Source organism: Coenobita brevimanus, chromosome 89 (assembly GCF_032717465.1).
Source record: "Coenobita brevimanus isolate Jiangsu-jjx chromosome 89, ASM3271746v2, whole genome shotgun sequence".
In the NCBI taxonomy this organism is placed as follows: domain Eukaryota; kingdom Metazoa; phylum Arthropoda; class Malacostraca; order Decapoda; family Coenobitidae; genus Coenobita; species Coenobita brevimanus.
The window spans coordinates 26,472,275-26,544,363 of NC_137042.1; the positions used below are offsets into that span (position 1 = coordinate 26,472,275).

At 41.2% G+C, this 72,089-nt stretch overlaps 3 protein-coding genes and 1 non-coding gene across 4 annotated transcripts; 3 read left to right on the forward strand and 1 right to left on the reverse strand.

Annotated features, from left to right (window-relative positions):
* The first annotated feature begins 791 nt into the window (after positions 1-791).
* Positions 792-12,585, forward strand: Lst8 (MTOR associated protein, LST8). The gene is made up of 6 exons (XM_080281488.1): positions 792-1,151; positions 5,309-5,523; positions 7,424-7,574; positions 9,651-9,853; positions 10,273-10,415; positions 12,234-12,585. Exons 1-6 carry the CDS (start codon positions 1,032-1,034, stop codon positions 12,353-12,355), a joined length of 954 nt encoding a protein of 317 aa, XP_080137614.1. The 5' UTR covers positions 792-1,031; the 3' UTR covers positions 12,356-12,585.
* A 9,607-nt stretch (positions 12,586-22,192) lies between these two features.
* Positions 22,193-38,067, forward strand: Det (baculoviral IAP repeat containing deterin). The gene is made up of 4 exons (XM_080281346.1): positions 22,193-22,349; positions 26,349-26,458; positions 33,027-33,144; positions 36,935-38,067. Exons 1-4 carry the CDS (start codon positions 22,248-22,250, stop codon positions 37,013-37,015), a joined length of 411 nt encoding a protein of 136 aa, XP_080137472.1. The 5' UTR covers positions 22,193-22,247; the 3' UTR covers positions 37,016-38,067.
* Positions 23,529-23,647, forward strand: LOC145411483 (5S ribosomal RNA). Its single transcript, XR_013899424.1, has one exon. It is a non-coding gene; the product is annotated as a 5S ribosomal RNA (ribosomal RNA).
* A 6,544-nt stretch (positions 38,068-44,611) lies between the features above and the next one.
* On the reverse strand, positions 44,612-57,516 carry LOC145411358 (NADH dehydrogenase [ubiquinone] 1 alpha subcomplex assembly factor 2). The gene is made up of 4 exons (XM_080281383.1): positions 57,373-57,516; positions 50,344-50,436; positions 45,389-45,525; positions 44,612-44,802 (listed from the first exon to the last, which is right to left on the reverse strand). Exons 1-4 carry the CDS (start codon positions 57,503-57,505, stop codon positions 44,728-44,730), a joined length of 438 nt encoding a protein of 145 aa, XP_080137509.1. The 5' UTR covers positions 57,506-57,516; the 3' UTR covers positions 44,612-44,727.
* Positions 57,517-72,089: the final 14,573 nt, after the last annotated feature.

Consider the following 72,089-nt stretch of genomic DNA (forward strand, 5'->3'; position numbering starts at 1 on the left):
GCGTTTGAAGCGCGGGGGGCCTGAGATCGAATCTCGGCTATTTGCTAAGTTTATTTTCAGTTATTACACTGCCATTACCTTTCTCTGCTTTAGTGTCATAAAGAGGAAGTTCTGCACTGCAGCAACCTATGGCGTTGTTTCATGCTCAGTGGTTAAATGTACCCCCATACAATTCGTTGAACTAGGCAAAAAAAAAAAAAAAATAATAATAATATAATAATAATAATCTATATAGAATATTTTTTTGTATTATAAGCTACGAGTGCAGGTGTTTCAATATGGCGGCCAGTCACACGCTTGCATCGGATAGCCTCTCCATACTATAGCTCAGTGGTTGTACCACACCGCAGGCAAAATTTTGCTGGATGGTAGTCAGAAATTCTTTTTACCTATTTTTACCCAGCGCCAGCCAAACAATTAATGTGAATATAATGCAAATGATATTAGTGGAAGGGTCTATATCAGACCAAAAGGCATGCTACAGCAGTCTAGATGTTTTGGAATAATCTTACATTTGTGGTGTGTTGATGTGTTCATTCCCTTCAGCCAGAGGACACCCATATCAATAGGGGTGCTATTTCAGATAGCTACAGCTTAAGGGGCGACGGTCTTTGGGGATGACTTTTCGAGCTACTAATGGGGAAAGAACTTTGTAAACTTCACAAGGAAGAAGAAGATAGGGTAGTTGTTTATGACCGACCGCCAGCTGGGCTGGCAAAACAAGAGTTAACGCTTCATTGAGGAAGACCGCTTCCAAGCTGAATTTGATATTCTTGGAGTTCCAAGAATAAAATAAGAAACGGTCTCGTATTACAAAGGACGTCAGTCATAAACAAAGACCAGGAAGTGTCCGGCCATCAGAAGGTCTAGCTAAGTAAAACAGGGAGCCAGGCACACCGAAAACAATACCGATACAAAAGAACCTTGCATGGGCCATGATGTATGGGAAAATGTAATTGGATTCGCGAAGTTTTTTTTTTTAATTAGCCTATTTCACAAGTTAAACTTGTGGAACAGACCTCAGATTCACAATGGCTGCGAATGAGTTGGCGAATCAAGTAATACTAGCCACTGCAAGTTATGACCATACGATTAAGTTGTGGCAGGCTCATAGTGGGATATGTCAGCGTACACTGAAGCATCCAGAGTCAGTATCCTTTTAATTCAGTGCAGGGCACAGTTGATATTCGTAAAATAACTTGGATATGTATGGAATTACAGGTGCTCTGAAAATGAAAGATTCTTATATGTACAGTGAATTGTGTGATTACTGCATAACTAACCAGTGCAAAAAGGGTAGCCAACCAGGTGAGTACACAGTAAACTTTCATTTATCTGGTGGAATTCAGCCAAGTCCTATCCTGGTTAAAGCAAAATGCTGGATATTGCATGGTACCTCCCATTGGCTCAATATTCAGCGTTGAGGCGGATAATGCATTACCATGTCTCGAACCTCTGTCCTAAAAACTTTCTTATGAGTAAAAGATGAAAATCAAGCATAAAATACAATAATGATATAGTACAGTAATACAGCACCGGTTGGCTACATTTTATGAGCCGGTTGATGCATCTCAATGACGGATATTGCATAGAATCACTGGCTACATCCTGTTTTGGTGCTGGATAGTCCTTTAATTAATCTGAGCCAGCAGCACTGGTTATTGTGACAATGGATAATAGTTTGCTGCATATGGAATCTTCCACCATAATAATTGCAGCAGTACCTGACTGATATTTAATTTCTGCTTATTGTTTTGATGTAGTGATAATACAGTATATATTTCCAGCTGAGCAACCCAGGCAGATTTGTATTTTTTTTTTTTTTTTTTTTTTAATGTGTTAACCCCTTAAACGCGGCCGTGAACAGTCGCCCTCCCCCCCCGAGTGGCGGGGTTGTATCGTGGTCTGAGTACCTGAAGGAAAATATTAGCCAAAAATCAGAGATTAACCCTAGAACATTATACTTGGTATGGCAGATAGTACTTACATTCAGCTTTCTCCAGAGACAGGTGTTGAGCCTTCATGGACTACCCAAGGACTTGTGGAGACTTGCAAAGTTGGGTAACCAAATCTTCACTTTCACACCTCCAGCAACCCGGTGTCCCCTCTACCACAGCGTCACTCTGTCACAGTAAACTTTATACTACAACGTAAAGGTAGTTTGGAATCCATATTTGTACAATAAGCACTGAAAATAAGGCTAAAATCAATGAAGCGTACGGCCGACATGCAGCGCGGCAGCTGTCTTCCTGTCACTTAACAGCTAAAAACATGTATACTTTTTTTTTTTTTTTCATGTGACTGACTCTGGGCATAGGCTTCACAGCCTGATTTCAAGGCCCAGTAGTCCTCCTACGTACTGCACACCTCTACATGTCACCACTTCGACGCTAACACCCATCGTCCATACTGAACACATGCTAGGGCTGTCTCATATAGGACTGGTGTATTGGTATTAGCGGGGGTATTTTTACGACATGTCGGCGGGTCTTCTGGTAGATCAGTAAAGTCTGATTTTATGAAATTCAAATCCTTAAACTGTTCCCTGCCCCAGCCAGGATTTGAACCCGGGTCCGTCAGGACTGCAGGCCACCTCTCTACTGATTGAGCCACCGCCTCCCCCAAATACTACATTATTTTCAATCATATTACTTCCCAAAAGATCACCGCGGCGCTCTTTTTATTCTGCCTTACACCCGTCACTTTATTCTCATTCCTGTCGGCCGCTTGCACTGACTCGGAAGAGCTAGAACTCGCCATAATGTCACTTTGAAAGCCTGCGGTAAACTGACGCTAAACAGGGGCAAACCGTGAGAAAAAAAGCTAGTGTTACAACTGGGGAAACAAGCGTTTCCTATTAGCATAAACTGCTTGTGAGAGGAGAGCACAGATTTACAGTTCTGAGCACTCAGAGCGCTGCCATGTATCACAGCCAGGCTGCCCGGGCCGTGGTGGGGGGGGGGATGGGGGAAAAACGCGATACTTGGCAACAACGGAGGTCAGTAGTACAAAGGTAAAGTATGCTAATTGTAGCTAAAGGGTGGTGGTACTGATAGACAAGACCAGCTGGAGCCTGCCTGCCCGCGGTTATTCAAAATTTACTAGAATCGCAAACACGACGCTCCGCCGTTATGTCCTTTTCGCCGAGTGTTGCAAACGCGACGATCCGCGTTTAAAGGGTTAACTCTAGGCATATGCCTGCCCTTGAGGCCCAGTAGTTCTCGTACACACCATGCACCTCTACCTGTCACCACTTTGGCACTAACACCCACTGTCCATATTGAATACATGCTAGGGCTGTCTCATACAGGACTGGTGTATTGGTATTAGAGGGGTTATTTTTACATGTCGGCGGGTCTTCTGGTAGATCGGTACAGTCTGCTTTGTATGAAATTCAAATCCTTAAACTGTTCCCTGCCCCAGCCGGGATTTAAACCTGGGTCCAGTAGGACTGCAAGCCACCTCTCTACCGATTGAGCCACTGCCTCTCTCTACTGTGTATATATATATATTCTCTTTGAAGGTTGGGTTGAAACAGGGATGTGTCATGTCTCCATGGTTGTTCAGTCTGTATATGGATGGGGTAATAAAAGAGGTACAAGGTAGGGTAGTGGATGTTGGATGGCCCTGGTGAGAGAGGGTAGTGTTTGGAAACTCCCTGTACTGTTGTTTGCAGATGATACTGTGTTGTTGAGTGCAGACTAAGGGGAGCTGCAAGGCTTGGTGGATGAGTTTGGGAGAGTGTGTAAGAAACGGAATCTAAAGGTGAATGTAGGGAAGAGTAAAGTGATGGTCTTTGAGAGAGGTGAAGTCAGTGAATGGACAGCGAGGTTGGATGGTGAGGAATTGGAAAATGTGAGTATGTTTAAGTACTTGGGTAGTGTGATGAGTAAGGATGGAGGTTTGAAGGGTGAAGTGCTTGAAAGGGTACAGCAGGGAAGACAGGTTGCTGGTTCCTTGAAAGCAGTGATAAGAAACAGGGAAGTGAAAAAGTTACTACATGACAGTGTTGTGATACCAACTCTAACGTATGGAAGTGAAGCTTGGACATTGTTGGAAGGACACAAGTCAAGAGTGAGAGCCATGGAAATGAGTTATTTAAGAGGAGCCTGTGGAGGCACATGGAGAGAGAGGCTGACAAATGAGGATATAAAGGAGCATTGTGGTGTGGATGTGATAGGAAGCGTTATGAGGAACACACTGAGGTGGTTTGGCCATGTGGAAAGGATGGAGGGTGAAAGACTGACAAAGAGAGTGTATATGAGTGAGGTGGAGGGGAGAAGAGGGAGGGGGAGGCCGAGGATGAGATGGAGGGATGGGGTGGAGAGGTATATGAGAGAGGAGGGTGTGAGTTGGGAGCAGGGCAGTGAAATGGCAGGGAACAGGGTGACGTGGAGGCGATTTGTTTGTGGCCTCCTCAAACAGGATTAAGGCGTCTGGCAATAGATAGATAGATAGGTAGATCATTGGGATATTTTGTACCTGTGTTAGAGCCAAATGTCAGGTTTATCACCAGAGGATAAGGTGTTCAATTTTAAGTTCTTCACTTTGAAAAATGTTGCAGGCAGTGGGAAGAACACTGGGCTACATGTGTCAAGTCAGAAGGGGCCTACTTTGAGGGGGATTAGTGTCCTAACTCAGCAGGTTAGCTATTTACTTCTTTAGAGCCTAAGGTCAGATACTTTCTGAACAGACCTTGTATGTATAATGTAGAGTCAGTACCGGTACCGGTATCCCTCCTAATTTAGTTATTGTGCAGAAGTTCGAGGATTTTTGTCTGATGTTAAAAAAACATACCGGGTAACTATTAATTTTTATCACAGGCATATTTCAGCATGGTTAAATGGAACAACGTATTTTAAAGTATGGCTGTGACAATTTTAAGATCAGTATAGTTGGGATCAGTGTTTCAAGATTTGAATATCAGGGAACTGCACTTTAAAACACAAGTAGGGAGAGAGAGGTGAGTGTGGTTACTGGCTGTGAAAGGCTTAAGATGTCATCACATGATCAGTTTCAAGTCAGTAGCTAGGCTATCTGTAGTCATGTGCCATATTTGCACAAGTTGAAGAACAGAAAATTAAATGTTTAGCCTAGTCCGTCATGTACATTATGCCACAGTCACTCACAGGGGTCAAGAGATTCCAGTCATAGTTTTTGCTTCAAGATTTACGAAAAAGTTAATACGTTCCAGAAATCTACTTGTTTTTATTATTTTATCTCTTAAGAACACTTTATTAACAGGCTGCTGAAATTTACATGTTTTTATTACTGGGTATTTTATCCCTTAACAACACTTTACCAATAGCAAGTCAATGCCATGGAGATCACCCCAGACCGACAACTGTTGGCTGCTGCTGGCTATCAGCACATACGTATGTATGACCTCAAATCATCTAGTGAAGACCCTGTCATCAACTATGATGGTGTCACCAAAAATGTCACTGCCCTTGGATTTCAGGAGGATGGGAAATGGATGTTCACAGGAGGTGAAGATTGCACAGCAAAGATTTGGGATCTAAGGTACAGAACCAATACTAGAATATACTGTAATTGGTTTTATGTTGAACGTAATTAACACTCCGAGAAAGGTGGCTTATAAACTGGCATGCAAATGCTGTCAGGCATAAATTATACTAATGCATAGATCCATTAGAATACTGTACATTCATTTCAGATTTCAAGTGAAATTTAGGAACAAATGCATAATGACAATGGTTGCAGTGAATGATGAGTTCTCTGTAAAACAACCTGACATATCATCACACAAGCCAAAGAGAATATTCCAGTCCATAGGGACTCCTCGGAATTGTATTCTGCAGAGTCCTCAGATTTTAGGATTAAATTATCATGTGAAAAGTCACATCAAATAATTTTTTTTTTTTTGTCATTTTTTTCTGTATAAAAAGCTATTTTTTATAAACTGCATTTCCATAAAATTTTCATTTCACTCCATTGAACTGTTGTCCAGTTGATTGTTGATCAATCCTGATCTCTCTGGCTGAGCAGACTCATCAAGTGCAAGCAAGCAACTGCCCCTGCAGGCCATTCTGTACAGTGAACCGATGTTCTCTTGCAGTTGACAGCGTCGTGCAATGGTGAGGCATGGGTAAAAATGTGAATGTTTTGTTCCTGGATGGATCTCACTTCTGCGTCTCGCCTCCCATTTAGGAGGGGTACCATAGCTGGCATTACATCACCCCATTATCTGGTTACTGGTATATGGTTACCACCCAGCGTTCTAAATGGTTTCCTAGATTGCATGAAACCATTAGACTTGTCACTTAGTGTGGAAAGAAGAGTAATAATAATAGATAGGAAAGAAAGGGAGAAGTAGGAAGAGTGGAAGGCAGACACAAAGGTAGAATGATAAAGGTCAGGAAGAAGTAGGCAGCACTGTATCACGTGAATGGATGATGGTCACTACCACATACCATCACCTTAGTCCAGTATATCGGGGGGAGGGGGGAAGAGTGTGGTGCAACCATTTCATTTGGAGACACCATAAAAGTAAAGTATTCATATCCTTATGTACTATATGTTGCTGGATATAATCAGGAAGGAAATAATTCAGCAAGAAATTCATTGTGTGCACATTGATGATGGCCAGGTGCTGTACAGTACTGTTTAAAACTAGTTCTGATCATTCACTCATTCATCTAATCCACTGTTGCCCCATGTGAAGCATAGGAGCCTGAGGCTAGGCAAGTTGGTCCTGACATTTAATATGAGACTGACCAGCTTCATCCGAGTGGCATTACATGAGCAGTAAACCCCAACCACCCCTTGGATATAAAGCTGCACCAGCTCAATCTGATTGGAGCGCCTTAATTACCCACTAAGCCACCAATTACGGTATTTGTTATTCAGGACAGTTTTTAGACAAATGAAATCTAGTCTGGTAGAATAAATTACAGCAGGTTAAGTTCCAATCAGCAGAGTGTAATACCTGTACATGTACTGTAAACTCAAGTCCAACATATTAATATTTTACTGTGTTCCATTTATTTTGAAGGATCAAACCTTGCTGGCTAGTGTGTTCTTCCATCTGATGACAACTCTCCATGTGTCAAAATCCTGAGCCATTTCCCTGCTCGGTCCACAACAAACCTCACTCCACTTTGCCCTTGTTCTGCCTCAGTATTCCTCACTCCACATTCATACCTGTGACCCACTTCAGCTAATCATCTTGGCTGTCCTGATTTTGATATTTTCCAGCTATACATTAATAAAAAGATTATACTATAATGTTGCCAGTAGTTTAATATTCTAGTTTCTAGTTTGATTAAGTTGTATAAATTTCTACAGCTACAGTTCATTGCTCTGCATTGATAGGAAACTGCAGCATGTGAGAGATGCAGTGTGCATTACCGTATATATTGTAGCATATGAATAGTTTAACAATGCAGTATTTGTTTTTCAGATCATGCAACTTGCATGTGTCAAGAATTTTCCAAGTTAGTACACCTGTCAATTGTGCTTGCCTTCATCCTAACCAAGCAGAGCTGTTTGTGGGAGACCAGTCGGGAGTTATACACATTTGGGATGTTAAAACAGAACACAATGAACAGCTGGTATAGTATACATTTTCTTTAATGCAATAATTGTTCCATACCTGTAAACAATACTAGTATTAGTTTCTCTCCACGAGAATAGGAAAGAAAGAACATACCTTTCATATGCTCTCTGTTTATTCTTGATTAGCAGTAAGTACATTTACTTGTGGATAAATGAACTTCTCCCCATTCGCTACCTTTATGCACTACATGATCCCACAATGTGTCACTGAAGGTGCAAGCAGCCCTGTACAATTGTTCTTACAACACAAAAGGGTAGAGGAGATAGAATACTCGATGGCTCAGAAGTGATTTTTTTTATTTTTTTTTATGTTACTGCACCTCATGTTGTTGTGAAAAACAGAACTGGGATGATATGATGTTAGTATTTTGATACTCACAAACTTAGGCATTATATATGTGATACTAGAGTTGGACATTCTTTCACTTTTGAAATTGACAGTGTATTTGATGTAGAATGGCAGTAGCACATTAGTGTTGTTGCATTGAAAGTTCCTACTTTTCTCATGTGTTAAGTAGGCATTGCTTTCACTACAGACTGTAGTTCCATAGGATATGATCACGGTAATATTGTCACAGACATGTGATTTCATGAATACAGATTATGTAGAAAAGTGGTGGATGAGAGTAGGAACTCTCAACCCAAATACTGTAGTTTGTGCTTCAGTTAGTGTCATTGACAAGAGCTTGGAAGCCATATACAGGTACATGTATGACCAGTTGTGCAATCCTTCTGCTTAAATGTAACTTCATACATTCAGATCTGGCAGGGAAGTCACTGAATTGACACCTTGCTGAAGCATTATGGAATGGGACTTGAGAACGTTTTGTGGTGCTAAGTGAGTGGAGAGTGTGGAGAAGGTTATGCTCAGTAATTATATATGGCTCAATGCCCCCTTACTGTTTTTTTTTTTTTTTTTTTTTTTTTTTCTCTAGGCATTTTAAGATTTTAATAAGGTGTGTTTCTGTTTTATTAGTACTTGTTTAACCCCCACCATGCCCATCACCTCATATGAGGCAATATGCAGGCCACCCCTGGCCGCGATGATCACCTCTTATGAGGTGATGGGTCTTGGTGCCATAATTTCAAACTCGAGGAAGCGTCAGTGGTTTTTGTGGGAACGTTGAGTCTCTCTCTACATCATCAGAGCTGTTGCCAAACCATGCCACGCCACAATTGCCAAATACTGCATATTTTGTAATTCAGCTCTCATTTGTAGCCCAGCAGTGGCGGATTGACGCCCATCTACCTCCCACGGAGCTGGCAACTTATTGCCACCCTGACATGCACCCAGGAGGCGTAAATTACAAAAAGAGGATGGTAATGAAGAGTTTGAACTCAGAAACACTAGATCTGATGACAGAAAATCAGCTTGATATTAAAATAAAAATTCCTTAAAAAAGGACTCAGGGGAGGTAATTGGGTTGATAAGAATTAGCACAGCAGGGGTTAAGCTGCTCAGCACTTCGACAGGTGGAGTTGGTGCCCTCACTACCACTGTACTTGCATGTGACGGCTAAGGGCAACTGTACCTGGTGCATCCATGACATCCTTACACAAGATAAATGGATTTTGGACTGCAAACTTTTGTATCTCTTTCCCTATATTTCAACATTCCACCATGTTCTTAAAAAAAAAAAAAAAAAAAAAAAAAAATCTGCCATATCTTTTTGCCATATGTCTCTTCATGTCACTTCATAAGCACTTCTCATGTAATTTGTTTTGTCATCCCCTCCATTTTTTTTAATCAGTAAGTATTTTTGTAGCAATGGAAAATTTAATGGTAGCCTACTGTGTACATGTGCAACTTTTGATGTATAGTATTGCATACTGAATAGCAGTTTTAAGGGGAAATGAGGAAGGAAGAAACTGAGGATGAAGTGGAGGGACTGGTGGATAGGTACAGCATATGAATGAGGCATGTGTGACTTGGAAATAGGGTTGCCTGATTATGGAGGACAGAATTTCATGGATGCGATAGGTTTGCGACCATACCACCGATCTAGGATGTAGATAGGTAGGTAGGAAGATAGTGACTGTTGCTTGTGTAATGCATGGGTACTGTGTTTCAGATACCTGAACCTGATGCCAGTATTCAGAGTATTGCCATAGACCCTGAAGGGACATACATGGCTGCTGTCAACAACAAGGGTAAAGCCTATGTATGGCGGCTGTCTGGTGGCACAGGCCAAGCCCCCACCACACTCACTCCTGCCAGGTCCATCCTCGCGCACAATAATTATGCACTTAAAGTCAAGTTCAGCCCTGATTCCACGTAAGGCCATTTTGTCATTGTTTATCCTTTTATAACTTCTTGATAGTAAGACAGATAGTTTCATCTATGCTTTTTTCATGTGGAAAGTATTATTTATTGAAATAAAACGAAGTAAACTGCCTTAGGCAATTGGAAATGTTTACATATGTCTTAGGCCTAATGTTGAGGCGAATTTTAGACCACAAACCATAAGTTGAGGCGAATTTTAGACCACTCACACCCTAGACATGACAAAGGCAACTATACCAATAGGTGTGCCATGTGATGAAGAATTGATTTAGGCAAAAATCCAGAAATCACTGAAAAACGACTTAGGCAGTTTATTTAGGAGGGTGATGATATAGTGCAGTATGTTCATGGTAGGGAGGAAGGCTACTGCATAAGTGATTAACATTAAAAGATACACTTGTTGCCCACAGAATGATGGTGACAACATCAGCTGACCATACAGCTCGTATATGGAAGACTGCTGACTTTTCACAAATGACGGAGTTAAGTGATAGCAGCCAACGATGGGTTTGGGATGTTGCCTTTTCAGCAGATTCACAACACGTCATAACAGGTAGGGCAATCACTGAGTAAGGTACCTTTGTAATTTTGACTTGACACCTTAAATTTTTTTTTTCTTTTTCCTCCTCCAAACATTGATGGGGTAGTCATCCCATTGAGTACCAAGTTCAGAAGTAGGGGGTGGGGGGGCAAGTTCTAGGCATTTGCATCTTCATACGTGTTGATTCATTGCCTATTCGTTTGATTCCTCAACCCTTACCTTGCATTCTCACCCATTTCCTTACCATGTCCTTCCATCTTCTTAATCTTTCGTGTCTCCTTCCACCTTTAACCACATTCACACATACTTTTTTTTTCTCTCTCACTATCCTGTTCATTAATAAGTGGGGAGTTAATGGCACATTAAGCAGTCATTTCTGACTTGGAACAACTTTCATATTAATCATGGGTATCTGAACATTTACAGTATGTATTTGATACTGAGGAATTTAGAAACAGTTGTTAAGTCACTTCCACGTTAATAATGTATTGTAGCAACTTTAAACTGCTTTAATCTTTTCACTCTGATGATGTTTCTTTTAGGCTATCCTAGCCATCTCAAGACAGTTTTATCCACCATTGGGGAGGCATTTTGAATTGGTCAGGTTAAATGTTACTTTTCTAAACCTTATCACTAGCAGAGGTTCTTCCAGACTTGAAATAGTTGTTTGGTATTAGCATGAGCATAATAGAAAGGCATCATCACTGTGAATGGGTTCAGTTAGGACTTCTTGGATCATCAGTACTCATTTTTGTGGAGTTGATAGTGGCATTCTATAATACACATATGGATGTCATATTTACATAACATTTCAGTGTACCAAAATTTGTAAAACTACCAAAATCAGAGTGGTTAAACCCTCTCATCTTCATCTGTTGATTATTTTGGGAGGGAAGTTTAAACATAGGCGTTTGGCACTACCTGGTAAATATTTTCATTCTTGACAGATTCCCCCACCTTTTAGTGGTTTTATTGGCATAAACCAATCATCTTTGGTTCCATTAATGTTAACTCTGTTGAGAGAGAGAGAGAGAATGAGAAATGACTGCACACTGAACAAAGAAAAAAGACTGTAGTTTATTTTTCAAAATTTACTTGTAGGAGAAACCTGAACTTAATTACAGTACAGTAATGTAAGTATTGAAAACTTATACTTTGTTGAGTTAGTGGTAGGTGGGGGTGCTCACCATCCACTCACTCAATATAATGCTGCTTTGGGTGTCTGTCCTTTCCTCTCTTCCTTCCTCCCTCTTCCGTCTTTCTCGCCTTCATTCTTTCCTATTCTTTCTGGCTATGGGTGACTTTACACCCCCTCTTCTGTCTTTCTTTCCTTCATTCTTTCCTCTTCCTTCAGCCTGTGGGTGACTCTACACAGAGTGACAAGCCAAATGGTTTCCTGTACACCAGGAAACCATTTACTGGTAACCATATAACCAAATTACGGCGCTTGGCGGTTTAGTGGGTAATTAAAGCACTCCAATAGGATTGAACCTGTGAAGGTTTATATCGAAGGGGTGGTTAGGGTTTATTGCTCACGTAATGCCAGTCAGGGATGAGTGAGGCTGGTCACTCTGATCATAAATGTCAGGACCAACTTGCCAAGCCCCAGGCTTCTACACTCCTCTTGGGGCAACATAGGATTGGATGATGATGATGATGACAATACTTATAGTCTCTCTCTATCTCTCTCTCTCTCTCTCAAGATAATTTTGTACAAAATGCCACCTAACTTTGTTTAATAGACATATGCAGTTGTGCTTGTTTACCAGTAGAGAGTTTGTAATGGTCACATAATAATTTGATGAATTAATATGTCTGCATCTCTTACAGGATCATCTGATAATACAGCAAGACTGTGGTCAGTAGAAACAGGAGAAATTAAACGGGAATATACAGGTCATCAGAAGACTATCTCAGCAATAGCATTTAGAGATGTTTTATATCAGTGTTAATAATTTAAGTTTATAAAGAGCTTATGTAGATGTACTTTTTATATATACACTATATCTTAATCTTGTACTGTATGATTTGAGGTTCCTAATAGTTGTTCTTGAACTGTACAGGGTTTTCATAAAATTAATACTGTTATGAGTTTTTCCTCTCATATCTGTTGTAACCCTGATTCACTTTTCAAGTAGGATAATTATCATGCAAGTACAGTAAAAGTCCTGTAATCTGGATCACAGGGGACCGAGGGTCTTTCAGACTGTTGGTTTTTTCGAACTATTGGGAGGGCCCTTGAAAACATTATAAATATATACACGATCATTAAATAAGCACTTAATTTTTTTTTTTTTTTTTAATGCAAGAAAGAAGGAACCAAAGGCCAGGAGCCCACAAACCGTTCCCTCCAAGAAAAACAAAAACAATTCAAGAGAGAGCCAAATTCAAGATCCGTTCATTTCGAGATGCCTGGACACACTTCGCTTGAAAGACTGGAGATCATAGGAAGTAGGAAATACAGACAGAGGGAGATAGTTCCAGAGTTGACCTGTTGCATAATTGAAGGACTGGGAGTAACGGTTAACTCTTGCATTCAAGAGTTGAACAGAAAAGGGATGAGAGTTTGCTGCTAGATGGATGCTACACGCCCGTCATAGAGGTGGAGGAATGCATGCAGACAGTTCAGAGGAGCAGTGACCATTGAAGTAGCGATAGAAAAGAGATAAAGATGCAACAGTGTGGCGAAGAGACCGAGGTTGAAAGGAATCAGTAAGAGGAGGAGAGTTAATGAGACAAAAAGCCTTTGACTCCACCCTATTGAGAAGAGCTGTATGTGTGGAGCCTCCCCACACATGAGAGTTGTACTAAACAGGGGCGAATAAAACCCGTGTATAAAGTCAACAACTGCACTGGGGTAAAGAAGGTACGGAGTCGGCTCAGCACAGCTAATCTCTTGGAAGCAGATTTTACTAGAGATGCAATATGATCTTTCCAAGATAAGTCCCGAGTGAATGAAATCCCAAGCATGTTCAAGTATGATGCAGGATTGAGCTGGATATTATTAAACATTTGTGGGCACTTCTGTTGAAGATTATGTTGGGTTGATAGGTGTAAAAACCGAGTTTTTGATGCATTAAAAACAAGATTATTTTTACCCCAGTCAGAGATATGTGCCAAGTCAGAGATTAGGTGTGCCATAGCCTCATCCCTTGTTTGTTGAATTAACTGCTGAGATGGACGTTGCGGGAACCGAATGGAAAGGTGAAGGGTGGAATCATCGGCATATGAGTAGATAGGGTTAGATGTACAGCTTAGGAGGTCATTGATGAATAAAAGGAAGACAGTTGGTGATAGGACAGAGCCCTGAGGAAGACAACTGTTGATAGATCTAGGAGAAGAACGATTCCTGTCTACAACAGCGGCTATAGAACGACCAGAAAGGAGGCTAGAGATGAAGGCACAGACAGAAGGATAGAAACTAAGAGGGCTGTTTGGAAATTAAAGATTTATGCCAGACTCAATCGAAAGCCTTTGAAATGTCAAGTTCAATGGCAGAGCTTTTGCCAAAGTCCCGAAAGGAGGAGGACCAGGAATCTAAGAGGTAGGTGAGAAGATGGCCAGTGGAGCGTCCCTGACGGAACCCATACTGACGATCAGAAAGAAGGTTGTGATAGGAAAGATGCTTTAAAATTTTTCTGTTATGAATTGACTCAAAAACTTTTGAGACACAGGATGTTAAAGCAATTGGACGATAGTTAGAGAGTTGGGAATGGTCGCCCTTCTTAGGGACTGGCTGAATGGGAGCAAGCTTCCAGCAAGAAGGAAAGGTACAAGTTGACAGACAAAGGCGAAAGAGGCAGGGTGTAAGCACTGAAACACAGTTCTTGAGGACAACAGGAGGGACTCCATCAGGCCCATATGCCTTGTTAGTATTGAGGCCAGTGATGGCAGAAAATACATCAGCTGAAGAGATTTTAATGTCAGCCATGAGGACGTCTGAGGGAGGAAGTGATGGAGGAACAGCACTGGAATCATCTAAGGTGGAATTGGAAGAGCAAGTCTGAGTGAAGAGATCTGCATTATCAGTAGAAGAAATAGCTACAGAGCCATCAGAATAGAAAAAAGGAGGGAAGGATGATAAGGTAAAGTTGTTAGAAAGGTTTTTGGCAAGGTGCCAGAAGGAACGGGAAGAATTCAAATTGGAGGGTTGAGAGCATTTAGTACGGATGAAATTATTTTTAGCTGAGCGAAGAACAGACGTAGCACAATTCCTGGCAGAAACATAAACAAGATGTGATTCAGGGGTGGGTTGACTCTGTTACCTTTTATAGACCCTCTCCTTGTTGCGGACATCATTAGAACAAGCGTGATTAAACCAAGGCTTTCTTGCATTGGTCAAAGGATATGAGAAGGGAATGTATGCTTCCGTGCTGAGAGAATAACCTCTGTAATGCGCAAGGCACACTCAGATGGCTCCTGGCCATGGAAGCAATAATCATTCCATGGAAAAGCAAAGAAGTACTGCCTGAAGGCCTCCCAATCTGCAGCTCCAAAGTGCCATAGACAACGTTTCTTTGGAGGGTCCACAGGCCGTACCGGAGCAATAGGACAGGTTAAGGTAATAAGGTTGTGATTGGAGGAGCCCAACAGAGAAGAAAGATTAACAGTGTAAGTAGAAAGATTAGTTGTAAGGAAGAGGTCAGGTATGTTGGAACTCTCTCCAAGGCAGTCAGGGATATGGGTAGGGTGCTGCTCAAGCTGCTGTAGGTCATTAAGGATAGAAAAGATGTAGGCTTGTTCACCAAGTGGATCAGTGAGAGGAGAGGAGAGCCAGAGGTGGTGGTGAGCACTGAAATCTCCTAGAATGGAGATTTCAGAGAAAGGAGAAATAGATAGAATGTGTTCCACCGTAGAAGTAAGATAGTCAATGAATTTTTCATAGTCGGTAGAATTCGGAGATAAGTAAACGATGCAGATATATTTAGTCAGAGAATGACAAGAAAGCCGAAGCCAGAGAGTAGAGAAATCAGAAGAGTTAAGTTCAGAAAAAGATAAATCGTTGCGTACATATACACAACATGGATTATTGTTTTACTCACCAAAAATACATAAAAGTGTAAGTGAATAGTTGCAGGCAGGTACATCCAAGTCCAATGGCAAGTCCAAACCAGAAAAATCCTTAGATGAAGCCCAGAGAAATTGGAAAAATTCCAGAAAAATTTAAAAAGACCAGAAAAATTAGAAAATTTTTGCCTTGACAAATTTGGAGTATTGGGATTTTCGGATTATTGGTGGCCGGATTAGAGGACTTTTATTGTATATGATTCACAAGTAATAAATGATTTCTTATAGATGTAATGCCTGGAGAGGTGTGGTTGGTCCCCAGCATTTTAGAGGGTAATACAGTATACTGGTGTGTAAAGATGATGATGATTGTTTGTTCAGGATTATGATGAACATACAAACATTAACTTATATTAATAGATTTTGTTTTTTGAAACTGAAGTCCAGTTTCCATGACCACTGATGTTAAGTGACGGTAGCTAATAATATTCTGTGTATGGAATAAGAACATGGGGATATTTTGGAAAAAGTCGAATGAGGTTTGAGATTTTTTTTTTTTTTTTTTTTTTTCCCCCGGGCAAATAGTTAACTGTAGTCATAGCTGTAGATTGTGCATCTTGTAATACTTCCATAAGGTAATTCACAGCTCACACATGTTTATATGACATTGGTCATGAAATGTTCACGTTGGTTATGTACAGTCCCAAAGAGGAAACGAGAAGACTCAATGAAGATTGTGCCATAGACAGTATATATTTTTCTTTTGAATACAGTATTATTGTATCATCTTTATTATATTTCTGTATATTACAAATAATCTCTAAATTAAAGAGCATTATGGGACTGGGAATCACTACTCTAATGATTCTCTCCTCTGAAGCCTACTGAAGACTCAGAGCTGGATCCCATACATGCCCATGTTCCAGTAATGTAAGGTTTGAATGAGTGTGGTATGTGTGTGAAATGTGAAGGAAGCGTGAACAAGAGTAGAGGTAGCCTACAGTAGTGCAGGTTTGTGTAGGGAAGGAGGATTGTGGTGTGATGGTATTTTGCAAAACGGAGATGAGAGGGAGTGATCTGGATAACTTGGAGGGTGTCTTATGTGTAAGGCCAGACTCAGTAAAGAGGAAATTTCAAACCATGGTTGTTGATTAATGGAGGAGAGGAATAAGTGATTATGAATGTTTCTATTTTGCACTTAGAGATCATTAACCATGCTAGCATTTGTAGGTCTTTTCACTTGATATCAGCAAGTACCACCACCAGGCATTATTAAAGCAACAGTTACAGAGCTGTATGTCCTTGCTGACAATGTGCATCTTGTTAGATTTAGGTTCCAGATTGTGGAAATGGCTCTGGTAATTGCCTGTGCATCTTATGACCAAGGTATGGAAGAGGAATAGGTTTTGAAGTCAGCTGGGTTGAATGAATTAACATGCCATGAAATTATGCTTGTGATGGGTGTTTTAAATGGAAGTTCCATGAATTATGTAATTGGTTGTTTGGTGTTCCAGAGGTAAAATATATTGACAGTGTTGGAAAAGTGAGTGTTGAGAAACTAATTATGTGAAAGTAATTAAAATTGCGGACAGAAAGATGTACAGTGAATGGCTGGAATTATTTTTAACTCCTCAACAGTGCCAGAAATTAAAGATATTGGATTTTAATCATAGATTGCTGAGGAAGTAAAAGAAGTTTACCTTGATTATATGCTTGCAGAGAGAGGAAGATAGGTTTATTAGTAACATGAGAACTGGAAATAGATAATGCAGAGGATTGCCCGGTTATTGTTGTTGTGTCACTTCCAACACTTTTGTGAACATACAGTAGTATAAGTAAAAAACTAGGTTGTTTTTGTGACTTCAGGTTCATCTTAAACTGAGCCCAGTGGACTGTAAGCCAAAATTTCCTTCAAACTGAAGTCCACCACTCTTTGGGAGGGATAGAGAAGGAATCGAGAGGTATTTGTTGATTATATTGGTACCATTGCTTAATCATGTTTCTGTCCAGAACAAATTGGTAAACAATTGCTATATTTGTTAAAGTAGTTCCTTTGTGTCTGGTTAGTACTTGGATGGGTGACCGCCTGGGAACACCAGATGCTGTTGGCATAACGTTCTCCCTACGTGTCAAGTGGGGTTGGTGGAGGATAAGTGCCCCTCCCTGTAAAAACAATTAACTCTAAGCCCTTGGCCACCCCGTTTGGGATATATGGCGTCTGGCAATGAATGAAAATGAATGAATGATGAGTTCCTGCCTAACATCACTTCCTGCTGCCATCATCACCAGGGCAACATAGCCCATTCCTTAACTAAACAACAGTGTACTTTTACCATAAACTCTTCTATCGTCATAAAACTCAGCAGAGCAGTCAGCAATCTGCACTCCACACCAAACATATGAGGTCTGTCCAAAGCAGAAAGAAAAAATTTCAAAAGGAAACTTACAACTTAATCTGACATGTCACCTTCCAAATACAGTACTCCCCTCCAGTGTTCATACAACATTCCCAACATATTTTCCAGTTCTAGAGTATGTTTTCAGGGATGGTGTGCAGTTCTCGTAGCAAATTTTCCTCTATCTCTTCTATCATCTGAAATTGGCAACCTTTCAGGGTGGATTTCAACTTTAGGAACAAAAAAAAAAAAGTCTGCAGGGACCATATCCGGAGAGTATGGCTACTGGGGGTTGATAGTCATTTCGTGTTTCACCAAAAAGTCACTGATAAGGAGCAATGCATGAGCAGGTGCATTGTCATGATGCAGCATCTAGGTTTTGTTTGTTCACGGCTCAGGCCTCTTCCTTCGAACTACCTCCCTCAAATACTTCAGGATGTCCAAGTAAAACTCTTTATTGACTGTCTGACCATGTGGAACAAAAAAAAAAAAGATCATCAGCACCACCTTCACATTTGAGCAAATCTGATGTGCTTTTTTTTGGTCACAGTGACAATATTCCAATCCACTGAAACAATAGCCATTTTATTTTGACATGGTAGCTGTACACACACACCTGTTATGACATTTTTCAGAAAGTTTTCATTGGCATTTGAACAAACAGTTCCTAAGTGACTGTGACATGATTCTCTTTTTGCTCATCTGTCAGCAGACGTGGCACAAATTTTGTGGCAACACAATGCTTCTACAATTTTTGAGTTAAAATCATGTGGTACAAACTTTTATGGATGCCTTCTTCTTTGGACACTTCACGGACGGTCGGGCAACAATTTTTGTAGATCACAGCATCCACTTTGTCAAGGTGATTCTTGTCTGTTGATGTGGAAGGCCATCCAGATTTGGGATCATCTTCAGTGGATGTTCTTCCCAATTTGAACAGCTGGAACCACTTGTGACATTGCATATGGTTCAAACAATCCTCCCCGTAATCCAGTTGCAACATCTGAAAAGTCTCCGTAAAAGATTTTCCAAATATGAAACAGAATTACATGCAAACATGTTTCCTTGCAGGATCCTTCATTGTTCAGCTTGGCGAAAAATAACCAAGTGCACTAAACACACATTCACTCAATCATGGGTACTGCGATGACTAATTGGCATGGTGTGATGTGGTTAGTGTTAGACTAAAGTTCAAAGTCGCCATTACATGGCACTCACATAATGAGCGTGCTATGCTGGCTCATTGGCATAGTATTAGAAAAGTTTGGTTTCGTTTTGGACAGACCTAATGTAACATCTTCTGTTTGACCTGTGTTCACTGTCATATGCATTGAGTGACCATTATAATGTGTAAATGTTTTACAGTCCTCATATGTTTCCACCACTTTTTCAATACAGTACACCGCGTTTCTTATTTTCCATAAGGGCTAAGGCGTTGCCCCCCGGATAGAGGACTTTGGTTTGGAGTATGTAGCACCTTATGCCCTAATGCCCTTCCTGATATCTGCCAATGACCCTTGGGTGGACTCAAACCTCCAACCCTTCGGTCAGGGGTCTAACCCACTGAGCCACGGCTGCTAGAACCTGCTAAGTGACAAAAACACTACCTCTTCTAGCAGGGCAGCCGTTTGGTGAGAGAGAGCCATTATGGAATGTTATTTTTCATTCATTTATTATGGAATATTTTTCATTCATTCATTTATGTGAAATGTTATTCCATGAAATATCCCTTGCCACGTAGAGCACTTGCACCCAAGATATGATGGAGACACCTCATACTCACTTGGTTCCCACATGGCTGCACTCACAATCAGTAAGCAAATTCTGCACAGCCCAAGGTGTCTAATGCCTCTATGGACAGCAGCTGTTAGCCATAAGCAGGTGCCATCAAATCACAATGTTAGCACCGTGGATACAAACTGGGCTCCCTTTTTGCCTGCAAGACAGAACATGACTATTCACCTCAAGGGAACCTCCTCTGCTCCTCACAGATCTGTTGACCATCTCTTGCCACTACTACTCTTCCCCCTACCTTGCCGCTTCCCTCAATGCCTACCCCACCTTGACTGTATCCCTCCTATTGTGCTGTCCATATCATTCAAGACCATTACTACTTTGCCTGTGCCATCCCACTCCAGGCTGTTTATCCAGTCTGTACTTATATCCCTACCAGTACCACCCATACTCTCTCTCAGTGATGCTGCATGCCAGACACTGATGACTCTGCCTTGCATTCTTATCCCTTTCCATGTGTCCTCTTGGACCCTGTTGGAAGGAGATAAGTCAAGTGTAACAGCATTGAAAATTAGCTGAGAGGAACATGTGGAGTTACATGGAGGGAGAGACAGGCAAATGAAGAGGTGAAGGAGTTTTGTAGTACTGAGGTGGATGTGATTGGAAGTGTTGAGGTAAATTCTGTGGTGAAGAGGATGTGAAATGAGGTTTATGTTAATGAAGTCGAGGGATGGAGTAGAGAGAGATGTGAAAAAGGGAGGGTGGCAGGGCAGCCTAATGGTTGAGGACAGGTCGACTTAGAGGCCAGTTGTATGTGGCTGCCTCTTCTGGGATTAAGGGTAGCAGGGTGGCCCAGTGGTAGAGTGCTTGACTCAAGACCTCGGGACCGAGATTTTGCGCCCTGCCTGGTGTCATGTGCACGGAGTGACTTATGCTGAAAGTTACCGTTCCACTCAGTGCTTATGCACTACCAGGAGGAAATGAGTTGATGCTGAAAGTACCCGCTTGTTATCAAGAATTGTGCCATTTATCACCAACATTTTATAAAATATGTCGGGAAGGTAGTTGGATGTCTTATTGACCTATGGGCAACTATAGGTCGATATATATTACTTGAATTACTTGAAGAAGTCTAGATGCCAAGGCCTCACAGTGGTGGTGGTCCACCGCTGCACCCCAGTCCTGTGCCCCTTTGTTTGAGGTCCAGCCAGTCCGGGACAAAGTTTGAGGCTGCCCTGCAGAGTTGGATGTAACCCGGGACAGGAGGTTCGTCTGGTATCTCCGCCAGGAATCTGTCCAGAGCTCTCTTGAAGACCTCTACCGAGCAGCCCTTTTTGTCTCTCAGTACTTTGGAGAGGCAGTTAAAGAGTTTTGGTCCATTTATGTTGAAACTGTATCCTAAGAGGGTTTTAATCTTGTGTGGTGCCTGGCTGGGTGGTGCTCTTCTTGCACACTGCCGTCCAGCACGGTCACTTGGATGTAGAACTATTCCTGATGGGTTTGGAACTAGTCCCTCCAAGATCTTCCAGACATAGATGGCCATATATCACTCCTTGTCTGCTGAGAGTACATTTTCAGGGATTTTAGCCTGCTCCAATAATCACGTGACTTCATTCCCCTGATGTGGCGTGTGAGGCGACGTTGGACAGATTCTAGGGCTTGAATGTCTGCAACCTTATGGGGTGACCAGAGCTGGCTGCAGTAATCCAGGATGGGTTGGACAAGAGCCTTCCATAGGGTTACAAGGCATTCCGCTTCTCTTGTACCGAAAGTTCTCAGTATCCACCCAGCTACTTTTCTTTCTTTACTGTTTCTTGAATGTGGCGCTGAAATTTTTCATCTTCACTAAGATAAACTCCCAGGCATTTGACCTCACTGCTGGTGCTTATGGCTTGTCCATCTTCAGTGTAGATATCTGTAGAGCTTTTTAGATTTTGTAAGGGACCACATCTGAGCAGCTCAAATTTATCACTGTTAAAGACCACGTTGTTTTTCCGTGCCCAGTAATAGACAGTATTCAGATAGATAGATATAGATATATATAGAGAGATTGATAGATATAAATAGATAATGTTACAGGCAGCTTGCGGAATCAGTCGTGTTTAAAGGTTAGTTTAGTTTAGGTTTATTTAGGTTGATTTAGGATAAGTTTAAGTTAATTTAGGCCAAATCGAGAAGGGAGCGGTCTCCGTGCATATAACACCGGTATAGCTGCCTTGAGATATCTCTTCCCGTCACGCCAGCAGGATATTATAGCTCGGGAGGATTATTCCTCCTACGGGAATAAGACGTCTGGTTATAGATACACATAGATTAATGAATTTGGGGGCCAAAAAAATAACCACAGACAGGCAGAGCAAGAGTCAGTTTTCATGCTGGCTCTGGGTCAAGGAGGCCCCCCGCCCCCCATTTTGTTTCCAAATTTGCTAGCGTTTTTTCCCATAACTTTCATATATGAACAACTTTTAACGTTTACCGAGAGAATACTTGTTATGGAAGTTACATTCGGGAGAGTTGAATAGGTTTTCATCAAAAATTTCATGGATTTTCTTTGCATTTATCATTTTAGTAACTAGTGACAGGTTAACCTTGTGACTGGTAACTGTGGTTCCAACCTCCAGCCTCCAGGTGGAGTTAGTGAGTCGTGTGTGTTTTGAAATCGAAGGGAAAACGTGATTTTGTTTATTTGATTATAGTACATTCCAGAATGAAGGACAAAGACTTGTTTGATATGAATTTAGAAGAGAAGAGGCTAAAAACCTTTAAGAAGTGGCCATTCAGTAGTGAATCGGGAATCAGCAAAGAAAAAGTAAGGTTGAGAGGTTTCAGAATCTATGGTATCCACAACTGTAAATTTTACGGTAATACCTAAATGACAGCTAATGCCTGTCAAATGCCTATCACTGTTTCTGCGGTACTGTAGGAATCAGCAAAGAAGAAGTAAGGGTGTAAGGAGTTAAAGTCCATGGGATCCAAAACTTGATAGCTTGAAGTAGTACGGTACCTAAATGACAGCAAATGCTCATAACCATTTCTTTTTGCGGTACCGTAGCAGGTTAACCCGGCATCAATGCTTAGCGTATTTTTCACCATTTTGTATACGGAAGTGTCAGAATTTCCAAGCTGATATTACCTAGAATAAAATCTAAGCCCATAGGCCTAGTCTTCAGTGGCTGTGTACACCACAGGCCATATGCATATATAATTATGTCAGTCCACTGATCAGTCTAGGAAACTCTTAACAGTCCATCAGTCCTGTTTATACTGTGAAGCACTAATTAAGTAATTTTGATAATTTTCTCATTTCAGCCCATACTCTGATAAATCTGTGGTTTTCTTCTGTTCTTACCTTACCATACCTAATTGTATCTTTACAGGAATGAGTCTAGCTCGTACTGTCCTGTGTATTAAACCATTTTCATGATACATATCCTTAAATTTATGAATATTTTTGGCACATGCTGTTTCATTCAGTAGTGCATTCCACTGATCAATTGCCCTATTTGGGAAACTGAATTTCCTTGTCTTTATCGCCTCTCTTTTTATGTAGGTTTTTGCTGCGCCCTCCTACTGATGCATCCTTGTAGGTTATATGTACATTTATGTCTGTTTTCTTTCACTGAGATGCATTCATATAGCATAATCATGTCTCTTTTTCCTTCTTTCCTGTAGTGTTGGTAAATTCAATTTTTCTAGTCTTTGTAGCTTAGATCCCCTAAACTTGGTACTCATCTTTTAGCTGCCCTTTGTACTTTGTCAATCTTATCTATGTGTTTTTTTAGACGAAGATTCCCGACTACTGATGCATGTGCCAGGGTTGGTGTGATGAATGATGTTATTATCTTTCTCAGCGTGTTTTCGTTTATATATGTGAATGCTGTTCTCATATTAGCAAGCAATGTATACGGTACATGTTACGTATACTGTACCTTCTCACTGGTGTGGTCAGCTGGAGATAGTCTGTTATTGATAATCACTCCTAGGTCATGCCAACGGCCATGCCACGTTGAGTACACCGCTTCCTGTCCGATCAGCGAAGTTAAGCAACGTTGGGTCTGGTTAGTACTTGGATGGGTGACCGCCTGGGAACACCAGATGCTGTTGGCATCCCTACGTGTCAAGTGGAGTTGGTGGAGGATTAGTGCCCCTCCCTGTAAAACAATTAACTCTAAGCCCTTGACCACCCCGTTTGGGATACATGGCATCTGGCAATGGATGGATGGACTCCTAGGTCCTTCTCCCATTCTGATACTGGTATGTGTAGGGTTGATCTTCTCAACTTATAATCCCAATATGGTCTTTTCTCACTTTTACCAAACTTAATCACATGACACTTGTCAACATTGAATTCCATTTGCCATTTATTGTTCAATTCATGAATCTTATTTAATTCTTCTTGCATCTCTTTGCAAGAATCTGTGTTAGTAATTTTCCTTTGTATTTTTGCATCATCCGCAAACATATTTAGATAGCTTCCATTTCCACTGTTACTATCTGTGTCATTAATGTGTACTACAAACATAATTGGTGCCAGCACTGAGCCCTGTGGAACTTCATTAGTCACTTCCCTCCGTGATGAGTAATTTCCCCTTAATACTGTTCTTATTTCCCTTTTTCTGAGAAAATCCTGCATCCAGCAGTACAGATTGTCTTGGATACTTCCTTGATGGAACAGTTTCCATAAAAGTCTTTGGTGCGGTACTCTGTCAAATCTATCTATCTATCTATTGCCAGACGCCACAATCCCGCAAGGAGTGGCCATTTGACTCTGAGTTATTTGTTATACAGGGAGGGGCACTAACCCTTCACCAACCCACTTGTTGACACGTAGGGAGCACGTATGGTTTGGTTATATGGTTACCACCCAGCGTTGTAAATGGTTTCTTGGCTTACAGGAAACCATTTGGCTTGTCACTCAATGTAAAGCCACCTGTAATGGAAAGAAAAGCAATAAGAAGTGACAGGAAAGAAGTGAGAAATAGGAAGAGAGGAGGGCAAGCACAGAAAAAGAATGATAAAAGCTAAGGAAGAAGTAGGCAGCACTACATCAAGTGAGTAGATGATGGTCGCCACCACCTACCACTACTCTGTCAAATGCTTTCTTGAAATCTAAATAGATACTCTCCACCCGTCCTTCTCTTTTCTGTAATATTTCTGTATCTGTCATAGTAGCTTAACAGATTAGTAACACATGATTTACCCTTTCTAAAATCGAACTGCCTTTCTGTTATCATACTGTGTTCTACTAGATGGTTTACCCAAACTTTTCATATCAGCTTTTCTAATATCTTACAACACTGGTCAGTGATACTGGTCGGTAGTTGAGTGGATTCTGTCCATTCCCATTCTTGAATAGGAGAATAATGTTTGCTTTCTTCCAAATACAGTACCGGTATCAGGTAGTTCACCTTGACCTAAGGATTCCTTGAATATTAAATATTAACTCTTCTGCACATTCCTGTAGCACCCAGCCTGAAATTTCGTCAGGACCATTTTGCTTCTCCTTTGTCTAATTTACTTGCGATACGGTAACTCTTCCTGTACTTCTTTTTCTGATATGCGTATGGTATATATGGTACACTAATACGTGTGGGCATGCATGTGCCATATCGTCTCTTTCAAAATTATTTTCTTTTGTAAAAACTGATTGGAAGTTTTTATTTAGTGCTTCACAGATATCTTTCTCTTGTGTATAGATGATTTCCTCATCCGTAATGGACTGTATTTTATCTTTAACGCGTTAACTGCTCATGGTTGATTTTAGAGGTGTCTGTGGTCCTCAGACATAGGGGTAAAACTGAAATTTCCCAGAGGCCAAATCTTGTCTTAGGAACTGAGAGAATACATGCGAAAGTATATAGTAACAAAATATTAGCTCAGTATTTACCTTGGTAAAGCCGTGGATATTGGAATGTATGGTTTTCATTTTCGGTTTCGGTTTCAGTTTTGAAGGCTCCAACATGCTTTCATGTGTCGGCCTTGGTCACCTTGGTGCTGTATTCAAAATGCACCGGCACGGCCAGGGCTATATTGAGCAGTCGCACTCGGAACAGCCCAGGCTGTATAGAGCAGTTAACGGGTTAACTTTGGTTTTGATTCAGATGTAGCTGTAAAATAGCTTAGGTTGATAACTGCATTTATTTATAATGTCTTCCTCAAACTGTCTCTGAGCTTCCCTCCTTAGCTTTATATAATCTTTTCTTGTCTGTTTACAGTTGTTATGTGCCCTCTTACTATTGTGTCTTCTGTACCTATTCCACAGCAAGTCCCATTTTTGTTTTGATTTTTTACATTCTGTATTAAACGAATTCTTTATTTTCATTTCTGTTTGTTTGTGCTGAGGGATGTAATTTGGACTCTTATTTCATAAAGATCACAGAATTTTCTACGGTATATATAATATTTGAATCTTGTCCCCTAAGCTCCTTTCCCCAGTCTTTTTCCAAGAAGTACTTTTTCAGGTCATGATAGTTGCCCTTTTTGTAACTCTCATTACTGGTAACGTGATATGCAATCCTGGAGTTACAATTTAATACTGTATTTATAATTATATATTTGTATACTGTATTTATTTTCTAATCTGCCTTCACTTCTGACTTCCTAATACTGTATGATGTACGGTACTACCGGTATTGTATATTGAAATACTGATATTTACTGTAGCACTTGTGTCCATTAGCTATGGCAGATATGACCGTTGTACTGTATTATGTGTTCTTTCGTATTTTCCTGTTGTGTGGTATGTATATGTGAAATCTCACGACTGATTTTCTATTTCTGTTACCGTTATGTGTTTAAATATTTGCAGATGGCCGCAGCTGGCTTCTACTTCATAGGCAACAAAAGAGAACCAGATCTTGTCAAGTGCTATATCTGCTTAAAAGAACTGGATGGGTGGGAGGAGGAGGACAGTGCTTGGTAAGAACAGTGGGATGATATTGAAGGGAAGGCTGTTTTAAAACCATTAACCTTTTCGGTACCAGATAATCGCTGCAGTCCCAGGTTGTGTATCCCAGATAATTCAAGTTTCTTGCTGAGGCTACATTATGCAAAATAATTGTGTATTTTATGTGTATTTCATTTATAATAACGTTAATTATGAAATCAGTGAATAATTGTTCATGGTAAACTAGTAAATAACAATCATCATATTGTTTATAAAGGCTCCAACATGCTTGCATGCAATGGACTACTACAGCTGCTACTGCTACCACTAGTAATAATAATAATAATATTACCTTTCCTCTCCATCCTTCTTTCCCTCTATTTTCTTCTTGTCTTTCTTTCCTTGTCCTTCTGCCTACGGGTAACTTTACACTCCCTCTTCTGTCTTTCTTTCCTTCATTCTTTCCACTTCCTTCAGCCTGTGGGTGACTCTACACTGAGTGACAAGCCAAATGGTTTCCTGTGTACCAGGAAACCATTTACTATGCTGGGTGGTAACCATATAACCAAATTTTGGCGCCTGGTGGTTTAGTGGGTAATTATTGCTCTCCAATCGGATTGAGCCGGTGAAGGTTTATATCTAAGGGATGGTTGGGGTTGATTGCTCATGTAATGCCACTCAGGGATGAGTGAGGCTGGTCACTCTCATCTTAAATGTCAGGACCAACTCCCTAGCCCTGGGCTCCTACACTCCTCATGGGGCAATGTAGGATTGGATGATGGATGGATGGATGAATAATAATCCATCATCATCATCATCATCCTGACCTCCTTTCCCACCCTAGGGGAGGGTGAGGAGTACCAATGTCCAGACAGACTAAATTTGCCCAATCCAATGGGCCAAGCTTCCGTTCACTCATCATTCAAGCCCCCTGGAATCCTGGCTCTATCTGATACGCCAAAAACATTCACCACGTTCTGTGGCTTCACATAAACATATCCGATAGTCAGTCCTAATGCTGTCATGTTAAAATAGGCTGCCAAATCCCTGATCATGCACTTCTCCTCACAATAATTATCCAGCCAGCTCGATCTCTTGTTAGTCCCCTATCCTCATCGACTTCCAAACCTCTCTTCCTCACACACTCATCCACCATATCTCTCCACCTTCTCCTTGGCCTGCCTCACCTCCTCCCTCCTTCAGTTTCACTCAGATATACCATTTTCACCACTCTGTTGTTATCCATTCTCTCCACATGACCATACCATCTTAGTACACTCTCTTCGATTCTGGTGTCCACAGACTTCCTCACTCCACATCTTTCACGAATCACATTAATTTGTATCGTATCCACTCTCTGTACTCCACATACTGTACATTCCTCAGCAATCCCATCTCCACTGCTCTTGCTCTTGACTTTCATTTTCATACCACACATCCATATGTTAAAGTTGGTACTAACACATCTTTATGTAAGCCTTGTGCAGCTGCAACACTCAAGCCTTTGTTTTTTATCAAGGCCTTCATTGCATCAGCTACTTTCCTTCCTTGTGTCACTCTACTTTCCACTTCTTTTGCATATTTTCCTTTCTTTTCAGTCCCTGTACCCAGGTATTTGAACTCTCTCACCATTTCCAGTCTCTCTCCATTCACTGTAACATCATGCCAGGAGTCACCTTCTCTCTCAGTAACCATCACTTTACTCCTTTCGGCATTTACTCTCAAGGCACGACGCTCACAAGTATCAGCAAAACTCTGCACTGTTCTACCAAGTTCCTGTCCGGTATTTGCAAGTAGTACTGCATCATTAGCTTACAACACTTTTGAGATATTTCATCCATCACCATTCATTACCAGTGCCATCCCCCTCTCCATTACTTATGTTTGTAGCTACGTCTCTCATCACCCCATCTATAGGCTGTATATAGTGAACAACCATGGGGACATCACACCACCTTTTCACACGCCCAGACTGATCGTGAACCATTCACCTAGATGCTCATTAACCCTTACACATGCTCCATCTCTGTCTACTTTGTCAAATGCTTTTTCCAGATCCATGAATGCCATAAACCTTATAATAATAATAATAATAATAATAATAACAATTCAGTAACAGCTACCTGCACATGTCTGGAAAAACAGGTCTGCTCTTTCATTTGTCCATGAACACAGTGCTGTCATCACATTATCATCAAGAATCTATTTATATGCATTCCCTTGCTGTACAAGGTTCCTCTGGGATCAGTACTCGTATTAGGTCCAGTTCATTTCACCACATACACCAGCAGTTTGTTATGTCTGCTTGTTGCACACAATGTTGCCCTTCTCTTGTATGCTAATGACACTCAGCTTTATGTGATGATAACAAATATTGCTGGTACTAAGATAAAAATGAAACACCTGATGGCTAATATATATATATGTCTGGATGGTTAAGAAAAACTTAAGCTAAATGATAATAAAACTAAGATCATCATCATCCAAGGAAATGGAAGAGGTTGTGATGCAGAGCACTTGTTGATCGTTTATTTTGGTGAATCACAGCTTCGTTCAGCAACAACTGTTTGAAACTTGGGAATTTACTTTGATTCAGAATTAGGCTACAAGGAGCATGTTAAGCAGATTGCAAGAAGCTGTAATCTGCGCATGAGAAATCTCTGTTTTGCAAAATAGTTAATGAACAGACACTGCCTGTTGGCATTAGTTCACTCAGGTACCTTGTCTCATGTTGATTATTGCATTGCATTATTGACCTCCCAATTTATTAGTTAAAGTAGGTTCAGTTGGTCCTAAATAGAGCTGCAAGGTTTGGTTTTGGTCTTCCACCAAGGTTGTCAATAAAAGCATTGAATTTAAACTTTGTCTTATGGCTTTCAAGGTTCTTTCGTTTGGTGAACCTAAGTATCTTGCTGACCTACTGAAACGTTTGCCAGCTTGTTCTGGTGCAATACTGTGGAGCAGCAGACCAGCAGTGGTACTCAGCGCCTTGAAGAGATAGGAGCTGTCTGACAGTCATCTTTTTCCGAGCTGTCATTTTCTTGTGTTGCACTGAAGTACTGTACAGTAAGCAGCTCTTTTCTATAAGACAGACTACTTCTGAGACTTCCTGTAATAGGTAACTTGAGATTTTAGCTATCTAGAGAGGGTAAGAACTTGAAAGAGGAGTGATGACAGAAGGCTACAAGTTTAGTTGAAGCCTCGGTCATAGATGCAGTTGTGTACACAAAATTATCAGCCATATATGTATATACAGTATATGTATATATAATGTACGAGGTGCTACCTAAAAGTTCCAGTAATTTAAATATTGTAGGAAAATAAGTTACCTTACCTCCTAGTTCTCACTGTCGCCTTGGGCATGTATACAGTGGTCCCAGCGTTTTTTCCCTGAGTCCATGCATCCCTGGAAGGCTTCAGGCGTGATGGTCTTGAGCACCTCCTGTGATTCTGTCTGGATCTCCTCAATTGAGTCATATCAATGCCCTTTCAGTCATAATTTCAACTTGGAAAACAAGAAAAACTCACAGGGGACAAGGTCAGGCGAATAGGGAGATGGGGAATGACTACCATGTTTGTGGAAGCCAGGATCCACCAGACAACAACTGATGTGTGGGTGGTGGCGTTGTCATGATGCAGGACCCAGTCCTTGTTCTTCCGCTGACAGATTGACCGGGTGGGATGAATTCCTTGTGAACAAGAAAAAAACGATCAACATCGACTTGATATTGCTGCGCCATTGGTCCGCCATTGCAAAACCTCCAAACCACCTACACACCATATTACAATAGTAAGCATAGCTCAACAACATGTCTGCTCACAGACATGGCTGGGGCCACACTGACGCACAAGGAGTGCTGCTGACTTCTCCTAGCGGCAAAAGGCAAAACTGCAAATGGTTGGCTCCCTCTGTTCAAATTACTGGAACTTTGGGATGGCACCTATATATATATATATATATATATATATAGATAGATAGATATTATTTCAATAGACAGTGGTGAAATGTTGAAGCATGGGTGAGAGACAGTAGTACAATGGATGCGGAAGATGTGCAGATTGGCCTGGGAGGAGGATAAAGTCCTGGAGGATTGGAAGTCAGTTATAAATATTCCCCTGTACAAAGGAAAAGGGGAAAAAGAAGTGTGTGGTAATCACAGGGGCATTTGTCTTCTCAGTGTAATAGGAAAAGTATATGGTAGGATACTTATCGACACAGTTAGGGAAATAACAGAGAAATTAGTTGGAGAATTGCAGGGAGGTTTTAGGAGGGGAAGAGGTTGTGTAGACCAGATATTCATTCTTAGGTCTTTAGTGGAAAAGTTTCTAGAGAAGGGAAAGAAGTTGTATGCAGTCTTCATGGAGTTGAAAAAAGCACATGACAGGGTGGATAGACAAGGATTGTGGAAAGTATTAAGAATAAATGGAGTAGATGGGAAGTTGTTGAATGCTGTGAAGAGTATATATGAGGGTGCTAAGGCTGCAGTGCATGTGGATAGTGAACTGAGTGAATTTTTCTAATTTTGGGTTGAAACAGGGATGTGTCATGTCTCCATGGCTGTTCTATCTGTATAATGAAGTTATAAAAGAGATACATGGTAGGGCAGTGGATGTTGGAGCAGTACTAATGAGAGGGCAGTGTGTGGAATTTCCCTGTACTGTTGTTTGCAGATGATACTGTGTTGTTAAGTGAAGATGAAGGGGAGCTGCAAGGCTTGGTGAATGAGTTTGGGAGTGTGTGTAAGAAACGGAACCTAAAGATGAATGTAGGGAAGGGTAAAGTTATGGTCTTCGAGAGAAATGAAGTCACTGAATGTACAATGAGGTTGGATGAAGAGGAAATGGAAAATATGAGTGTATGGAAGTAATTGGGTAATGTGATGAGTAAGTTCAGAGAGTGAAGTGCTGAAAGGGTACAACAAGGAAGAAAGGTTGCTGGTTCTTTGAAAAAAGTCATAAGAAACAGGGAAGTGAGCATGAAAGGGAAAAAGTTACTGTATGACAGTATTGTGATACCAACGTTGACATATGGAAGTGAAGCTTGGACCTTGTTGAAGGGACACAAAGGGTGAGAGCAGCAGAAATTGGTTATTTGAGAGGAGCATGTGGGGTCACATGGAGAGAGAGAGAGACTGACAAATGAGGAAGTGAAGGAGCATTGTGGTGTGGATGTGGATGTGATAGGAAGCATTAGGTTGGTTTGGCTGTGTGGAGAGGATGGAGAGCGAGAGACTGAAGAGGAGAGTGTACGTGAGTGAGGTTAAGGGGGGGGAGAGGGAGAGGGAGGCCAAGGATGAGATGGAGGGATGGAGTGGAGAGGTATTTGAGAGAGGGGTGTGTGAACTGGGAGCAGGCAGTGAAATGGCCAGGGACAGGGCAACATGGAGGTGATTTGTTTGTGGCCACCTCTTACGGGATTAAGGCATCTTGTCAATAGTTCACCATCTATCAGGGTTTTTCTTTCTCTTTTGGGCTGTATCTCACCTAATCCTTGTGTAGGAAAGGAGTTTAGGATGATCATATATTTTTTGCACTGGCATAGTCAAGGAGGGTGGATCCAGAACTTGTGCTGCTTGGACCCAGTAGTACCACTTTGGGGTCTTACCATCTGAATGCAACACAGTAAAAGGCCTGTTATCCGAATGACAGGGGACCAAGGGTCTTTCGTAACTGTTTTTTTTTTTTTGAGGGGGGGGGAGGGCTGTTTAGAGGGACCTCTGAAAATATTAGAAATACTGTATGTTCATGATCATTAAGTAAACACGTATAATGATATGCGTTATTATTTTACTCACCGGAAATACATAGAAGTGTAGCTGATTAGTTGCATACGGGTACATCCAAGAGCAAATCCAAGCCAGATAAATTCATAGATGAAGCCCAGAGAAAAAATCCACTTGATTCACTTAGTTATCACTCACTTCACTCAACATTAACTACTGTAGGTAATTTTATCTCAGTACACTTAAATTTATTACTGCACTTAAAAGTATATTATCACTACAGTATTCTTTAAAACTACCATGGTGTCTCAAAAAATTCAGTGTCTTGGGATATTCAGTTTACTGGTGGTCAGATTAAAGGACTTTTGCTGTAAATTTACTCATGGTAGATGTGCTGGTGAATGCAGGAAGAATATAAGCCTCACTGAGGGAGAGTGCATGCCATTGACCTAGGGGCTGAGTATTCAGACCCACCCATGATGTGTTGGTTGATATCAGGAAGGGCATCTGGTCATAATGTACTATATGCTCCAGCAGGTAAACTTGCACTTGTTACACATGGGGATATTCCACAGTCTCCTTGTAATGTAAATGGTTAGTGGCAGTTTGACACTTCCCAAAAACTGGCTGTCAAAAAGGAAGTGTGAAACAGTTGTTCTTAAAATTTTTGCAGTTTTCTGTCCATAACTTACTTTATTTTGTTTTGCCCTTTTTCTCATCATTCCCTATTTCCTCAGTATCTTTTCTTCATTTTTTTTAACCTATACTTATTTATTCAGCAACTTCATTTACATTAGAGTTTTTTTTCATAAATGTAAATAAATATATTTATTTCATTTTGCCCATTGGTCTTGACTGATACCATGTATAATCCCAGGGAGGAACACAAGATTCATGCACCATACTGCCAGTTTATCCAGCTCAACAAACCCAACAGTGAAATCACTTTGCAAGATGCACATGAACTTGAAATGCACCGGATGCTGAACCTCACAGTGAGTACAGTAGTAATTTTGGGAATGGAGAACTCTCCATTCTGTAGTGCAGTATCCCTGCCTATCATGCACCCATGTGTCTCTTCATGAGTTTGACACGGTGCATAATAAATGATTTTAGCATTAGGAGTGTTGAAGGTGGTGACAGAATACTGTACTTGTTACTTTATACAACCCAGTGATTTCTGGAGTTCTAATTCTTCCAGCATTAGCTGTCAGTTAAGTTACAGTATATTATTAGCAAATACTCCTTGTGTTAAGTGGTAGGTGGTGGCAACCATCATCTACTCACTTCATGTAGTGTTTTGTACCCCTTCCTTCACTTTATTATTTATTTATTATTTATTTGTGTGTGTGTGTGTGTGTGTGTGTGTGTGTGTGTGTGTGTGTGTGTGTTTGCCCTCTTCTTTTGCTGTTTTTACCATCTTTTTGGTCACTGTTCATTACTCTTCTTTCCACTTCAGGTGGCACTACTGTACACGGAGTGACAAACCTAATAGTTTCTTTTAATCCATCCAGTGCTGGATGGTAACCATATAACCAAATAATGGGATGTATGGAGCCTGCTTTCAAGCCCCTGTTAACTGAGTGGAGTGACACAAATGCAGCCTCCATTTGGGAACCAAATTTCAGCACTCTTCCCTGGATATCATTGTGACAACAAGGGCAGCTGATCACTCTATGGGATGGCCCTTCAGGGTTGGTTTCTTGCCTGCAGTGGATGGATCTGCCTGACCAGACAGACTGGGGTTGCTCAACAGCAACAACAACAACAGCTCGTGTTCCTGTTTTCCGGCATTCTTTGTACATCCATACCTCCTCTGTTTCTTTTCTCCACTGTGCAGCTTGAATTCTTTTCTTTCCTTAATACCCAATCTTGCATATAGCCCATTCCATTCTTGCTTATTTCATATATAGAAATTCTCAAAACAACCACTGTACTGGCCTTAAGATGCTCATTTCGGCTGCATGCATCTTCAACATTTCTTCACTCAGTGTTCAGGTGTTATGCCCTTATGTAAGTACCATACAGTGTCCCTCACTGCCGTACACTACTTCACTTTTAAACCAGCCAACCCTTCATCGAGAACACTGATCAGGTCTGATTAATTATATATATATATATATATATATATATATATATATATATTTATATATATATATATACACACACACACACACACCAGTTTAATGATGCACTTGATTAAGTAAAAACCCATCGTTAGGCAGGGTATTGTACCTCGGGGGGTAGATTTAACATGTATAGGGGTGCATTTTTGATCTGTGGGTGTCCCCCCCAACCAAGTCCTAAATCCATCCAAATAAATCCAAAAACAAGTTTCTAGCCAACCTAAACCCTCAAATAGCTTTAAAACAAGCTAAACTAAGCCTAAAAGCAGTTTATAACTCACCTAAACCCAAAAATAAACTCTGAAATTCATCAAAAATGTCTAGAAAAAATCAGACTCGGTAAACTGTACCCCAAAATGACAATGTTCACCCCACCCATGACTAAAACACATTAATCCAAGTCTAAAAACAGTTTATAAATCAACATAAACACAAAATTTAAGTCTAAAATATGATCAAAATTGGTAAAAAAAAAAAAAAAAAAAATGTTATACCGGGGTTTGGCCATTGTTCGGCGGGATACGGTGGTACAGTATTTCTACCCCCATCGCTATGCCAGGGTATCGCATATAGGGGTATCGTATCTCAGAGTCTGCCTGTACTGTATATTATATATACTGTATATATATAGTGGTAGGTAGGGATGCTCACCATCCACTCACTTGATGTAGTGCTGTTTTCAGGTGTCTGCCATTTCCTCTTTTCCTTTCATTTTTCCATCCTTCCTATTCTGTCATTATTTTCTTCATTCTTTCCTCCTCCTTCTGCTATGGGTGACCTTACACTCCCTCTTCTTTGTCTTTCTTTCCTTCATTCTTTCTTCTTCCTTCTGCCTATGGGTGACTCTACACTAAGTGACAAGCCAAATGATTTCCTGTACACCAGGAAACCATTTACTACTCTGGGTGGTGACCATATAACCAAATTATGGTGCCTGGTGGTTTAGTGGGTAATTATTGCGCTCCAGTCGGATTGAGCCGGTGAAGGTTTATATCCAAGGGATGGTTGGGGTTGCTTGCTCTTGTAATGCCACTCAGGGACGAGTGAGGCTGGTCACTCTCATCTTAATTTAAACGTCGGGACCAACTCCCTAGCCCTGGGCTCCTACGCTCCTCATGGGAGAGTGTAGGATTGGATGATGGATGGATGGATGGTAAATACTCTTATGAACATAATCAGTTTGAATTTTTGGCCCACCTCAGGCCATCATCAGGTACTACAACTGTCCTTTTAGTCAGCACAGACATGATAAAAAAGAAGAACCAGGACTTTATTGAAACTATAAAACTAAAGAAAAAGTAAAAACTACCCTCCTTCCCATATAAAAACTCAAAAAGAAATCCCCAGCCAAAACAATTGTCTGTTTGACCACAACTCAAACCCCCCAAACTGAAGCGAACAAACCGAAACAACCTATAGGTTTGAACAAAGAATCCATTAAGTATTATTAACTACATTAATTTCAGGTCTATACTTTTCTGTTAGTAGTTTTTCCTCCTAGTAAAGCATCAGCTGAATTGCTTAATTTAGCTACCACCTGAAAATCATTGGAAGGAAAAGGGTGGTCATGGGTTAATGAATGCTAATAGCTGAAAATGCCATCTGATGCAAATATTGTCCTGTTCTGTAGCTCTTTCCCATATGTTCAGATAATATCAGAACATATGGGAAAGGGTTCAGATAAGAATATTTATGTGCCCCTCATATGAAGGTAGGGAAGACTTTAATTTCAGAGTGTAGATGAGTTGTGGGAGTGATTTTGGTACAGCCAGCAGTGATGCATAGGGCATTCTCTGTATGATATTCAAGGTGTTGTAGTGAGTATTAGATAGGATGTGAGCCTATGCTGGAAAGGCAAAGGACATCACTGATCCTGCATATTGCTTGTGGAGTAAGGAGACTGTTTCTTTTTGTTGCCCAAAGTCTGACTCTGTAGTTGCTGTAAGTGCACTGAATCTCGGAGTGCACTGGCTCGTGTCTTGTCCATGGTCCTTGAAGATGAATCCAGTGTTATATGTCACTCCAAGGATCTAAGTGGAGGGTATGTATGGCAGACACATATTAAGTGTGATGTGGGGGAGTACCTGTGTTCATGTTTACTGCTGGTGATGAGTGTGGTGGTGGATTTGGTTGGGGCGATCATCAGTTGGTTGTCCCTAATCCAAGTCTGCAGGATGTTGGGGTAGTCCTGCTGCAGTGTATATGCTGTGTCTGCAGTGTGGTGTGTGGTTATTATGGTGGTGGTGGTATCTGCATAAGAGGCATGTTTGTGGGTGGTTGGGGTGTAGGTTGAAGAGTGTGAGAGCATGGAGCTGTGTAGGGAAATTTCATGTTTGTGATGGCTTGTTGTGGAATGTAATGTGTGCTTCTACCAGACACATAGTTGGCAAGCCTGCAGTTGGTGGTGTTCTCCATTTCTGCGTGTATATTTGGGTGATTAGGGCATTAAAAAAAAAAAAAGTTTTGTTGTTTGTTAGCTATAAGAAAGATTTGGAAGGCATGAATGATTGTGTGGGTCATTTTACTTGGCTATGATGATAGCTAGTTTTCCTCCTTTTGTGCTTTCTCTTTTCCTTTGTGAATCATACCAACCTATTTCTTAAGTGAAAGTAATGTTATGATGATACTTAATACTATTTGAATTATTTATTTTTTACAGAAAAAAATACTCCCCAAAATAGTGGAAGAGTTCAAGAAAGAGGCACAGAAGACACGAGAGGACTTAAAAAATCTTTTTTAATGGACTTCCAGGTGCCAGAAAAAGCCTAAAGAATAAAAATTGCCACTTATGATCAAAGATAATAAGAGCACAGGTAAAATACTGTACTGTGTTCGAACCTGTGCTACTAGGGTTATTATTAGTATATCTAAAGCACAATTACTATTCAGTACTAGTGCAGTAATTATTGTGCTGTAAATAAAGCAACTTATTAAATACCACTGTGAGAAGGGAAGCTGCTCTCCAGACACTGCCAGTATTGTCATACACTGTACTGCGATTAAAACACTGTAGTAACTTATACTTTTGTGTATCCCTATTTGTTTTCCTATCCACTCCATGGGATTAGTGAGAGTCGTTAAGAGTATTATAATTAATATGGTCTCTGATAATCCTTATCCTCATTCTCTTTTTGTTCTGCATCATGTGGAATGGTAAATACTGTATCCAGATTCTGGAAAATAAAATTGACAAGCAAAAGTAGGTATCAGCAGAGCATCAGTCTTAAATTCCACGCATCCATTCAGTCACCATTCAAGCCTGCAAAAATCTTTGCTCTTTTGCACAGTATCCATAATAACATTACCATACAAATCCCTGTGGAATATACTCCAACAAAAAATATCCCCTGTTAATCTAGTCTTATAACCTTGGAATACAGTTAAACCTCAGTACAGTATATTAGACTAGTTTGAACTTAATTTACACTAGTTTTGACTTAATTAAAGTTTAGTATACTGTAATTTAATTTTCACTGAATTGGAATTCTATGATTATGTTGGTCTACATTTCAATATTAGTGTATCTTGGAAAAGCCTGGCACAACTGCATGAGTGTAAGACACTATCCATATTAGCATATTGTAGTAAGGAAGAAATGTGCATGTTCATTAATGAACTTGATTATATTATAGTGATGATAACAGCCAGTCACATGTACTCTCTTTCTGGTCCATGAGGACCCAGAGCCTGAAGTTGTATTTGACCAAGTCTGAGACTATAAGAGAAGAAAGTGGACAGTTTTAGGTGCCTGATAAAGAGTGTCCAATATGGTGAAGTTTTACTGTATACAGTTTTTGTTAAACTACATGGTTACAATAAAGCAGAACTTTTAACTATAGTTCATGAAGTATATAGATTTCCCTTCTGTGCATGTGCATGCGTGCGCTCACGCGCAGTGGTAACGTTCCCGCTTGCCAACTGGTGGATGGGAGTTCGCGCCTCGCTCAGGTTGCGAAAAGTTTCACTGACGAAGTGGGTGGTTACTGTCCCCCTGGAGCAAGGGGACGGGTGTGTGCGTGTGTGAAGGTCACAGCCTTGCCCTTAGATCGGACTATATGAGCTCTCAGCTTCCTTCCGGGAGGGTAAAAGCTGACCATCACGACCATCAAGTGATCCTGACCGACCCGGTGAATTACACACACACACACACACACACACACACAGGACATGACAGACTTATGTGGGCAAACTTTCACTTATTTTGTGAACAGGAAGTATAACTCAAATATTATTTCCTTCTCCATGTAATGAATTTTGTGTAAAGTCAACATTAAGTAATAAAAAAAACTGTTGAGCATATAGGATGGAATTTAAACCAGCAACCATTGTTTACAAGTGATATGGCTGGGCATTTGACACTGACCCCCAAACATGAGAACACCAAGACAAAAATAAGATTAAGTAGCACAAGAAACCTGGCATCATCTAAAGAACTAGAAGGTTTTGACACCTAGTTGAAAAACAATGAGGGATGAAATTTTATGAGGATGTGTTGGTTAGAACTAAAAATTTGGAAAGGCAATTTCAACGTAGTGTAGCAAAAGAAATTTTGACAAGAACTGAAACTTTGGAGAAGAAATTAATGAAGTCTGTGATATAGCAGTAAACAGTTTTGACATCATGAGAAAAATAAATAACAGAAAATAGGTTAGAGGAAATAGAAATGAGGAGGGTAAAACATCAGCAAAGGAAGTAAGAAAAAATACAAACAAAAAGCTAAAAAGCAAATAAAGATGCTGAAAGAATATATGAAATATTAAAGGGAAGCCTACGAGAAAATATGACTAAATTGGAGGAAGAAGTTATTGTTGTTGTGCCACCCCAGTGTGTCGGATCAAGAAGATCTACCAACCGTAGGCAAGCGACCACCTCTTGCAGGGCCATCCTATGAAGTGAACCAATGTTCCCATGTGGTTGACAGAGTCTCACCACAGTGAAGCATGGGTATTAGCGTGGAGGTTTGGTTCCTTGGGTGGATGCTGCATTTGCATCTCCACCCAGTTAACAGGGGCACCACAGTAGTCTCTATGTCATCCCGTTCTTTGGCTATATGGTTACCACCTCTCATTATAAATGGTTTCCTTAGTTACTAGAAACCATTTGGGTTGTCACTCAGTGTAAAGCCACCTGATGTGGAAAAAATAGTAACAATTACAGAAAGGGTGGGAGAAATAGGAAGTGTAGAGAAATAGAAAATAATGATAGACATGAAGGAAGAAGTAGGGAGTACAAGTGAGTGGATGATGGGTGCTCCCACCTACCACCAGATATGCTATGTTAATTGATAATGAAAGTGGTAAGACCTAGATTAGAATATGCTGCAACTGTGTGGTCTTCTCACTTAAAAAAATGTATTTGAAAAAGTTCAGAGTGCCTAAGAAGATGATATCTAACGAGAAAATTGCTGTGTGAGGAGAGGTAACAAAGGCTGAAATTACCTATATTAAATGAGAGAAGAGAAAGAGGAGACATGATAATGTATAAGTGTATGTATAGTACTGAAAAGTTTGATAGAGATGATTACTGGTATATCATAGGGGATGGTGTACATCAAGAGGACATAGTTGTAAACTTCAGCTGCCACAGTGCTTGGATGACACAAGAAAATATAGTTTTCTGAACATAAGTATGAATGTGTGGTAAATGCTGTGAATATCCATATTCTTTCATGGAAAAGTTGAATAGCTGTAACACTAGAGACAGGATAATACAAGTGTAGTACACATATCCTGTAAAATACAATTAGGTGAATACATACACATTCATAACACCATACATAAAATGATGTTTTCAGGAATTCCCATATTGGGGTTGGCCATGGTACACCTGGTGATTTCTGTGGACTGGTAGCTAAACCCACTTCCAAAACTAGCTAATCACTTCCCAGCCGTTGTTGGAAGCTGTTGGGGAAAAGGGAAATCTGAGATATGTAATAAGATTTGTAACAATGTGAGGCACATCTTGAACTCTGACTCATGTACAGACTCTCAGAAGAAAGATCACCAAGTGATTGTACTTAAGACTGAATGTTTCCAGCCTAAGAGTGATGATTGTGTGGTTTGTTACCAAGCTTGTAGCCATATTTTTCACGTGGTAGCTCCTCCCATGGTTGATATCCATCTGCTTATTCTGTCTGTATCTATGTGTGCGCATGCATGTGTGTATGTGCAGTGAAAGTGGGGAGATGGTATGGGGTATAAGGGCTTAAAAGTAAATGCAGATAAAAACAGAAGTGATGGTATCTAGGGCTGGGGATGGTACTGTCAAAGAAGAGGGAAAGTGGCCATGTGCAATTTGTCACAAGGGTGTAGGAAGTAATTCCATCTTGTGCAGTGTTTGTGATATGCTGGTGCATAAGAGATGTAGTGTTATTAGAGGTAGACTGCGAGATAATGCTGATTTCATTTGTGCGATGTGTTGGGGAGAGCATGTGGATATTGCCTGGCACGAAAGGATTGAACTTGAGTGTGTGGAAGAGTTTTGTTGTTTGGGAGATATGTGCTGGAGGTGAGGCAGGAGCTAGCTCTGTGGCTAGAGTGAGGAGTGGTTGGAAGAAGTTCAGGGAGCTGTTACTTCTCCTGACACTGAGAGGGCTCTCCCCTCGTGCTAAGGGATCTTTGTATGCAGCAAATGTTAGGAGAGTAATGCTGAATGATAGTGAGTCCTGGGCAGTAAAGGAAGAGGATATTCACAGGCTCAAACATACAGAAATGTAAATGATTAGGTGGATGTGCAATGCGTCCTTGAGTGCAAGGCCTGGGGGGGCTAGGTTTATGATAGAAGAGTTGAGAGGTAGGATCGGACTGTAGTGTATTGGTGTTGTGATGAGGAGAGGTAGACTGAGATGGTTTAGGCATATGGAGAGGATGGGGATGATAATTGGGTGCAGAATGTGAGAAGTGTTAAGGTTGGGGGTAGGGTAACGAGATCAGACCGAAAAAGACCCGGGACGAGGGCATTGAGTGTGACCTCAGGGCTGAGACAAAAACAGGGAGGCTGTCAGAAATCGAGCGGCATGGAGAGCCACCATTAAGTGGCCAAGGCCAATGCATCCAAACAAGTTGAAGCTTTCAAAAACAAAAATGAGAAATTGTAGTGTATACATTTTTGCATAAACTGATAGTAGCCTTTAAACATGGAAAGTTATACCAACAGTGTACAGTTTCATAACCATACAGGTGGAATTGAACTTAGTGATATTATTTACTTGAAGGTAATGTTCCATCCATCATCCAATCCTGTGTTGCCCCATGAGGAGCAAAGGAGCCTGGGGTTAGGCAAGTTGGTCCTGACATTTAACCAGATGAGAGTGACCAGCCTCACTCATCCCTGAGTGGCATAACATGAGCAATAAACCCCAACCACCCCTTGAATATAAACCTACAGAGGCTTAATCTGACTGGAGTGCCTTAATTACCCACTAAACCACCAGGTGCCATAATTTGGTTATATGGTTACCACCCAGCATGGTAAATGGTTCCCTGGTGTACAGGAAACCATTTGGCTTGTCACTCAGTGCAGAGTCACCCATAGGCAGAAGGAAGAGGATAGGATGAAGGAATGAAAGACGAAAGAGGAAGGAAGGAAGAGAGGAAAGGGCAGACACCCAAAGAAGCATTACACTGAGTGAGTGGACAGTGTTCTATGATGAAATTTTACATGTTATAGTTTACATATTATGTTGGAGTGGCCCTAATGAGAGAGGGCAGTGTGTGGAAACACCCTGTACTGTTGTTTATAGATGATACTGTGCTGTCATGTGAATACGAAGGGGAGCTGCAAGGCTTGGTGAATGAATTTGGAGTGTAAGAAACGGAACCTAAAGGTGAATGTAGGGAAGGGTAAAGTTATGGTCTTTGAGAGAAATGAAGTCGCTGAATGTACAGTGAGGCTGGATAAGGAGGAAATGGAAAATGTGAGTTCACTTAAGTACTTGGGTAGTGTGATGAGTAAGGATGGAAGTTTAGGTGAAGTGCTTGAAAGGCTACAAGGAAGAAAGGTTGCTGGTTCTTTGAAAGTAGTGATAAGAAACAGGGAAGTGTGCATGGAAGTGAAAAAGTTACTGCATGACAGTATTGTGATACCAATGCTAACGTATGGAAGTGAAGGGGGACCTGGTTGGAGGGACACAAGTCAAGAGTGAGAGCAGTGGAAATTAGTTATTTGAGAGGAGCATGTGGGGTCACATGAAGAGACAGACTGACAAATGAGGAAGTGGAGGAGCGTTGTGGTCTGGTTGTGGATGTGATAGGAAGCGTTATGAGAAACACACTGAGGTGGCTTGGCCATGTGGAAAGATGGAGAGCGAGATACTGACAAGGAGAGAGTATATGAATGAGTTGGAGGGGGGGAAGGAGGAGGGAGAGGCTAAGGATGAGGTGTAGGGGGGGAGAGGAAGGGGGAGGCCAAGGATGGAGTGGAGAGGTATATGAGAGGGGAGTGTGAGCTGGGAGCAGGGCAGTGAAATGGCAGGGGACAGGGCAACATGGAGGTGATTTGTTTGTTGCCACCCCTTATGGGATAATGGCGTCTGGCAATAAATAGATAGATGGTTACAACTGTGATACATCTTTAATCTAGCAAACTGCATAACAAACATTTCCATACTGTAATATATTCAGTCATTCTGCATACAGTATACCATAGTCCCCTAAGTGTGGATTAATTCTTGTTTGTCACTGTTGTAGTGTATTGTTAGGTTATTTTGTATCTTAGACACTCAGAAGTGGTGGCTGACAAATGCCAAAATTCTAAGAATAGAGAGAGATTATTTCAATATTTCAATGCTCAAATCTTTTATTGCATAGCCGTGTTTTTTTGCCTTCATTTCTTAGTGTCTCATTTGCAGTTTAATGTCTATCTCTATTGCCAGACACCTTAATCCCTTATACGGGGTGGCCACAAACAAATTGCCTCCATGTCACCCTGTCCCCCGCCATTTCACTGCTCTGCTCCCAATTCACACACCCTTCTCTCATATACCTCTCCATTCCATCCCTCCATCTCATCCTTGGCCTTTCTCTCCCTCTCTCCCCCTCCACCTCACTCACATACACTCTCCTCATCAGTCTCTCACCCTCCATCCTCTCCACATGGCCAAACCACCTCAATGTGTTTTTCCTAATGTTTCCTATCACATCCACATCCACACCACAATGCTCCTTCACATCCTCATTTGTCAGTCTGTTTCTCCATGTGACTTCACAGGCTCCTCTCAATTAACTAATTTCCATTGCTCTCACTCTTGACTTGTGTCCCTCCAACAACGCCCAAGCTTCACTTCCATATGTTAGAGTTGGTGTCACAGTACTGTCATGCAGTAACTTTTTCACTTCCATGCTCACTTCCCTGTTTCTTATCACTGCCTTCAAGGAACCGGCAACCTTTCTTCCCGGTTGTACCCTTTCAAGCACTTCACCCTCCAAACCTCCATCCTTACTCATCACACTACCCAGGTATTTAAACATACTCACATTTTCCATTTCCTCATCATCCAGCTTCATTATACATTCACTGACTTCACCTCTCTTGAAGACCATAACTTTACTCTTCCCTACATTCACCTTTAGATTCCGTTTCTTACACACTCTCCCAAACTCATCAACCAAGCCTTGCAGCTCCCCGTCGTCTTCACTTAACAACACAGTATCATCTGCAAACAACAGTACAGGGAGTTTCCAAACACTACCCTCTGTCACTAGGGCCACTCCAACATCCACTGCCCTACCTTGTATCTCTTTTATAACCCCATCCATATTCAGATTGAACAACCAACCATGGAGACATGACACATCCCTGTTTCAACCCAACCTTCAAAGAGAAAAATTCACTCAGTTCACTGTCCACACGCACTGCAGCCATAGCACCCTCATACATACTCTTCACAGCATTCAACAACTTCCCATCTACTCCATATATTCTTAATACTTTCCATAGTCCTTGTCTATCCACCCTGTCATGTGCTTTCTCCATATCCATGAAGGCTGCACACAACTTCTTTCCCTTCTCTGGAAACTTTTCCACTAAAGATTTAAGAATGAATATCTGATCTACACAACCTCTTCCCAGCCTAAAGCCTCCCTGTTCTTCTCCAACTAATCCCTCTGTTATTTCCCTAACTCTGTCAATAAGTATCCTACTGTATACTTTGCCTATTACACTAAGAAGAGAAATGCCCCTATGATTACCATATCAGTTTTTCCAATAATTTTTGTAATATGCTGCAGTAATGACTTCTTTAGCAAATATCAACAGGTAAATCATACTTTAGTTACCTATACCTTCAGGTACAGTAAATAATTTTGAATAATGGGATGTTTCTCACACAAACTAGTGTTTCACTTTTATTTTTATAATATTGTAGTAGGTAACATAAATTTGCTGTTCATACTAAAACTATACAGGATTTTTGTGATATATACAAGTCCCTCTTACAGCAAGTGGAAGATGTGGTCATTTCTCTTTCACTCCATCACCAGGCGTTACTTCATACTCATCATACACTGGGAAGGAAGACATATCCTTGTGCTGTTGAAGGTAAGAAGTAGCTGAGTTAATGGGGGAAGGGGGGAGGGGGGGGGAAAATCCTTTACAGTATTACCCTTTTTGAGGATGTGTGAGGGCCCAAGGCTAGATAATCATATGTCTGATCAATTATACCAAAGAAGACCATCTTATGTCCCTGATTATTTAAAGTAAATAAATATATAAAAGCTCACCTTCTGGATTCAGACCCCGGCAGCTTAGTGTACTTCTCCAACCTGAGACCTTTATTAATCATGCAGCCACAAATCACATCAAGAAAGGCTAGATCTTATCTGACTGACAGAGGGGAATTTTAGTACTGTAGGGAAGGAAACAGTAGTAGCCACACATTGCAGTAAGATGGTAGTCTGTATGTATATACTAAATGTAGTTTTCATGCATAACTGCATAGTAATTCATCAGCATGGTCTAAACTGTACACTGAAAATGGATGGAGAGCCCAGCCACTTTCAGGGCGTGATAATGGTACATGTACAGTATCTGATTATGATACTTTGAGTTACCATATTTCCTCTCTGATTATACATTACAATCTTGTATGGATGGAATACTGTACAGAATACACTACCTTGACTGGTGATTCTACTTTTTGCCCTTCTTTTTCTGCAATTTTATCAGCATTCTTTTTTTTCATCATGGCTATTGTGAGGTTGTCTTGGATTTCTGATTCTGTAGGAGGATCAGATCGGCGACTCCTCAGCCAAGCTGCAAATGAAATGCACAGGTATAGCAACATCTTTAAACTTCAGCACTTGTATAGGCTGAATCTCACATCACAGAAATATTATACTGTAACATCTCTTAGTTTATAAAATTAGCAATTGCACAACAAAGTTGAGTATGGAAGAGGTATTTCTCGTTACTGTATTTATTCTATTAAATCATGCTACAACAGTACATTATCAATTCATGTTTTCATAGAGCCATAACACAAATCACTATCCAAACACTAATTCTCAGTATTAAAAGAAAAGGGGAGGGGGGAGGTAGGAACCAAACCAAGAGAAGGCATAAAGTAAGAGAACTAAAACATAGTGGGGAAAGGGTTACATAATTCAAAGATTATTCATATCTTCAAACCTAAGCTCCACCTTATAGCAGTGACCATCCAGACTTCTTATTAGTATATTTTAGATGTGTTTGGCAAATACCAATGGAATAAACTCATTCCATGGGTTGTAATGTTATCACATACTTATTCTGATCCTGTCACTCCTCAACTATCATACCGTACACACATCCTTCTTCACACATCATTCACCACATCCATCCATCTTATTGGCCTTCCATACCTTCTCCTACGTTGAAACTCACTCATATATACCCTCTTTACCACTCTATTCATGTCTGTTCTCCCTATATGAGTGATTCATCCTGACACTTTTGCCTCTGCCCTATAAGTTTCCTTACTCTTTATATTTCATAGATCTCTGTGCTTCTTATTTTATCTGATATGCATAATCCACATATATTCTGTAACAGTCTTATGTCCACTGATTCACCATTAATTCTTCTAGTTCATGCACGCCAACATCCTGCTACATCAATGAGGGCACTAGCACCTTCTTGAAGTCTACATCTACTTCCTATGTATATTTACCATACCTCTTTCCTTCTTTACACTGAGATAGTTGTACTCATTTCTCTCAGTTCAGTGGCTTATTATACCACAAGTCACTCTCTTTTGCAACAACCAACATTTTACTTTTATCTACATTTACTTTCAAACCATGACACTCACATTCACAAAGTTTTACACTAGACTTTAAAGAGCCTATGTGCTTCTAGCAAATAGCACAAATCATCTGCATACAGTAAATCAGGTTTTTTAATACCGTCCCCATTCATCAAATGCTTCTCACACCTTTCTTATTTTGTTATAACACCATCCATACGAACAGTGACCAACTGTGGGGACATCACACATTTACTGAACCACTTGGACAGACATCCATCTACCGTTATGCATGCTTCACTACAATCTTAAAGGTACTTATCTGCACAACATTCAGCAATTTTCCATCTATACCTTACATATGCAACATCAACCACAACCCATCACTCTTTGTCTTGTCATGTACCTTTTCCATATTCATAAGTGCCATAAATATCGAAAGATAATTTTTGCATGCTTTCTCCATTGGTTGCCTTGCAGCTAATATAATGGTCTACACATTCCTAACCACTCCTGAAACAATACAGTACATAAATCATAAACATGCAGAGAGCATATCTTCCTTACCTTCTCTGGTGCATACAAGTGAATAGGAATGCATAACTTACTTGGAGAACAAGGGGGTTTTAGGAAGGGAAGAGACTGTGTAGATCAGATATTCATTCTACGATGTTTGATGAAAAAGTATCTAGAGAAGGGAAAGAAGTTGTTTGCTACCTTCAAGGATCTGGAGAACGCAACAGAATAAACAGACAATACGTGTGAAAGGAAAGGAAAATACTGTATAGGCAACCCCCCCATTTCACGGGGTTAGGGGACACAGACCCCCGCGAATGTAGAATTTCAGCATAATTTTGATGCACCCCCCAACATGCCCCTATGGTAGCCTCTAACCCCCTGTAATCCCCTAGAAACCATCACAGGAACCTATGACCAGCTTAAAACAGCACAAATATAATTATACTGTACTGTACTGCTGTACAGAACAGCATACAATATACTTCAATATGAAATAACCTGTAATTGGGTATGATATAAGAAGGCTAATTTTGTTGTTGCTGACTGCCACCGACACTGTGGCAGTGTGTATACAAAAAAAAATAAAAAAAAAATATATATATATATATATATATATATATATCTGGGACCAGAAAACACCATAAAATATCACAAATATACAGTATACTGAATACCGTATCAAAACTTTAATAACAAATAAGCATTTAATGAGTATGGCTAAAATAAGTTAAGGAAAATTATTTTTACTGGGGGTAAAATCCACATAAAAGCATGGGCCGTGAATTTCAGGCCCGTGAATTTGGGGGGTTGCCTGTATATGGAATAGGTGGAAAGTTATTGAATGTAATGAAGAGTATGTATAAGGACTGGGTGTGCAGTGTGTGTGGAGAGTGACTGAGTGATTTTTTTATAGGTGAATGTCACCATGGTTGTTGAATCATAAAAAAGGTAGCTGCAGGGAGGGCCAGTGGATGTTAGAATGTCCTTAGTGAGAGAAAGTAGGGTCTGGAAACTGCCTGTACTGCTGTTGGCTGATGACATTGTACTGTTAAGGGAAGATGAGCAGAAGCTACAAGACATGGTGAATATGTCTGGGACTGTATGTAATGGGGAGGCAGTGGCTGAACTGGTAGAGAGGCAACCTGCAGTCCTATGAACCCAGGTTTGAATTCCAGCTACGACAGGGAACAGCTTAAGGATTTGAATTTCATAAAAGCAGACTTAAATGATCTACCAGAAGACCCGCCAACATGTCGTAAAAATGCCCCCACTAACACTAGTGCACCAGTCCTGTATGAGACAGCCCTAGCATGTATTCAATATGGACGGTGGGTGTTAGTGCCAAATTGGTGACATGTGAAGGTGTGTTGGAGGACTACTGGGCCTTGGGATAGGCCCTAGAGCCTCTGCCTAGAGTTGGACACATAAATACTGTATATATATACAGTACCCTCGCACAGTGAACATATTCAGAGTAAACAATTCACCTAGCGAATGAGCAGGGAGTAATCAGGTCCACAAAACCATAATGAACGAGTTGAACTCCAAGTGAATGAAGTTGGGGGAAGAGTAGGCCATAACCACCATTTCCCACACTGAACGAGCCGTCTCCCCTAGTAGAGCACCTCTGTGACGTCAGCCATGACATTGGATGCGCAGAACCTCCAGGCCAGTCACCTGTGCTGCTTGGGTACCCATTCTCCTCTCTACCCCTCTACCACCCAGAGTCGTTCTCTGCTTCTGTCAGCAGTTTACTGTGCAAGTGGTGATTTTCAAGGTCACCTGCCTTGTCCCATACCTGTACAATGGCTCCACCACAAAGAAAGAAGAAATGCATCTCTCATGCCGTGAAGGTAAAGGTAATAAAGAGGAAAATGGAAGGCCAGGAGAATTCAGCTATTGGCAAAGCTCAAGCCCTCTCTTAATCTTTTGTAAGCAGTGTATGGAGGAACCATGAAAAGATAATAGCTACTGTGAAATGTGATGGCACTTCACAGCCGGATGGCCTTTCAAGAGTTATTAATCCAGCTATGATTCTAATGGAACATTACTCGGCACAGTTTATTCTACGGAAGGAAAAGGAAAATGTGCCTTTGAACAATACATACATTCGCCAGCATGCCAAGCCATTTCACACTGCTGCAAGTCAATGTGTTGGATCAAGACAGCATATGGTTTTCAAGGCTTCAGTAGGCTGGATGGTAATATTTTTGAAGAGGAAGGAACTGAGAAATGTGGGGCTACATGGAGAATGTGCCTCTGCCGACAATTTAGCAACAAGGAAGAAAGGTTGCTGGTTCCTTGAAAGCAGTGATAAGAAACAGGGAAGTGAGCATGGAAGTGAAAAAGTTACTATATGACAGTATTGTGATACCAACTCTAACGTATGGAAGTGAAGCTTGGACGCTGTTGGAAGGACACAAGTCAAGAGTGAAAGCAGTGGAAATGAGTTATTTAAGAGGGGCCTGTGGAGTCACATGGAGAGACTGGCTGACAAATGAGGATATAAAGAAACGTTGTGGTGTGGATGTGGATGTGATAGGAAGCGTTAGGAGGAACATACCGAGGTGGTTTGGCCATGTGGAGAGCATGGAGAGTGAGAGACTGATGAGGAGAGAGTATATGAGTGAGGTGGTGGGGGGGAGAGGGAGGGGGAGGCTGAAGATGAGATGGAGGGATGGAGTGGAGAGGTATATGAGAGAGGGGGGTGTGAGTTGGAAGCAGGGCAGTAAAATGGTGGGAGACAGGGTGACGTGGAGGCAATTTGTTTGTGGCCAACCCGTGCGGGATCGGGGCGTCTGGCAATAGATACATAGATAGACAGAAGTTTGGATGTACTGGAAGGACACAAGTCAAAAGTGACAGCAGTAGAAATGAGTTATTTGAGAGAAGCATGTAAATTTACATGGAGACACATACAAATGGAGGAAGTGAGGAAGCATTGTGGTGTTGCTGTGGAACTGACTGAGAGCATTACGAGAAATACTCTGAGATGGTTTGGTAAGTAATGAGGATGGAGACTGAGAGACTGCCTAAAAGCATGTATATCAATGACGCGGAAGGGGTGGGAGAGGGAGACAGAGGATGAGATGGAGGGATGGAGAAATACTGTATATACAGAAAGGTATGAGTTGGAGGAAAAACAGCCAAATGGTAGAGGACAGGGCAACATGGTGGTAATTAGTTTATGGCAAACCCTGACAGGATTAAGGCATTTGGTTTATACTGTCAGATGGATAGATGGACTGATAAAAAAAAAAAAAAAAATGGTCTGTAATGTCATGTTACAGACTCATATACATAGCTAATGTCAGTGTCAATATACTCACCATCCCATTCTGTTGGTAAGCCTTTTTGGTTGTACACATTTTGTGATGATGGCTTAATCCACCTTTTGGGGTGTCTTTTGCCTCTACTGGGATCTGTGGGAATATACAATATCATTAAATCAAATTTGGGTACAGTTATTACTGATGTGTGATACTGTATGCAAACTTAAGATACAGAGTACTGGTTGTCTGGATGTATGTAAAAAAACAATTACTGTAAAGTATAATTGTTTATAATACCTGACCTTGCATTCAGCACACCAAACACTGATGTGGTTTTTACAACTTACTCCAGTTTGGCTTCCATCTCTCTCAGCATCCCAAAACATCTTACCAGTCTCTCCCACATGCAGTGACACAGTGTAATTTCAAATCATTTGTGCACACAGCCTGTTTGGTGGCAGGTGGTGACAACCATCATCCACTCAATGTAGTGCAACTTACTTCCCCTTTCTCATTTTATCACTGTGTCTGCCCTTCTTTCATCCTACTTTGTCCTTTCCTTTTGGTCACATTTTATTACTTTTCTTTCCACTTCCAGGGGTCTACACTGAGTGACAAGTCTAATCATTTCCTTTAACCCAGGACACCATTTACAGTGTTGGGTGGTAACTACAGTATTCAATCAAGTTGCGGGGTGAGGGTGACACAAAGCCTGCTATGGTGCTCCCATTAACTGAGTAGAAAGACACAAGTGTGGTGTCAATCCAGGAATCAGGCCTCCACACTATTCCCCGCGCCTTACTGTGGTGATGCGCTGTCAGCCACAAGGGAACGTTGTTCACTGCATGGGGCAACCTTACAGGGGTGGTTGCATGCCTGTGGTTGATAGGTCTGCTTTGCCTGAAAGACTGAGATTCATCAGCAACAACAACAACAACACAACCTGTCTGACTTGTCCTGTTTTCCAATGTTTTAGTGATACAGTAATCCCACTTGAATGTAGCTAAACTTTCCATCCCTTCATGACAACTGACCATAGTTCCTCTTATTTATTTACTGATTTTTTTTTTTTTACATGAATACAGTAATCCCTGTAATATCCGGATGCCCAATTACCGGACACCCCACTACCCGGACATTTTGGGCCCGGGCCTTCGGAACCCCCAAATGGCCAAAAAACGTAAAAAAAAAAATAAATAAATAAAAAATAAAATCCGACACTTTTTCAACCGTACTTTGAACTTGGCGCGCGGCACCAAACAGCAGTGTTTACACGTGCCCCTTGCTTCCCCCTCCCCAGTTACCACCTAACTACCATCCTGACTAGATGCTTATCGCAGTGGATGCCACACGTGCTCATTTTTGTGAATAAACAGTAAATAAACTGCAATACCTCGCCACTAGACCACATGGGAATTTACAGTGTTGTGCAGTGTTATGAGTTGAGAATTCAGAGTGCAAAGATTAAGTACAGAGTGCAAACTGGCGGTTGAAACTGGCATGGCGCAATTAAGAACAAAATGTGCAGTGTTAAACAACTGTAACTCGCAGTGCAAAGGTTTAAGTGCAGCACAACACTGGATTACTGTACGTGCTTCAAGAGCATTTTCATCACTGCCAGAGCCTCAGAGAAGGCAGGTTAACCTTCGTAACGAACAGCCACGGATGTGTTGTGAGTACCCTGTACACTGCTAAATGTTTTCCATATTCACTTCAAATTCCTCAATCTCTGGTTCCTTTTCGTTTATTTCATGCTTTCTGTCCCTTATTTGTGTGAATAGGGACTTAAATAGATGCTGTGCATGTCTGGTAGGGAGTTATGTAAGTGGTTTTCTAAGCTAGGCTGGGTTAGGGTCCGTAAGTACCAGTCCAGGAGGCAGGGGCCCACTATCTGGACAAACCTATTTTCCAGACATGCCTTTGGCTGTATTACATCAGATAATGGGAAGATTACTGTATATGAATTACCCACATTATCACCATACAGCCTACAGAAACAGCCACACCTAAAGAAGCATGTTGTACTCAGGAAAAAAGAAAAATCTGGGTAACTTTCTCCTATTCATTCTGTCTAGGGTAGTTGTAAAGAAATTTGGCAAATTTGCGATTCAGGGTCGTGGTTCGGTGCAGGGAAAGGATGCATTCATGCACTGTCACAAATGAGGTCCCATGTGGAGAGTTGTAGTAAGTGACATTATTTTAATATGTCAGAAATCACAATCAAAGATTGCACAACTCCAACATCTATATTTTCGTTGTTATTACAGCTAGAAGCCTCAAATATATCTGGGCAGTTTCACTGCCGGCTAATACAGACATCTTTCAGCTCCCTCCTATCCCCCAAAAGAGATATGGTGACTGCAGGAGTTGGGCAACTGAAGCCTGCAGTCCACTGAATTCATGTCCAGATGTGCGTGGGACCAGAATGAGGGGTGAGGGGTATATCAGAAATGAATACAGTAGGGAAAGAACAGAAGGTTACAAGTAGACTGAGAGTGGAAACAATGAATAGGGAGGTAAGCATGCTGTTGTCAGTATGATAGATGCAGAGCTTGAGCTTTGCTGATAGGACACAACCCAAGAGTGAGTGGTGTACAAATTAATTACAATATATGAGTAGAGTTCAGGAGCACTGAGGTGTTGATGTGGCTGTGTTTTGTAAGTGTTGGGAAGAGTATCTGAGATGGTTTGGCCTTGTGGAGAGTACAAAGAGTCAGAAACTGACTAGAAGGGTCTAACTTATGTGATTGAGTAGGAGGATGCAGAGTGGGGAAGACTGAGGACAAGGTGGATAGATGGGAAGGTGAGGTTATTGTTGTTCAATCCTGGTCCATCTGAATCAGCTGAACCGTCGACCATAAATATGCAGCCGGTCCTATAGGGTTATCCGATAGGTTCCCTGCAATGCTGATGTGTCTGCACCTTAGTGTGGAATGTGCCGTTCAGTGTTTCAGTACGTGTCACATTGTGTGGGTCTATTCTAAAGGCTGGGCATGTGTCATCTGTGCTTCCATCCAACCCAAATTTAAGCTGGTACCTTGGAAGGACTGGGTGATTTTCTGATCTAATTCTAGCTAGGTAAACTTGATCATCTCTGTCTAAGGGCCCCCTCTGTTGAGTGGATGTCAGGAAGGGGGCCTGTAGTATGGCATTTTGATCGATGTGTTTTATTGTCCTGAGCATGAAGTGAGTATGTAGGTGGTATATTTATTGCTGGTGTTGGAATGTTTGGAGGTATGGTATTGCTGTAGAGAGTTTGAAGTTTGTGTGGTGATTATTTTACAGTATATGCCTAAATGTGTTGTGTCTGTCATGTAATATCGAGTGTTGTGTATTGGCACAGGGTGCTGCATAGAATTGCGTGTCCCTCATATCAAGGTAGTCCCTGACATGGAGGACTTAAGTTTCAGAGTGTAAGTGAGCTGCAGCCAGTGGTGATAAATGTAAGGCATTGTTTGTATAATTTGCAAGGTGCAGTGGTGGGTATTAGATACGATAATCTAATGTATAGTTTGTAGAGTAAGGAAACTTTCTTTTTGTTGCCCAGAGTCTGGCCCTGTAGTTGCTCTGAATGCACTGAGTCTGGATGTGTGTGCTGCCTCTTGATGTTCATGGTTCTTGAAGGTGAGTCTGGTGTCATATGTCACTCCAAGGATCTTAGTGGAGGGTGAGTGTGGTACAGGTACACTGTAAAGTCTGATGTGAGGGGAATACAGTATGGTACCTGAGTCCATGTGTACTGCTGGTGATAAAGTGATGAGTGTGGTGGTGGATTTGGTTGGGGCAATCATCAGCCTGTTATCTTTGACCCAAGTTTGCAGTGTGTTGGGGTAGTCCTGTTGCAGTGTGCAGGCTGTGTCTCAGTTTGGTGTGTGGTTATTATAGTAATGTCATCTGTATATGAGGCAGTGTTAGTGGGTGGTAGGGTGTGGGAATATACATGTAAAAGTTGAAGAGGGTGGGTGAGAGAATAGGGCCTTGTGGAACTTCGTAGGGGAAATATTGTATTCGTGATGACTTGCCCTGGAATGTAACCTATGCTTATCTATCAGGCAAGTAGTTGGCATCAGGAGCTAGCATCAGAGGCATTACTAATATCTACCATTGTGAGAAGTGTGCATTGTAAGGTAGGGTATACAACTGACGACAGTGCAAGTTCTTGGTTCTTGGTATTGATTGAAGTGCTGTTCTCAATGGGAGGCCTGAAGGAGAGGATCTTAGACAGCAACTTAACTAAGAGACAGTGTAGGTACTCATATTTTTGAAGGAAGATACACATGCAGTGAAGAACTTGATGTCACAGCTGATGGCAGAGACCCACTCCACTGAGAAGTAATAGGAGGGAGAAGTCCAACAATACCTTAAGCTAATGTGTATGGAGTAGAAATGTGGGCAGTGCAGCATGAAATAAGCTTTGGTTTCCTATTTGTTTCTGCACCACTGATAATAAGAACCTGGAACCTGTCTTGGGTGGTATAGACGAGATGCTAGGCCAAAATATGTACAATTTGGTGAGTACTACATCCAGGACACAGGCAGAGGCACAGGTCCAAGGGTGATTAGATGAGTCCATGCAGTATGATCCCAGTGTTGTCGAGAACATGAACCCCCACGTCAGCATCCCAGGCTGCTCTGTAGGTTACTGACAAAGACAATGATGCATAGCTTCAGAGAGGTAGAGGTTCTATGGATGATGATGACGAGGCCCTCTGTGCAACTGCATCTGCGATCTCATTCCCCCAACTCCAACGTGGGAGGGGACCCACTGAAGGTGGACCTCCCAACTCCCGCTGAGGAGGTGCCAAAATAAAGTTTAGATGTTTTGAATCAGATGCCATTCCATCTGAGATCTTGTTGAAACAATGAGGTGTATAACTGCTGTGCAGTCCATGTGGAGTACGACCTTCTAAGACTGTTAATGGGGGTTAAGATATTCAAAGGCCTTAAGAAGAGAAAAGAGCCCTGCTACTAAACTGTCATGGTGGGCACCTAACTGTTACATTTAACAATGGGAGACATCCACTGTATATATGTACACTACTGCCACTAATGCTGAAGGGGTCAGGGAGGGGAAGCCATCCACATAGATTTCTGGGTGACAAGTAGGTGGTGGACGCTAGTTCCTGAAAGACTTAAGGGGCAAGATGTTCATCCCAAGACTTACTGAAGGTCTCCACTAAGTTGAAGTGAAGCCATGATCAAGAGGTTCCACCAACAGACAGGGAGCACAGACACTAAGGACTGGCAGGGAGAAGGCAGGATGACAGTGTCTGACATGCCTGAGGAGCTCTGTCTAATAAGGGCTGCATGGATTCGATGGGCCAAGTAGGGTTGGAAGAATCAACCCCCTGCAGTGGCATGAAAAGCTGGTAAATGGTGGTTAGGAGGAAACTGTTGGATGGTGGCAGTGTGAATTGGAGGTAATGTAGATGAATTGCAGACGAGATGATTTGTTTAGCATTCCCTCCAGAATGAAAACATTTCTGTCAGGTTATAGACAGGTAAAGGTTTAAGTTAAATTTTGGGGTGGCATACCTGTACAAGTCCTAAACATTAACCATATCCATTTTCATAAGCAGTAAATGTACAGTTAATTTTAAGTAGCAGAAAGACCTAACCAATTCATTCTTTATTCTCTCAGTTTGTATTCCCTATTTTCATGATTATTTGAACAGTGGTAAATGACTGCTTTGTGGTAAATATCTTTTCATCCATGTTTTGTTTTCCTAGTGCATGTTGTTCCTTTTGCGTAATGGTGGATACTTAATAAATGCTACTTAACACTACTGAAATTCATTTGGGTTTCCATTTCAGTGGTGAAGTTGGTTAGGTTAGGTTAGACTGGGTTAGGTTAGGATTAATTAAGGCTAGTTTTGACCGCATTAGATTAGGTTATGATATTTTGACTAGGTTTGGTTATATAGCTTTGTTAGGCAAGACAGTTAGGTTGGGTACCGTATGTTAAGGTTAGGTTATGAATACGTATGGTTAAGTTACTAATATGTATGGTTAGGCTAGTAATGATAAATTTCAGTAGATTTGAGTATGTTTTAGAAAGTGCCATTACATTTGAGGGTAAATGTACATTTTACTGTAAACAGAAGGACTTTAATAATTCAGTTCCTGTTACTCCAGTTTGTTTTCTGTATTCTTCTGTTTCCCTGGTGGTAAACAATTGTTTGATGCTTTTTCTCCCCTTGTTATCATGTTCCTTGTGCTTCACTGACATCTGTAATAGTATATTTACTAAAACTTACTCAAATCTTGGTTAAGTATGGTTAGGTTAAGTTGCTAGGTTTGATTAGGTTAAATTGCCAGGTTAGGTTTAGGTAGGCTAGATTAAAATGTAAGGTTACGAACAGGCCCTACAAGGCGACCAGGAGGTATGTTTGTGTAAACGTCTGCCATTACACATGTGAAGCAGTTGATACAGTGGTAGGAATGTGGCTAAAAAAAAAAAAAAAAAAAAAAGGAATTTATCATGGAACATTCATGTACCACCCCAGAAATAACCAGAATAATATAAAACACCATCAGGAAGAACTCCATTTGGTACGGTGCCAGTGCTTCTGCAGCTTGATGTAAAATGTACAGTATGTTTACCTGTTAGAGAAACAGACATGAATGAATCAGAATGAACAATGATGAAATGAACAAAGATGACAAAATCAGCAGTAAACAATTACCTACCACCAGAAATATTATTGGATTATAGAAAACCTATTTCAGCTTAAACTATCATCCACCCATGATGTACTGCAGCCTAATTCTTCCTTCACTTTTATCATTCTTTTTCAGTGTCTGCCCTCCTTTCCTATTTTTCCCACCATTCCTGTCACATTTTATTACTCTTCTTTCCTGTTCCGGTGGCTTTACACTGACATGCTTAATGGTTTCCTGTAAGCCAAGAAACCATTTACAGCGGTGGGTGGTAACCATATAACCAACCCATACGTGTTCCCTAAACAAGTGGGTTGGTGGAGGGTTTGTGCCCCTCTTCATAAAACAGCAACTCAAAACCACCCCTTACGGGATTCTAGCTGTAGATATATCAAACAGTATGTTTACCTACTCAAGGATACTTACCAGCAGCTATCTCAAAATATTTGTTCCCTTGATTATCGCTACCAACATACACTCCGGCATTCTGTCGGGGTTTTAACGAGTTGATGAAATGCTTAAATGCGGTTCCAAATAAACTCCTACTTTTTCCAGACATCTTTTGTTTACATTCCGTGAATGCGCTGCGCGTGTTGGGAATTGGGGGGTGTTACCGCAGAGTTTCGCATTTTCTACAACTTTTTAAAGCTATCACATCTGAAATGTGAACCAGGAAACTGCATGCTGAAGTTGCTTCCCACCTGCAGTTTACCATCCCCCTTTCAGGCATTGAAGATGAGGAGAGAACTGAGGGGTGTGTGCATTACCAGGCACCAGTGCAGCCCAGCTGCCCAGCTGTCACTCACCATGCGAAGGCATTCTTCTTCAGCACTCAAAATGCCATATAAAGGAATATTGGTATGCTGTTAGTTTCATTATGTTTATAAAGGCTCCAGCATGCTTGCATACGTCAGCCTATCATCTAAGTTAATGGCAACTCTCCATGCTGCTCGGTCTCTAGCAGCCTCTCTATTCAGTCCCTTATCCCAGAGGTCACACTCTATATGCCCTTGTCCCAAGTCTTTTTCAGTCTGCCTCTTGCAGCCCAACCCCCAACGTTCACACTTCTCACTTTCTGCACCCAGTTGTCATCCCCCATCCTCTCCGCATGCCCAAACCATCTCGGTCTACGGTATAACTTTAGAAGTAACCAACGTTACTGATTTTCATTATATTACGTTGGTTACTTCTAAAAATTTACCGAATATGCCAACTTGTATTTATTTGGTATGCACAGTACTTTTTTTCTTTCTTTTTTTTTCATAGCCAGAAAACAAAATTAGGCTCTGTTATGCTTGGGTAAGGCCATAGTTTTGGGGTATGTACAGTATTAGGTTTGGTGTTTATATGCTTTGCTGTTGAGAAAAAGATTAATTACTGTTGAATTGGTAGAAACAAAGTACAAATGTTGCGAAATTTTTGGTTAGGTTTGGTTAGGTTGTCATACGTGTACTTTTGTCTTTAGCTATTTTGTCCGTTGTTTTTACTGTTTATCTTGTATTACAGTGTAATTTTATTTCACGTTAATGTTGAATGATAGAGTAATTTTTAGGGCAAAGACTATTCAGGAAAAGTGTTAAAAATAAATTTCTGTGGATTATGTTTGGTTTCACGCCATCAGAACTTTCATTCAGTTGTAATAATTCAAAACCAAAGCATAAAGTGAAAGTACGATTGTAACAGGACACACAGCATTAAGTGGTAAAGGTAAACGTAACATTCATCTGAGCCACTCTGGCATGCAGTGTTATGGAGGGTTTACGAACCTCAGTGTTCATCATATAATTGAGATAGAAGCGGGAATAATCATGGTGGTTTTTGTGTTTAGTTGTATGAGCAAGTAAAAATCATGGTATTTTTGAGTTTAGTTGTACACTTTATATCATGATATTAAGCTGGTAAGACCTAACTTAACTTTGAAGGCAACATTTTGTGTTTCTTCTGTGGAATGACACCAATATATTTTGTTCCAGCTGTCACCAGATGCGACAGAAGCTGAGTGGTTAGTGTTGCTGCCATGAAATTGCCAGCCAGTTAGTGCCAGGGCTTGAATACTGGTGTGTGCAGTTGGTACCACTTAACGTTGTCATTCATCTATGCTTTGTTGGTTGGTAGGTAAAATGAATATGTATGGTAACCCCTAAGGAGGTAACTGTGGTAACATGGATGATACAGTACAGTGGCCTTGTAACCCTGGAGAATGGGTGGATGACCATGAGTAAATCACCTCTTTGTCTCCATGCTGTCTGCCTTCAAGTAGTCTTCTATCCATCTCTCACCATTCTCATTTAAAACCTCTCCATATCCTCATCTTCAGACCCCACGACACCTTACTCATATACACTTTCCTAGTCAGTTTTTCATTCTTCATTCTCTTTCTATGGCCTAACCATCTTAGTCTACTTCTGCTAACACTTTGCAGGATTATGATGATAAATCTGGGTGGAAATAGCAGTCTGCTGGGCCTGGGTGATCTGAGCAAGCTGCCTTTCACCACATATAAATAGATTCACCACTTATCTTCTTCTGCATGCTGTGGATGAGTTTGAGTTACATCCTTCAGGTCATATGGCATTAATAGTTGTTTTTTTAGATTTTGTAATGCTTCATCCTTAATGAGTCTTACGTACATTGCACCCCACTATCCTCTTGTGTGTTTTTTATTCATACTGTTTCAAGATTAAAGACACAGATACATACAGGAAAATGTTAATTCCTACAATTTAAAAAGAGAGAGAGAGAGAGAGGAAGAGGTGTTATGAAATCTCCAGTGTCACCTAAATTATGACCCATTGTGTAATTAAATGGTAATGCTAAATTCTAATCCAGTATTACTTGGAAGGGCCTGAGATTAGGATGCTGTACTGCAAAATATTAAAGGGAAATTTACAAATAAAAAAACAAATTATATACTGATACATTGATTGGTGATAGTAAAGCCCCCATCACAGGCAGGCGACCTCTGTGCGACCTTTGAGTGACCAAAAAATGGCCAGGTCACAGCGAGGTCGCCAAAACTCATAAAAACTTGTTTCTGTGTGACTGCTCTGGCGACCCTTGGGCGCTCTTTCGGCGACCCATAATGCATTTTTGGGGCAATTTCATGGCGATCCCTGGGCGACCTATGCGTCTACTGAGTGACCTAGCTGTGCTCTCTGTGTGATCCATGGCAACCAACAGCGACCTCTGTGTCCCCGCGGCGACCATTGAGTGACCTAGCAGCGCGTTCTGTGCAGTCAGTGGCGACCAACGGCGCTGGTCGCTCAGTGGTCGCCGCGGTGATTTTTCAATGCGCGTTATTGATCTCTCAAAGGCTGCTCAATGGTCACTCAGAGGTCGCCCGCATTGATGCATAAAATTCGAGGAAAACCGCCGCCGATGCTTGCTGCTTATTGGGTGACCTCTGAGCGACCATCAGGCAACCTTGGCACTGCTTGAGCGACCACCGAGCTCCCCTTGACTGACCATTCCCTTGGCCACCTCACAGCGACTGTTTTGAGCATGTTCAAAAATTGACAACAACCTAGGCAACCTCTGAATGACCATTGAGCACACCTTGAGCAACCTAGGTGACCTCTGAGAGACCCTCGGGCGACCAATGGCAACCTCGCAAATTTTTTGGTCATTCAAGCGTCGCCTTCCTGTGTGACGGGGGTATAAGGAGGGAACAGAGAAAAGTTTGATGTTGTTGTTGTGGCCCCAGGCTCATCTGAAATGTGAACCTAATGGACTGCAAGCTGAAACTATCTTTCTGCAGTTCACCCTCTTTCAGGGGAAAGGGAGGGAGTTAAGGGACATTCGTATAACCAGGGAGTGGGATGTACCAGGTTATATTGATGTCACCTCATGAAGGTGTCCATATCCAGCACCAAATAGCTCAGGGTAAAGGGACTAACCACAGATGCTGCAAAAGAGCAAGCAGTCTGGAAAGCAGCAGCCAGCAAGTGTTGTCTTCTCATTGGCATAGGACATAATTCCTTAGTAAATTTTTTTTTTTGCATATGAACCAATATTATGCATTTGGATGTTATTTATGTCTTTAATATCAACATAGATTCCATAAGTAACAGGGAAAAAAATATTAATGTGCTTCATTAAAAATAAACTGGTAAGGAAGTGTTACAGAATTACTAACTCTACGAAAACATGTCCCGAGGTGAGCAAGGCATGCATATACTGCACTGTCATAGTCAAGGTTGTTTAGAAATGTGAATGCAAAACTGATATTGCCTGTTCCCTTATTTGTTGGAAGTTTCTGTTATCTGCTCTCTGTTTTGCAATCAGGCTTTGTTAAAACATTGTTCTGTACTGCAGTCATTATCATCATCATCACTTTCATCACGACTTCCACTACCTTAAGAGGGTGGAAGGAAAGACTCCTTACTGATAATTTGCACCTCTTGGTTTTACTGTAGTAAGTTCCATTGTTTTGTAACCCATATTGGTTTTTGCAGGAAGAAAAAAAAATATGGGAAGATTCTGTTTGCTTCTTTCCCTGTTCCTCTACCAAAAAAAAAATTATAGTTACGACAGTTTATTGTACGCTGTTTGTAAAGTCAGGCCACTTGTACAGGCAGTTCTTTTAGTAAGTCAGGGATGCATTCCAGATGATGGTGATGATATGATGCAGATCCTTATAAACTTATACTGTATTAATTTTTGTTTCCCACACAGGAGCTGCAGATGGTGACAGATGAACCAGGAAAGGACAAGATGAAGGAAATTGAACAGAAGTTAAGACTTGGCTAATGATGAAGAATGATAAAAAACGTGTTGACCAGAGTTGTGGTCTTAGACATCAAAAGGACATCATTGACTTTTTTTTTTTTTTTTTTTTTTTTTTTTTTTTTTTGGTTACCCCCAGCAGTACAATTAGGGACCTGGATGTATATTTGATGGTTCACATGGTATGTTTTAGGGAAGACTGAGACTTAGCAAAAATTGGCTTACCTAAATGACCCTGGATGTAAATTTGAATGTTGTACACTAGGGGAACTTGAGACATGACAAAATTTGATTGTCTACCTTAGTGACCCCCATGGCAGTAAAATTGTGGACCTGGATATAAATTCTGTGGTAGCATGTCATAGTCCAAGGGAAGCTTGAGGTACAGCAATAACTGACTATCTGCCATAATAATCCTCTTTTAGTAGATAGGCAGATGTCATCACATTTTTTTTTTTTTAGTTCAGATTTTGCCAGCTCTGATTATTCACAGGTGAGTAAAGCATCACAAAGTACATTAGTTTAAGGCGTATTTGGAGATGATGTAACAGTATTTGTTGTTAAATCGTCTAAAATTATACTTCAATGTGGCATATTCTAATGTCTATTGATTATCTGTAGTTCAGGCAGTCACATAGTTATGTTATGGCTGTGGGGGCTCATTTTGATGGATTTCATTGGTTTGGATTTTTGAAATGCAAAGGTGTCTGTTCACTAACAGCTGCAAAAAACAGGGGATGACTGCAGGCTTAACCCTTCTTGCAGCCATCAGGCAGTTTTATTTGATCAAGATTCCCATAATGAGGCAGACCATAGTACCAGTACAGTTGATATTTTCTGTGGACTGAATATTAAACCAAGTGACAAACCAGCAATTTATATCCCAACATTATTAAAACTGGTAGGAAAAAATGAAATCTGCAATGTATATTATGATCTGTAGCAGTGTGAGTCTCAGTCGTGGGTCATGACTATATGAACTTGTAGCTGATTGTTTCCTGCTGAGAGCACCCAGTAGTTATGAGGTAGTGAGATCTGTATCTTACCCTTCCAGTTCAAAGTGCTCAATAAAATCATCTGAGCATAACATGCATATAATGAAATCATCATAATGAAGGGATTAACTTGCTCAGTACAGTAACACTCTTTGTTTTTAATTCTTTCTATCCCCACATTACTTCATTCAGTGTAGGAAGGATCTACTGTATGGTCTGTTTTACCTGATGGAACTGGGCCACTTCTACAACTTGAGTACTAAATCATAGGTGTCTGCAGTGTGATGAGCCTTAGTTATGAGTTAGGAATGAGCCTCTTTGGTTACCTGTCAAATCATCTTGGCTGTTAACTGAGCTAGAGATTACTGTCAGATTAGAAAAAAAAAACATACTTCAGTAGTGAAATGATTACTGAAGGCTTAATCTTATCCCCTCATTTGAATAATCTCCACTCACCTGACAAAAATCTGGGGATAACACAATATAGATGAAGGCCGTCTCAGACAACACAACATTGATGAACGCAGTCTCTAGCTTTACAATATTGAAAAGTCGCCAGTAAACTGAATACAGTATAATTATCGTAAGTTATCAAGGATAAAATTAAAAGGTAGTTAACCTCGTGGTATCTCCAGACATTTCATTCAGCTTAGATGTGATCTCTAGCAATCAAGTGGTTAATGAAGACTTTATGTAACCCACCCAGTTTGAAAAATGTCCCTTGAGCTGAATAGTTATCTGAAGGTATCCATCCATCATCCAATCCTGCACTGCCCCATGAGGAGCATAGGAGCCTGGGGCTAGGCAGTTGGTACCCACATTTAAGGTGAGAGTGACCAGCCTCACTCATCCCTGAGTGGCATTACATGAGCAATCAATCCCAACCACCCCTTGGATGTAAACTTTCACCGGCTCAATCCGATTGGAGTGCAATAATTACCCCCTAAACCACCAGGTGCCAAAATTGGGTTATATGGCTACCACCCCGTGTAGTAAATGGTTTCCTGGTGTACAAGAAACCATTTGGCTTGTCACTCGGTGTAGAGTCACCCACAGGCAGAAGGAAGAGGAAAGAATGAAGGAAAGAAAGACAGAAGAGGGAGTGTAAAGTCACCCATAGGCAGAAGGACAAGGAAAGAATGAAGGAAAGAAAGATAGAAGAAGATGGAAGGAACGAAGGATAAATATGAAAGGTGTCACCATAGTCTTCAATGAAGGCTTTATGTAACCCATCCAGTTTGAAAAATGTCCCTTGAGCTGAATAGTTATCTGATGTTATCAAACTATGAAATATAAAAGGTGTCCCCATAGTCATTAATGAAGGTTTTACGTAACCCATCCGGTTTGAAAAATGTCCCTTGAGCTGAATAGTTTATGAAGGTATCAAAATATAAAATATGAAAGTTTCACCATAGTCTTTAATGAAGGCTTTATGTAACCCATCCAGTTTGAAAAATGTCCCTTGAGCTGAATAGTTATCTGAAAGTATCACAAATAGAATATAAAAGGTGTCACTATAGTCTATGCGAGGTAGTAGCAGAGCAACCCTGGTGTGTCTGGTTGAGCAGACCCATCAACCACAGGACAGCAGTCAGCTCTGTAGAGCCGTCACCTGCTGTAACCTAGTGTTCTCGTGTGGTGGACAGCACCTCTCCATAGTGAGTTGCAGGGAATTGTGTGCTGGTTTGGTTCCTAGATGGATGCCACATTTGCATCTCTCCACTCAGTTAACATGGGAACCACATCACCATTATTTGGCTGTATGAGTATGGTTACAATCCAGCAATGTAAATGATTTACTGGGTTATAAGAAATTTGTCTTGTCAGCCAGTGTAGCCACCTAATGAAGAAATAGGCAGCACTCAGTTAGGTGAGTGGATGATGGTCACCACTACCTACTACCAATACTGTAGAGGTTAAAACATACTGTAGGTACCCAGAATTTTTAAAGATTCTCATTCTTTTCATACTCATTATTTCTCAGCTTGTATGTATTTTCCTAAATGAAGTTTGCAGTAATGTTACTAAAAAGATCTTGAATTTAATAAAGGTTTTAGTATGAAGAAGTACTTTTACTTGGCTTCATTACTCTGTATTGTTGTAGGAGAAGGAATGGACTTTGATGCCAGGCTGTATCAGTGGCACCACATGAGGGCATCACTCTCCAGTATCTGTCTTTGTAGTGAATGGGTTAATGAATTCAGTTATTGCCAGAAGGTAGCATGAATTGAGTGTAAGACATCCCCTGATTGAGGGGGTTAGTTTATGATTGGGACAACTCTTGTAATTTTATCCCACGAAAGCCAGGTGATTGTATGCCGCTGAGAATATGTATTGCAGCCTGAGAGTGTTTTTGCTGTCAGCATTAATCCTTTCATAATGGACACAGCTAGTATGGTATTTCATTCCAGCTAACACCAGATGATTATATTCAGCTGTGTGTCTTTGGAACATGAGACTGTTAATACTATAGAATAGTTATTTTGCAACTGATGAATATTCCTAGCCCTGTTTCAGCATAGTTAATGAACAGATGTAGTCAAATTAGAGGGAAAATCATTTACAATAATAACCAAGGAGACAAATTTTTGTCCCATGACTATTGCTCAAGTGGTAGGTGGTGGCAACCATCATCCACACACTTGATGTAGCGCTGCCTACTTCCTTAGCCTTTATCATTCTTTTCCTTTGCCTGCCCTCCTGTCTTCCTATTTCTTCCATCTTTCCTGTCACTTCTTATCGCCTTTCTCTCCTTTACAGGTGGCTTTACAGTAAGTGACATGCCAAATGGTTTCCTGTAAGCCAAGAAACCATTTACAGTGCTGGGTGTTAACCATATAACCAAACCATACATGCTCCCTATGTGTCAGCAAGTGGGTTAATGCCCCTCCCCATAAAACATATAACTCAAAGTCAAATGGCCACCCCTGATGGGATTATGGCATCTGGCAGTAGATAGATAGATAGACTATTGCTCATCAAGTTCCACACATCCATGACGTAGTATATGACTTGTTGGAGTGGCCTAATTTCATCAGATGAAACCAACTACATCTCTATAGTACCATGAGATCATGTAATTACTTAATAGCACATCCTGTATTTTTGTTCTGACCAACAGCAGATGATTTTATTCAGCAGAAAGTGAATTATAGGAGACAGAAGTAATAAGTATCCAGTCATTTGCTCTAGTAAAGGATCTTATAACATTAATACCTTCAGACTGACATTATATATATTTATGTATTTATTTATTTATTTAATTATTTATTTATTTTTTGTCACGATTTTATTCAACGTAGGCATTTTGAGCTGGATCGGTGGGCCTACACTTACTTATGCCCACCTACTCCTACCCACACCCAGTGTGATCCACCTACACCCTTCCACACCCACCCAGACATATTGACAGCTACCAACAGTCACCTGCACTCAAGTGCATCCACCTTCACCCACTTACAAACACCAGCACCCACTTACAATCACCTGCACCCACCCACACCCATTTATAAGCACCTGCACCCACCCACACCCACTTACATCCACCCATACCCTCCTACATTCACCCACGCCCACCTATACCCACCCATGCCCACCACATCCTCCTGCACCTACCCACACCAACCCACACCTGCCTACACCCACCTGCATATACCCAAACCCTTCTGCACCCACATATACGTACCCATATTTATGTATACATGCCCACACCAAGCTACGCCCACCTCCACCCACTCACACATATCCACACCCACGTACTGTACACTCATCCACACCCTTCCACATTCACCGACACCTACCCACATTTACCTACATCCACCCACACCAACTTACACACACACACACACACACACACACACACACACACACACACACACACACACACCTAGCTACGTACACTGACATCTATTCAAACACACACCCACAACCACCCACACTCACTCCCACACTTCCCCAGACACCCACACCTACTCAAACATAGTGACACACACAAGTAGAGTGTATGGTATGTAGGAGGACTACTGGGCCTTGATAGCAGGCTGTGAAGCCTATGCCCAGAGTCGGACAAAAAAAAAAAAAAAAAAAAAGTACACCCATACCCACTCAGACACACCCACACACTGACACACATTCAAGCATACCCACACGCACTCAAAGACTCCCACACCTACTCAAACAGTCCCACACTCACTTAAACATTCCTACACCCATTCAAACATTCCAACATCCTCTCAAACACACCCACACACACTCAAACACATCCACACACACTCAAACACTCCTACACACACTCAGACACACCCATACCAACTCAAGCACACCTACACCTACTCAAGCACACTCAAACACTCCCACACCCACTCGAACACTCCCACACCCTCGCACACTTATACAATATCTATTTCGTTGTAGTTCAAAAAAATATTTCTTTAATTAAATAAAAACATGCTGAAGTGGCAAGACTGAAATAGAGTTATGTCTTGGGAGTGAAAGGGTTAAACCAATCAATTTTCACCAGGTGTTTTCCCTTAGACTACAAATTATAATAGTTGATGTTCCAACCAGGTCCCCTGGGTGAGCAAGGACAGGGCTGTTTCTAGCCTTTTGGGGGCCCTAGACAGAATGCTGTTTGGGGGCCCCTTAAACTGTCCTAATATAATTATAACCCTTATGTAAATACTTATAATCATACAATTGTATAAACTAACTCAGTTGATGATTGTTGTCATTACACTGTATATGTAAAATAAAATACAAGTTACGATGATTTCCAACGCATCAATTTTTGTTTGTTGCCCATTAAATTGGTTCTTTTCTATGGTTGCCATGAAGAGAGAATGATATGCGGCTGAGAGAGTGCGACCCCACCAGCAACAGTGACAGATGGACGTTGATGGGTGCAGGTGAGCGTGGGTGAGTGTGAGTGGTTGTAGGTGGGCGTGGATGGATGTTGATCGGTGTTGACGGGTGTAAGTAGGTGTACATGGTCGTGGCTGGGTGTAGCTGCGTGTGGATGTGTGTTGGGGTCGCAGGTAGATGAAGGTAGGGGTAAGTTGGTGTGGTTTGCATGGGTGTATGTGGGTTTGTGTGGATAGTTATAGGTGGGTATGGCTGGGTGTACCTAAGTATGGGTGGGTGTAGTTGGGTGTGGGAGAGTGTTGACGTGTTTATACAGTAGAGTAGGGTGCCTGGGAGAAGGTGAGGGAGTCCAAGAACAAGGTGGATAGTGAGTGACTAACCAGAAGTGCGGTAAAATGATGTGGTTGGGGAGAATGAAGCGAAAAGCGAGAAAGTTGGACAGATAAGATGTGGGAGAATTTACGAGAGGGAGTTGGTGTGCCGTTAGAAGAGGGGTCGTTACTGAGTAAAGACAAAAACCTTAGGATGTAGTTTACCCGAGGTCATTGCTGATAGTCTGCAGCGTCAGACCAGTGGCGTCGCAGGTCTTAACAGCTGGGGGTCCAAGGTGGGGTCAAGTACTAATTTGATGAGGTCAAGGTGGGGCCATGTACTAATCGGAGGGACCAAGGTAGGGTGAAGCCCTTACCTAGAGGCGGCAGGAAGGATTGCTAATCAGTCTTTGAACATTAAGTTAACATGAATGTCAAAAGTGGAGAGTAGGAAGGGGGCCCAGGGCCTGGTTTGGGGGGTCCCCAGCCCCTCTCCCCGGCTCTGCCACTTCGTCAGACGAAGGTATAACCCTGCTAATATTTATACTCACATTCTTTTACCAGTGTCTCAGGTGGCGGTCACAGCGCCCCTACAGAGGACTTCAGTCATCACCTGTACCCAAATACCCAACACTGGATTCGAAGGCTTGGCTGTATACAGCTTCGTTGATTAGGTATGTTTGGTATCACAGTTTATTATGCATACATACATACATTCATACATACACACAATACATACAAATATGCATACATACATACATACATACAAATATACATACATACATACAATACATACACACGTACATACAAACAATAAATGTTTACATACATACATACTGTAGCGAACTGTAGATACGTGTAAACTCAGCATTAACAGGAGTGTTGATGTAGGTGGATGTGGAGGGACATTGGTACATAGCAAGTAAGTGTGGATAGAAAGTTGTGCTTATGGGCATAACATGTAGGTGTGTTTGGACAGACAGTGATGCATATAAGTATACCTATCGTCACCTACCCACCCATCACCTACCCACCCAGCATCTACACACCCAACACCTACCCACCAATCACCTACCATCACCTACCCACCCAACACCTACCCACCCATGACCTACCATCACCTACCCACCCAACACCTACCATCACGTACCCACCATCTACCCACCCAAGACTTACCCATCCATAACGTACCATCACCTACCCACCCATCATCACTTACCCACAAGCATTCACATTCACCTACATCAAGTCACATCCATTCACCAGTGGGGGTAAGCAGGTCTAGACATATGGATGGGGATGGAGGGAGGGAAGATGTGGGCCAAATATCTGAGAGGGGGCCCATTGCTATATAATAAAGCTCATATTATATAAACCAAAATATGAAATTTGCATCAGTGGCGGGGGGGGGGGTGAAGACCTTTTGTCTCAGTGAAGGGGTCCAGGACCATTTGTAGCTACTCCAATGCCATCCACATCCACCCACACCCACCTAGACCCACCCACACCGACATAGAGCCACCCACACCCAAATACTATATATGCATCCGCACCCACCTGCGCGCAGTCAGTCATCCACAATTATCCACGCGCACTCAGTCCCACCTACACTCACCTACACCAAAACTGGTCAGCTCACCCACAATTGCCTACACTCGTTCACTGCGTAACCACCCAGACCAAACTGCACCCACCTAGACCCACCCACTCTTACCTATACCATCCAACACCCACTTAAAAACCCCTACACCTGCCTACTCCCACGCACACCCACGTACACCCACCTTCTTCCCTCGCACCTCTTCCTTAGCGATATAATTATCGTATTTCATCTTAGTGTTCTCTTCTATGAAATTAATATTGTTTTGATACCGAGATTATTTGTATCAATATCATACCAGCAGATACTGAAGGGTTATGTGCAGAATAAACCACTATAGAAAAGGTATAACAATAATACGGTCCAGCGTCTGCGTTGCCATGGAGACCATTTGTTTCCCCGCCTACAGGAACGACCTCCCATCCACCCTTCCGTCTCGGTGGCCGACATAAAAATGACGATATTTCCACTAATTTATAGTTTAGGTCTGTTTCTTTGGTGCAGACGGGTGGCCGTACCGATATTACAATACCGACAATACTTATTTATTGTCTGTATAGTTGAATAACGTTACTTAAAGCTAAAATGATATGTTTACCAATGTTACCAACTGTAAAGTAAGCTTGATCTCTGATTTCGGTTGGAGATTAAACCGATATATTAAAGACCGCTAGTTTCTCTGACATATTTCGTCCGTGCTGTCTTGGTGGTCATAATCTAAAACCATTCTGTGAGATATTCTTGTTTCTCGGTTGATTGAATTTATGACATGCAATTTCCTGAGCCACCCTGTGGTCTGGTAACTGTGTGGGGTGATGCGAGGGTGTGAGGGTTGTAGGGCCGTATTCGTAAATGATCTTAACCATTTCTTACGATAAATATTCATCTACAAAAGTAAATCGGTATCAGGAGTTGGTCTGTATGGACGTACTTCCAGCAAGATATTCACCCTGGATTGGTTGTGAAGTGTTTGGGCGATATGCGAGTGAAAACAAAAGGCTTCAGTACACAGGTAAAGGTCGTGAAATTTTACGAATATTACGTCATATTTTGTTGGAACTTAATCAGTCACGTCAGGAAATGTGGTCCTAATGTACACCTGATGTCTGGTTGAACTGCACTACATAACTACACACAAATTAGTATGTGTTTTAGTCACATAAATTGCTAATGATATTACAAAATGGATGAACGGCGCCAAGGTAAAATTATTTTAATTCTGACGTCATTTTCAGGGAGTTCTTGGTAAGTGTGTCAGGTTGTGATACTAAGACGAGAAACCCTTGCAAGTAAATAATTCGCTGAAGAACTTTGTGGCTGTCTCTGATATCATTATTAGGTAATTTTGGAGGCTGGTATTCCGCCTGAAGGTGGTATAGAGTGGGCTCTTTGCGTATACAAGGAATAGGACAAAATTATCTCTTAAAGGAAAATAATCGCAAAGATATCACTCTTGTAGTTTCTGTGTGCGTGTGTCTCCCTGGCCCAACATGGATGCCAAAGACTGCCAATTCTACTTTCATAATTTCAGCAGCAAAATCCAGAACTGTGGCTGTTTTTTAGCGCTGCTTGAGGTATTTATCGCTGATAATATATGGTATTTAACCATCCTGATGTGCTGTTGTGGCTGTGTTAGTGAAAATAAAGTCATAGAAGAGTGTAGTTGAAACGCGGAGGTTATCTGACCTCGTCGAGTTGAAGCAATAAAGCAGCTCGACCAAAGGCTTTTTTTGAATTCGACCGACACTTCGAGGTCTTACAGCACTACGAAGTTCCCAGATCTAGTATAATTATGACAACATGAGCGATCATAAAATTAAGGGCAGTGGAATAAGTATTTGCGTTCTTACAAATATTTAAACTCCGTGAACTCTAAGCTCACTCTGAACTAGGAGCTTTAGTTATTTCTATGATTTACGATCGGGGTAAGAGGATAATATTCTTAATTTACTTGGTAACTCTGTGCAGTTCTTTATTTTGGGTTAAATAATCTTTATTGGCTACAAAGGCAAAATATAAGTGATGTAAGTATTGTAATATCCATATATCCACCCACTTGTACCGAAGAAACAGTCCAGAAAGATAAAATAATGGAAATATCGTCAATTTTATGTTGGCCACCAAGGAAGGATAACCGAGACGTGGCTTCTCTTGGCGGGAAAATGAGTGGTTTCCATGGCAACGCAGACTCAACTCGCATATAAAAAATATTTTGCTGTTTTAGGAGTGTGTGAGTATGGATAGGTGGGTGAGGGTATATGGGTGTAAGTGGGTGTAAGTGTGCTGGGATGGGCGTTGATGGGTGTAGGTGTGTGTGGGTGAGTGTGCGTGTTGTAGGTGGGCGTGGATGAATGTAGGTGTGTGTGTACGGGTGTAAGTAGGTGTAAATGGTCGTGGCTGGGTGTAGTTGGGCGTGGATGCGTGCAGTTGTTGTAGATTGATTAAGGTAGATGTAGGTGTGTGTGGATAGGTGTGGTTGGGTGTGGGGTGCATAGGTGTTAGGGTTTGTGTTTGTAGTAACTGGTGTGAATGGCTGGGTGTAGGTGTGAATAGCTGGGTGTAGGTAAGTATGAGTGGATGAAGTTGGGCGCTTGTGAGTGTAGGTGTGTTTATAAGTGTGTAGTGGTTGTCAGGAGGAGAGGAAATCCAAGG

Coding starts and splice junctions, on each gene's coding strand:
- Lst8 (XM_080281488.1), top strand. CDS start 1,032: ATGGCTGCGAATGAGTTGGCGAATCAAGTAATACTAGCCACTGCAAGT. Junction 7,575..9,650: donor CAGAACACAATGAACAGCTG/GTATAGTATACA, acceptor ACTGTGTTTCAG/ATACCTGAACCTGATGCCAG. Junction 9,854..10,272: donor AAGTTCAGCCCTGATTCCAC/GTAAGGCCATTT, acceptor TGTTGCCCACAG/AATGATGGTGACAACATCAG.
- Det (XM_080281346.1), top strand. CDS start 22,248: ATGAAGGACAAAGACTTGTTTGATATGAATTTAGAAGAGAAGAGGCTA. Junction 22,350..26,348: donor CGGGAATCAGCAAAGAAAAA/GTAAGGTTGAGA, acceptor AAATATTTGCAG/ATGGCCGCAGCTGGCTTCTA. Junction 26,459..33,026: donor GAGGAGGAGGACAGTGCTTG/GTAAGAACAGTG, acceptor GTATAATCCCAG/GGAGGAACACAAGATTCATG.
- LOC145411358 (XM_080281383.1), bottom strand. CDS start 57,505: ATGTCTGGAAAAAGTAGGAGTTTATTTGGAACCGCATTTAAGCATTTC. Junction 50,437..57,372: donor ATATTTTGAGATAGCTGCTG/GTAAGTATCCTT, acceptor ATATTCCCACAG/ATCCCAGTAGAGGCAAAAGA. Junction 45,526..50,343: donor CTTACCAACAGAATGGGATG/GTGAGTATATTG, acceptor TTTCATTTGCAG/CTTGGCTGAGGAGTCGCCGA.